The sequence below is a fragment of the Quercus lobata genome, chromosome 4 (assembly GCF_001633185.2).
Source record: "Quercus lobata isolate SW786 chromosome 4, ValleyOak3.0 Primary Assembly, whole genome shotgun sequence".
NCBI lineage: Eukaryota > Viridiplantae > Streptophyta > Magnoliopsida > Fagales > Fagaceae > Quercus > Quercus lobata.
This window is the reverse complement of record NC_044907.1, coordinates 28,807,194-28,879,282: the sequence shown is the minus strand read 5'-3', so window position 1 is coordinate 28,879,282 and position 72,089 is coordinate 28,807,194. Positions and strand designations below refer to the sequence as shown.

The window sequence follows — 72,089 nt, the reverse complement described above, 5'->3', positions numbered from 1 at the left end:
TGCTCAAACTGTGGTTTTTTTATCTCTTTCCAAGGGTTTTCCATATACATCTTGTATCCACTTTACATTCTTACAATCACTTTCTTCTTCTCTAGATATTATGATGTCAAAGCTTGCATTTTTGTCACTTATAAGCTTTCTCGTCGAGATGTACTATTAGATAACTTATTTACTTTCTCATCTAAGTTCAAATCTAACTTACACGTACATTATGTTAGAAATACTGAATGAATGTATTGTATTTCTCAGTAATAAAATATACACAAGTGTGTTTATATAAGAGGTAACATTTGTAATATAAATATGTGTGCTATACAAGTAAATAAGATGGATTTAAGGCTCACAACTTATTACACGTTAACATTATACACTCTTCTAAAAAAAAAAAAAAAAAATCATTTTTTTATTCTACTTAAATATTAATTTTTCTACCTCAATCCCACAGCAAAACAGCTACATCAAATCATACACTTTATAATAATAATTAAAAAAAATAAAAATAAAAAACTACACCATATCTGGCAATCCTCCACATCAAATAAAATGGTGACACCTAACCCTTATCTAGTTATCTTTTTTTTTTTTTTTTTTTTTTTTTTTTTTTTTTTTTTGCTTGGTAATTGTTTATGCGGGTGCGAGGGCTCGAACCCCCGAGCTAACGGTTTCAAGGTAAACCGGGTACCACTTGGGCTACAAGGCTCGGTTTCAAGGTAAACCCTTATCTAGTTATCTTATCATTATTATTACACCTAACTCCTGCATTTTCCCTTTCATGAGTCTTCATCAGGTTCCACTTTCTTAAGTTTTGTCCTTTCTCTTTTCTTTTTCATCCTAACTTTCTTCTACGTCTAATCTCTTCCTTTTCAATTATTTACCATTCTATAGTGAAATTCTTTAAAAAAAACATATATATGTGGTTTTTAAAATAACTCTAATGTTGAAACTTGGAATACTATCAAACAAAGTTACCATTATTTTGATGTAATTTTTTTTTTCTATTCTCTTTTATTATTTCAAGCATTATTATATATAACGTTTGCACAATATTCATTTTTGTTTATGGCAAATCAGACAACTTTTTTATACAATTTAGTGTTTAGGACAATGATAAATTCTCTTATGTTGTACATACATACATACACACACACATATATTATATATATATATATATATTTATGACTTTCATATTAGAAAATTAAGATTTTTTTTCCTATACACACTCATATATACTTATATATGTCTGTATATTTATTTAAATATATGTGTTGAGTTTATCTTAAATCTCTTGATTAATATATATATCAATATCAAAACCGGATTCTCCAAGCAAACATTCTTGGTTTCCACTGCTCGATCTTGAGTTATAATAAAAACCCAAGAACACTAACAAATATTAAATGTCAAGAAATTTTTTTTTCAGTAGAAAAAGGAAGAATAAATCTAACATATGTAGTGAGGATATTAAGGGCCTATTGGGTTTGATTTTTTTCAAGTGGTTTAAATCATAAAAAAAATTATTAAACTTGATTTATATCTTTCTTGGTTAAGCCAAAAAAAAAAAAAAAGGATAAGAACATTTTTAACTTAAAAAGTCCATAAGATTTACAACTAAAGATACATAGTACCTGTTTGGTTTCAACGTCTGTGTGTCTGCGTTTTCATTTTCGGCGTTTTCCTCTTTGTTTTTTTTTTTTTTAGCCCGCATTTGTTGACTTTTCTACGGTGAATAGTACACTCGTATACTGTTCATGGACCCACAAATTCCACTTTTCAACAACTTTTTCATTAAAAATGGGTCTCACAGCACTATTCATACATTTAAAAATTATTTTGCTACAGTATTTTCAGTTTTCAGTTTTCAGTTTTCAGTTTTCAATTTTAGCAAAATAAGCTGTATCCAAACGGACTCATAGAAGGGAAAAAAACACTCCAAAAAGGCTAAATAAAACAGACCCGTGCAAGTTTGTACATAAAAAAGCTATACCAGTACAACAATTTTATGGCATAATAATACAGAATTGGAACATGAATGCTAGACATCTTCTGAAGCTTCATTTTTTTTTTGTATCGAATGGATAGAAATTCAACCTTCGACATCTTTTGAAATTTTGGAAATCTCACTTCCACATTTTGTGCACAAATTATCTTCAGAAATCTCCCTTCTACAATTGCTACACAGATTCTCCTGTTTAATTTCTTCCTCATCCACACAATCATAGCTGTTAGAAATACTTGAAGAGTGTATTGTATTTCATAAATTAAAGAATATACATCACTGCCTTTATATAGGAGGCATATGTGTGCAGTACAAGTAGAGTGTAGTACAAGTACCAGTGTGCTATACAAGTAACCTAATTGGGCCTAAAGCCCATAACATAATATACATTAACAGCCCCCCTCAAACTCAAGGTGGATGTGAGACCAACTTGAGGTTGTCAACCAAATCACGAGTGCGTCCCTTAGGAAGTGACTTGGTGAAGATATCTGCAAGTTGATCTTTGGAGGAGACGGAGAAAAGCTTAAGAGCACCATGGACAAGATGATAACGGATAAAATGACAATCAATCTCGATGTGTTTAGTCCGTTCATGAAAGACATCATTATGAGCAATATGAATGGCACTCTGGTTGTCACAATAAAGGGGAGTAGCAGAGGAGGTGGACACACCCAAATCCTTAAGGAGCCATCGTAGCCAAAGGAGCTCAGATGTGGTATCAGCAAGAGCACGATATTCTGCTTCAGTACTGGAGCGGGCCACAAAAGTTTGTTTCTTGCTTCGCCAAGAAATCAAAGAAGAACCAAGGAGAAAACAGTAACCTGTAGTAGACCTGCGATCAGTAGGATCTCCTGCCCAATCAGCATCAGAGAATGCACGGAGTACAAGAGGAGACTGAGCTGAGTAGAAAAGGCCATGAAAGAGGGTGCCCTTCAAGTATCGAAGAATGCGCAGAACAGCAGCATAGTTAGTTGATCGTGGAGCAGACAAATACTGGCTCACCTGATGAACAGCATAAGAGATGTCTGGACGAGTAACTGTGAGATAAACTAGGCTGCCAACCAATCGTCTGTAAAGAGAGGGATTAGACAATGGTTTCCCCCCTGAGGGAGTCAGATGCGCATTAAGCTCAACTGGAGTGTCAACAGTCTTGCTATCAGTGAGTCCAGCTCGAGACAAGAGTTCAGAAGCATACTTAGCTTGAGTAAGATAAAGTCCATCAGTAGAATGAGTGATTTCAAGACCCAAGAAGTAGCTGAGATGTCCAAGATCTTTCATCTCAAATTGCTGACTGAGAAAATCCTTGAGTTCTTGAATGCCACTGAGGTCATCACCAGTTATGATCATATCATCCACATACAGGAGAAGTAAAATAGTGCCTTTATCAGTGCGACGAAGAAATAAGGCAGAATCATAATGACTGGCCATGTAACCCAAATGAGAGATGGTAGAGCTGAATTTGGCAAACCAAGCTCGTGGAGCTTGTTTAAGGCCATAAAGTGCACGTCGAAGGTAACAAACCTTGTTTGAGTCAACAGAGAGACCAGGAGGAGGTTGCATATAAACTTCTTCATGTAAATCCCCATTAAGGAATGCATTTTTGACATCCATCTGAAAAAGATCCCATTTACGGGCAGCAGCAACAGCTAAGAGGGCACGAACAGATGAGATACGAGCAACCGGAGCAAAGGTCTCTTCATAATCAATCCCATACTCCTGTGTAAAACCTTTTGCAACAAGACGAGCTTTGTAGCGCTCAATGGACCCATCAGAGCGAGTCTTAATCTTGTAGATCCACTTACAACCAACCACAGATTTCCCGGGAGGGAGTGTCACCAAATCCCAAGTATGGTTTTTAGATAATGCATCAAGTTCCTCTTTCATTGCAATCTGCCATAAAGGGTCAGTGGAAGCCTCACGATAGGTGTGAGGCTCATGTAATGTAGCAAGAGCAGTGTAACAATGATAGTCAAGTAAATGTGTAGGAATAGATCTTACTCGAGTTGATTGACGAGGTGGAATGTCTTGCGCAAGATCCTCAGGCGGAGCAGGAGCAGGGGACCCAAGCTCAGGGTTGGGGTTGGGTAGCTCGTCTTCAACCTGTTCATCTTCCACCTGTTCATTAAAGGGTGAACTAGGAAATGGATCAGTGATATCTGGTGGTTGGACAGAGAAGTCTACAAGAGAATCAGGAGCAACTACAGGAGGATCAGGAACAGCTACAGAAGGAATATGTGCCTCATCTGGAAAAAGATCTAAAACAGAGGAGGAAGATAGGGAGGCACGAAAGTGAGAGAGCTCAACAAAGAGGCGATGTTCCCAAAAGATAACATTGCGGGAAACACGAAGACGATGAGAGACAGGGTCATAACACCGATACCCCTTTTGAGTTTCGCCATAGCCAAGAAAACAACAAAGCCTTGACCGAGGCTCAAGTTTGTTATGCTCATGTGGCTGAAGAAGAACGAAACAAGCAGAACCAAAGGAGCGAAGGTGGTGATAGTCTGGAGATGACCCAAAAAGGCGCTCATATGGAGTTTGATTTTGGATAACCGGACTCGGAATGCGATTAATAGTATGAACAACATGAAGAGCAGCTTCGCCCCAAAAAGGAGCAGGAACTTTGGCAGAGAGAAGAAGAGCACGAACAGTGTCAAGAATATGACGAAGTTTCCGTTCGGCTCTACCATTTTGCTGAGAGGTACCTGGACAAGTTAGTTGATGAACAGTGCCATAGGAATGTAAAACAGCTTGGAAAGCATATTGAGTATATTCGAGAGCATTATCAGATCGAAAAATTTTGATGCGTTTGGAAAACTGAGTTTCAACCATTTTTGCAAAATTAGAATATACTTGCAATAATTCAGAACGATGTTTCATATTAAAAATCCAGCTATAGCGAGAGTAATCATCAACAAAGACAACAAAATATCGAGACCCACCAATACTAGAGACAGAAGAAGGGCCCCAAACATCAGAATGAATAAGGTCAAAGATATCAGTGGATATTGATTCACTAGTATTGAAAGGCAAAGCTGGTTGTTTTCCTAATTGGCACGAAACACAATCAAAATTTTTTGTAGACACTGAACCTAACAAACCTCTAGAAGCTAATTGTTGTACCCGAGAGGAAGATGCATGACCAAGTCGAGCATGCCAAAGTGCAAGGGAAGGAAGTGAAGAAGCTGTAGCAGCTGCAACAACAGAAACAGGAGCAACAAGTGGAAGACGAAGGTTGTCCACGGGAAACATACGCCCAACTCTAGGACCGGTCCCAAGCTCCTGTCCCGTCCTTGGATCCTGCACAATACACCCAGAATAATCAAAGATAATGCGATAACCTAACTCAGCTAATTGGCCCACAGAAAATAAATTGTAAGAAAGGTCAGGAACATTAAAGACACTAGGAACCGAGAGATTGGCGGTTGAAACAGAACCTATATTATGACCAGACATAGTGGAACCATTTGCTGTGTGAATATTAAGAGGGTGTGGTGCAGGTTTAAGTTCAGAAAATAAGGACGAGTGAGGAGTCATGTGATTGCAACAAGCAGAATCCATAAGCCAAGAGGAAGGATACATACCAGATAAAGCTGAGAGAGAAGAGGAATAAGATGCATTACCAACCATACGAATGACATTGGCGATGATGTTTTTAAGGTCATCTGTGGACATGGTGAAAGTGCGTCCTGAAGACTTAGACTGTGCAGAGATGGGAGCCATTGGTTGGACACTCTCAGTGTTAGCAACAGTAGCAGCGGATACAGACACAACTGATTTGTTGCGACGATAGCAAGTCTCAATATTGTGGCCAAAACGTTTGCAAAAACTGCAAAGACGTTTGCTGGATTGTTGGCGACGATTATTGCAAGAAGAAGACCTGTCCTTATTTCTCATTTAGAAGCAAAATATGCAAAAATGGAGCGCAAAAATGAAATCTACGCGAAAAACTGGGTAAGGAGGACCCGGACTGCAAAAAGTCAACTCTGGTCAAAAGTCAACGGTCAAAGGTCAGCCTGGTCAAAGTCAACGGATGACGTCAGCAGATGATGTGGCGCTGACGTATGCAGATGACGTCAGTTAGGGCTGACGTAAGCAAACAGATGATGACGTCAGCGAAAAGTCTGGCGCGTGTAGGCGCGTGGAGGTGCGTGACTGACATAGGAGGCGCGTGGCGGCGCGTGACAATTTTTGGCGGCGCGTGGCGGCGCGTGCAGATGATGCCGAGATTTCTGGTGGCGCGTGGAGGCGCGTGGAAGGTCCGATGAAGACGAAATTTTACAGAACGGCAGATCGGAGAGAGTACTTTCCAATGATGCTATCTGTGGTCTGATCGGAGATGCGGAAGCGGTGGTGGCGGCAAGGCAGTGGTCTTTGATGTACTGGAGTCGCGGTGAAGGCAGCGGTGCTGCTCACAAAAACGGCTGCAGAGGACACCCAAGAAGACAAGACTGCTTAAGAGCGGCACACCAAAGGATTAGAGCAGTGGCTCTGATACCATGTTAGAAATACTTGAAGAGTGTATTGTATTTCATAAATTAAAGAATATACATCACTGCCTTTATATAGGAGGCATATGTGTGCAGTACAAGTAGGGTGTAGTACAAGTACCAGTGTGCTATACAAGTAACCTAATTGGGCCTAAAGCCCATAACATAATATACATTAACAATAGCAAAGCTCGACTAAATAAATCAAGCCTCGTACCACAAAAGGCAAAGCAGCCCCTATCAGGATGTACCGAAATTTAAAAGAATTACCAGGAGTGACTGCAAATATGGCGGATCCATAAGTTACAAGCATTGAAGCTGTGGCAACCAATATTTCTATATAGAAAGGGAAGGCATAAGTAAGACACATTATAACAAGAACCGAGGAGGAGAGTGCCAGAGTGTTAAAGAACAAGAAAACATAGTAGTCTTCTTTTCGAGACGCGTAAATGGCCCTCCCTGGTTCATGTCCAAAATCATCATCTTGCCAAACTCCGCCGGGAGGGTTAACCCCAGATTGAAAAGTGACTGCAGCAATTAGAGTGGCAACTATCAAGAGAATGTTTCGAACATCGCCTGCCTTGTCCCTCTTTGGGTTATATTGGAAGTGTTTGAACCAGCTCTTGCTCCTCTTAGGTTGCTTAGGTTGAAAGCAGCTAGCCATTAATTTTTCTCGAGCAATAACAATGTATCAGTGCTTCATGCTTTTGAAGCTAGGTCTTATCTACATATATAGAATGAAAGTTATATGCTTGTCTCTCTCACTCTCTGATAGTCCATATGCACCGTAACTTTTCTTGCTAATTGGGCCCAAATTTTTGTCCATTACCAACAGGGATTTGTCCATTTATATTCCAATGTTTGAGTAATTATAGACAAATTTGAAAATTTTCCCTTTATTTTACAAGCAAACCTGCAATACATCATTGATATATTTATCAACTGCCTAGTAAGAACTTTGAAAAAGTGGGTGTTAAGTTTATTGATCAGGGCAAGATTTTTTTTTTAAATATAATTTTCTTATAAGATTTAAATAAATTATTTCTCAAGAAATTAAAAATATATAACTTTAAGGAAAAAAAAATTAAAAAACATGTCAAACTAAAAAAATATAATTTATACTTTCACCTAAATAATATTTAGCACTTAAAATACTAGCAAATTTGTGCAAAAACAATTATTTGACGGACCCACAAATAACAAAGCAATATATTCATGAAGAATCATTTGAAGAAACTATCATTTCAATCAATCTTTTAAGAAACTCCGATTTTCTTTTCAATTGAGATCTCATGTGACTTTGCACATTGTCCCAAAGATCAACAAAATACTAGAAATAAAGAAGAATAACTAACAATAAACTGAACAAAAAAATTACTCAAGAAAATGATAAAAACTAAGCATATTCACTATTGAGCATATAGCTAGTTTGAAAAGTGTTGCACTTTATAGTTTATACTTTTTGTTTTAGATCATGTAATGGTCCGCCAGGCCAGCTATAATTTAATAGCCCACTTGCTTGTTCTAACTTCTAACGCTTAAGATTCTCAAGGAAAAAAAAAAAAAAAAAAAAAAAATCTAACGCTTAAGATTTGAATACGAAACCGAGATAGTGATATTTCAGAAAACAATAAATAATAGTGAAAAGACTTCAGCTGGTATATATGTTATTATGAAGGTGGGAGAGAAGATAAGGCTAAAACAGATTCAATTATTAATCAAAATTAAAGTTTGAAACTTTTCTAATTAACCTCTTTTGGTTAATTAATTGGTCCCATGCACAAGTTACTTTGTTTTACCATGCAAGGTTGTAAACTGTGGACGAAGAATTTCTGCTCCAAGCCTCGTTTAGCGCAACACGTTTCTCAAATATCCACTTCATACAAACGTTTCAAAATGTTTAAGAGATTAATATTTTTACTAAAGCCAAAATTATCTCACAAACATGTCAATGAAGTTAAGAATATATTACGAATACTATGTGAATTCTCAATTTAAATTCAATTCTTCATATAAAATTTAAAGATCTTTCAACTACGATCAATAATATATGATTTATTTACTTTTATAAGAAAAATAGTATATAAACAAAACGTATGATGTTAGAAAATCATTATAAAAAAATTAAACTAAAAATTTCTCAATAATTTTTGGTTTTGTTACCTCTCAACCCTTAGCAATAACAAGAGACCCTTTAAAGGATTTTCCTTTTCTTTTTCTATATAATTTAGGACAAGGGGCTTTGTCTTACATTACTAAGGAGAGGATTGGATATTAGTTTTATTAATGCCTAATCTATCTTGAAAGTCATAGTAATTTTTTTGAAGTGGAATTGGAGTTTATACCTATCCTACCCTCAAATGTGACAAAATATGTGTAATCAACTAAAACAGCAAGTGCTTAATAAAGTAACGTCATAAAGGAGTGATCTTATTTTTGCCACTTGAGAAAGTACTTCCGCTATTTTGGACTCTGAAATTTTCCACAACATTCACATTCAATATGTCCAATTCGCATTCTCCCGAAAATTAAAGACGAACAAATTAAACAGGAGGAACTGACAGCATTTGATGTGCCATGCATATTGGCTACAATGAAGCTGTCTAGCTCCAATAATTCGGCCCACAACAACAATAATTCAGAATAAGATTTGATATAGACTTCAAAATCACGTAGCACCTTTTTTTATAAAATAAAATAAAAATTAAATGAAGGATAAATAGCAACATCCATCTAGTAGAACAAGTTTAGCCTATAGCTGTATAGCACAAATAATTCAAAATAAAACCTGTTTAACCATATCAAATTGAACCTATGAAAAATAAAAGGAAATAATGACACTTCAAATAGCAATGAATCAACATATGATATAAACCATATTCCACAAATTTTTAATTATAAAGCTAAATCTCTTGCGTGTTTAGGCTCCACAAATGTTGAAAATTGAGATGCAGTATTGTCAGTTTTCATATTTTGAGCTAAATATTCTTTCACACTTGTTTATATCTACTATTTCATATATATATATATATATATATATATATATATATATCCACAATGGATACATGAATGTTTACATTCTAACATATAAAACTAAATGTGAAAAAAAAAATAGTGAAATAGAAAATATGGAAAGAATCAAAACCCTTTTTTTTTTGGTCACATGTGAGTTGATGGACAGCTGGTGATCTCATGATCCTGCTAAATCAATTTGTTTTGGGAGTTAAATCCGAAACTCCGGGTCGACTTAAAAGAGACTATTAGCTATCAATGCACCTATTCAACATACAAGATAAGGCAAACACAAAATTTGAGATGGGAGACACATGTTGTTGATATGACCTTATTTAATCTGTGTCCAATGGCAGGACATAAAACAGAGCAATATGTGTATTCATCTAGTGAGAGAAGAACAAGATAGTGAACATACAACGACAGGGAAAACAAAACGTTAAACTTCTAACAATTTTTTTTTTAAAGTAACAGAATAGTTCAATTTTCAACAACAAAACATCAGTAAGTAGTATAAACTCATGTGTCAAATACAATAAAGAATAATTATTGGTTTATATTGTGCCTAAGATTTACATAGTAAACTAAACAAATGTGTACAACATTGTACACTTATACGCAATTTATATAAAATACATAAAACTATAGACTAAAGAGAAGACTCTAAATTTCATTAGATACCAGGTTTTTAATTTTATCAATCAAAGTCTTTGTACATTTGAGGCCTTTGTACATATCTATTATTCATTTTTATTATTTTGGGATGTAACATAGAAGAGAAAAAGGAGAAACCAATAATAAAACTTTGCATTCCATATAACTAACAAGTTTTGATTATCTGATTGTCACTTTCTCACTCTAAGTAAAGATTTCTAGCTTTAAATAAAGCTTTTTTTCTTTACCTTCTTTCTTCATTGGCTGTGAAAGTGATTAATGCTATTTTTGGAAGTTTGGAGAGAGAGGAGAGTAGAGGGGATTAGAGGGGTGAGAGTAGTGGAGAGTAGAGGGGGATGGTTATTTTCTACCTTATTTGGATATTTGTAAAATTAAGTAAGAGGGAGGGAAATAATTAGCATTTTAATAGTTTGTAATTTTGTTAATATGGTAATGGTAAATTTGGTAATTTATTTTATCAAGCATTTCTATACTTTACTTTCCCTCCAAATCTCTCTAATTTGGGAGAATTCAAAATGAGGGGTTAGAAGTAGTTAGGACCCCTCCAAACCTTTCTAAATCTCTCTCTCTCATCCCTTAAAAAACATCTAAACAAAGTAATTTAACTTGCTCTCCATTTACTCTACTCCACTCCATCTAAACAAGCTATAAAGAATTAGCCCCAGGTGAATGCAGTTTAATAAAAGGTTTTCCACTTTTTTTTTCCCACTCTATTACTATTCAAAATAATACAAATGAATAATGGACATGGACTTCAAACTATAAATAAGTTCATAAATTTGGGACTTTAATTTGATAATATTAAAAAGTTTGACCTTATATGAAACAAGGTTTAAGTTTCGAGCTTTTTAAAGTAATTTCACCTACATTAAATAAGTCATTTCATAATGTCTTCAAATTTAAGGAATAAACTTGGAGTGTGGTGAGCAGGAAAGGGTGTGTCCAACTATCGCAGTAGGGAGGACAAAATTTCATGGTTGGAATGGTTTATGGTATTTGGGGTAAGGCTATTCAAGGTATTTTGGCTCCTTTAAATAATAATTTAGCATATTAAGTTTAAAAATAAAGCAATCAAATAAATAAATAAAAATGGAGAATTGGAAAAGAAATGGAAGATGCAATGTGTATAAGTATCTTTCCTATATTTGGCTAATGAGTTTGGGCAGTATACTTGGTCTTTGCATAATAATAATAAAAAATAAAAAATAAAAAAGTAAGAAAAGAGGGTTTAAGCCATTCGGTGTTCTTTCCTAAAGGATGCTCATCTATGCTGACTAGGGTTTGTGTAGTCTCTTATTTTAAGGCATTTAATCGGAAATATTGGCTAGGGAAATATTAAGTGATCATTTCTAAGGGTGTTCATCAAACCATACAAACTGCAAAAGTTGTACAAAAACTGCTCACAAAATGGTATAACCACATCATGCCGCATGGTGCACCACATCACACCCTTTCTACATATTAATATATTTATTTATTTTTAATATTAAATATATTATTAATAGTTTAATAATCCTAGTTTTCGAAAAACAAAAAAAAAAAATAGTTTGATAATCCTAACAAGTGTTGACTAAGAAAGCTAACTCAAAATAAAGAAAAATTAGCTTAATAGTTTAAAATTTGGTTCAAAACAAAGGGAAAAATTAGTTTCAGCTAGGTAGAAAAATCCAAAATTTGAAAAATATACCAACTTCAAACCGTATCTTATACACCGCACTGTACATGTAACAGTAAAAATAAGGTACGGTGCGGTTATGATTTTGGCTATACTCTAAACCGCACCACACCACACATGTGACCACAAAAATAAGGTACAGTACAGTTATGGTTTTAACTAAACCGTACCGCAAAGTGCAGTACTAAAAATTATCTAAAACCACATCGCACCACACTATGAACACCGTTAATCATTTAAGTATGCCAAGCTTTAAGTGCATAGGCAGTTTGATTGTTTGTTTAATTATTAAAACACACCATTGGACCCTTCATACCAAAATACCGAAGCTTTCCTTATGAAAACCCAATTAACCAAACTGAGTTTGACTTTATTGCTGAGTTTAGTAATTAGCAAAGGAACAGGGGCATGGCCCTAATTGTAAGAGGAAAGATTCCTTTAATCCAAAAATTTGAACATGGTCGTGACTAACCCATCATCATTCTAAATGGTTAAAAAATAATAAATAAGTTTTTCACAGACCAAGAGTTTAAGGACTTATCTGAAAGCAGATAAAGTGCTGCTATAGATACACGCAAATAAGAAAACCACACCTTCACCTACTCTCTTTTTTTATAATAAATAAATAAATAAATGAATAAATAAAAAGGAGTTGTACTAGTAACTAGTATTTTTATTCTTTTAATACACCCTTTTTTCTTGTCCCTCTCACTCACAGATAGTACGTTCGTACGTGCTCCTGCCAATTGGGACCAAATGCTTGTCCATTACCAAAAGGCTGATAGTCTGATGCTATATATATGGTGTACGTGTATGGTTCACGTGGGTTGTCGTTATATCTATTCCACGTTTACGTGTGTAAAGAGGTAGTGTTAAAGTTAAACTTGCTGTGTACATTAAATTATTTTACACACTCAACAATAATTGAAATTGCCTGTTGAAGTGACGATTTTCAAATTAAAAATTAATCGTATTTCAATTATTTTTAGAAAATGTGTAAAACAGTTTGAATATAATAAACATTACTTAAAAGTTTATTAAACAATTTTATTAAAACATCGTTAATACCTGGTTTGATGTATGCAATTTCTTTATAGAAACTAAATAAGGTTAAAAAAGAGTAAAGAAAAGACTAAGTTCTTTCTTTTTTTTTTTTTTTACCCTGTTGTTTTATTATATATAGAATATAGATTTATAAGTTGTGGCTTACTTTAATATTAGAAAATTAAGAATTTTTTCCATAAAAATTGTATATAGTTACATATGTCTATATATTTATTTATATATGGCTTCCACTGCTCTTAATTTATTTAAAAAAAAAAAAAAAAAAAAAAAAAAAACTCAAGAACCGTAGCGAATATCAAATGTCAAGAAATTTTTTTTTTTAATTAGAAAAAAGAAGAACAAATCTAACATATGTAGTGAAGATGTAAAGGGCCTAATGGGTTTGAATTTTTCAAGTGTTTTAAATCATTAAAGTTTATTAAACCTGATTTTTATCTTTCCTGGTTAAACACCCCCCCCCCCCCCCCAAAAAAAAAAAGAGAAAAAAAAAAAAGGATAAGATAATTTGTAACGTGGAAAGTCCATAAAATTTACAGCTAAAGATACATAGAGGGGAAAAAAAGCACTGCAAAGAAGCTAAATCAAACAGACCCATGGATGGAAAGTTGTACATAGAGTAGCTGTACCACAACAGTTTTATGGCCTAATAATACAGAATCGGAACATGCTAGACGTCTTCTGAACTTTATTTTTGATAGAACTGATGGAAATTCAAACTTTGACATCTTCTGCAATTTTGGAAATCTCACTTCCACATCTTCTGCATGAGTTATCATCAGAATTCTCCCTTCTACATTTGCAACACAGATTCTCCTGCTCTTCCTTTGCTTTGGACTTGACCATATAAATCAAAACTCGTAGCACAAAAGGCAAAGCAGCTGCTATGAGGATGAACCGAAATCTATAAGAATAATCAGCTGGCGTGACAGCAAATATGGCCGATGCGTAAGTTGCAAGCATTGCAGCTGTGGCAATCAATACTTCTAAATGGAAAGGGAAGTTATATGTGAGAGACATAATGACAAGAACCGAAGTGGAAAGTGCCACAGTGTTACAGATCAAGAAAACATAGAAGTCGGCTTCTCGAGACGCATAAATGGCCGTCCCTGCAACATGTCCTTTAAGTCGTCCTTTCGTTTCAATAGTATCTTGCCAAACTCCGCCGGGAGGGTTAACCCCAGATTGAAAAGTCACTGCTGCAATTAGAGTTGCAACTATCAAGAGAATGTTTCGGACATCGCCTGCCTGGTCCTTCTTTGGGTTATATGCGAAGTCTATAAACCAGCTCTTGCTTCTCTTAAATTTACCAAGTTGAACGCAGCTAGCCATTAATTTTTCTCAAGCAATAACAATGTATCAATGCTTCATGCTTGTGTCCCTAGACTTATCCATATATAATAGAATCAAAGTTATATGCTTGTCTTTACTCAAAAAAAAAAAAAAAAAAAGTTATATGCTTATCTCTCTCCCTCACTCTCTGATTGTCCTCTTTATCTTTTCCTGCTAATTGGACCCAAATGTTTGTCCTTTTTAAAAAAAAGGACATATATGGTGCATGTGCTTCACGTGGGTTATCCATATCTATTCCATGGTTTTGAGACTTCTGAATAATTCTAGAGACAGCCAATTTATATCCAATTTTACATGTTTAAAGACATATTACCCTATTCTTAAAATAAAAATAAATAAATAAATAAAAAGACAAATTAATTACCCTACTACTCAAAAGAAAGGTGATTGAATAATGTTCTTAGCTGTATAGTAACATCTGAAATTTTAAGTAAATAAAAAAATGAAAAATATTTTTCCACACTAATTTACGTCCACTATTTCACACATATTTATCATTGATGTGAGAATATCTATGCGTCAACACATAAAAGTGGATGTAAAATAATGAAATATATGAAAATCATAACCTAATAATAAATAAATAAAGATGTTAATACCATAGAAAATAAAGAATGGTTAAATGGAGAATCACAATGTACTTTCTACTTTCTACTTTCTAAGGAATTTTTATTTATTTTTTTTTAGGTTATATAGAGAATGTAGAGGGAAATTTATGAATTATTTTCTTCACTCTCTCTTTTCTTTTCTTTTTCCCATCTCATTAAGTTGAAATTTTTCTCTAATTTTTTTTTTTTTTTCAAAAGCAAACCCGCAATACATCATTGTTATATTTATCATCTGCCTAGTATGACCTTAGAACTAGAGGATGATAATTAAAATCGATCGGGACAGGATTTTTTATTCTTAATTTTTAAATATAATTTTCTTATAACATTTAAATAAGTTATTAATTAAAAAAAAAAATCCACTTCATGAAAGTGGATAGAATGATTGAATTCATATAAAATGAAAGTTGAAGGATGAAATTGAAATTGAAATTGAAAAAAAAAAAATTAGGGTACAAAAAAATGTGTCGAACTAAAAAGCATAATTTATACTTAATTTAACTTAAAATCAATTAGACATATGGTGATCAATTTTTATTACAACTTCACCTTTGTCTATCAAGTAAAGGCCCCATATTTTGTATGGGGCAATTAATAACCAAAAAGTGGTTAATTAGATAAGTTTAAAATTTTAATTTTAATTAATAATTGAATAAGTTTTAGTTTTATCTTTTCCCTCACCTTCGTAAGAATAGAACATATATAGGCCTTTTATTTATTATTATTGGAGTTTCTGAAAGGTCACTATCTCTAACATAGGCCTCTTTTCATTATTATTAGAGTTTCTGAAATGTCATTACCTCTTTGTTTCATATATAAATTTTAAGAAATGTTATATCCACAACATTTTTACAACAAATCATAGGTGGCAAATTGTTATTCGTTTTAATTTGAATCCATTATTAAAATTACTTTTTGTCCACCTATAACAACTAGTAACAATCTATCACTTAAAATTTATTGTGAACATATTGTGGATATAACATTTTTCATAAATTTATATAGATATAGAGTCTTTGCTGAAAAAAAAAAAAAAATAGAAAGAAAGCACTTGCTACATTTGACTCTTTAATAGTTAAATAAACAAGCAAGTGGGCTACAAAATTATAGCCGGTGGACCATTACATGATCTAAAACCAAGAAAACAATAGGTATAAAGTGTTAAAAAAGGAATCTAGTGCTTCCAAATTATGCATGCACACTTACTTAGGGATGGAGCCAGAACTTGGAATTGGGAGGGCGGCTTTGCTGTTGACTACATGCAGTAACTTTGGCCTTCGGCTCTGCTATTTAGCTGCTTCAAATTTATTTATTTAGTATCTTTGATGTATACTGTTAGGGCAAGGACAAAATTATTTTGTTTAAATTTTTTTAAAAGGCCGGGTTGTTTTTTTTGGATAAAATTAGTTGATTGGATTTAATTTTTTTAATATATTTTTGTTATTGGTAATTTTTGTTTATGGGAAAATTTTTATGGCCTTGTATATTTTGTTTTAAATTTTCGATCTATAAATTTTTTACAGCCTTTAAAAGGAGGAAAATGCTAGAATTACAAACATTTTTATAAATTGCCGATATGGTTAGTGGTTATTGTTATGTAAAAAAGTTATGTAAAAGGTAGGCCCAAATGCAAACCAATAAGAATCTCAACCTCAACAATTTGTAAAAACATTTTGTCGTGTAACATTACTCACATAAAAAATTAAAGATATTGTTAACGGGGGCAAAATGTAATTTTATAGAACAAATTGCTAAAATTAATATACACACACTAATAATTTTTTTAAAAACAATTTTTTTGGGGGGGGGGGGGGGGGGGGGGGGCATTGACTCTCATTGTCCAAGGGTGGCTCCGTCCCTGCACTTACTAGTCTGAAGTCTAAACAATGCTCAATAGTGTATAGAATCGTATATGCAATGAGTAATTTTTAAGTATTCTCGTAGCATGAAGAATAGTACTCTTTTCTCTTACATTCAAGGTGGGGTCCACTATGAATGTAAAAGGAGGGAACATCATTTCTCCGTGCTTCGGGAATACCAAAGAATTTTCTATATGCAATGCAAGAAAATTTTATTTTTATGCTCAATATATAGTGTTAATTGTGTACGGAAAAAGTCATTTACAAACACAATCAAAATTTGGGATTATGTTTCTGGAAAATTATATAATTGTTTTAGGATTATGAGCTAATCAAGTTTATTTTGCTAATCTGTGCAATTCTCATCATATTGAGGCTAAGGGCCCCCTGCTAAAAAATAGATTAATTATTAATAATATATATGTTATTTATAATTTATTAAAAAATTTAATAGTATTAATTCCCTTTCAGAGAGAGAGAGAGAGAGAGAGAGAGAGAGAGAGAGAGAGAGAGAGAGAGAGAGAGAGAGAGAGAGAGAGAGAGGAGGAGGAGGAGTCTTTAAAGAACTCTAAGTAATCGGTACTATCTCTTGAAAAAAATATTAAGATCACAAATAAATTATACACATTTTATAAAAGTTCTACTTAATTTATTATTTTCGTGAAGATAATATGTGACAATTCTTTAGTGGTTCTTATAATACCATTATATGTAATAATTCAATAATGCATGTGGCTAAAGAAAATTTATTTTCAAATTAAAATTAAAATACCTATTTGGTATGAGTAGTAAAATTAATGTTGTCTTCAGGAGTTTAGGTTTTGTCCAATTTTAGGGATAATTACACATAACCCACTTGTGGTTTGGGCGAAAATCACCTTGCCTACCCATGGTTTGAAAAGTGTCACTTAACCTACTTGAGGTATGTTCCGTTTGTTTTCCGTAACCCACCTCTGTTAAAATCAAGGGTAAATAGATCTTTTTGCCCAAAGTTTATGTCTCTCTCCTCCCAAAACAAAAAAAAGACACGGAAACAAGAAAAAATAAGATCAAAAGGGAGGGTTTTGTGAAAATTTATCTCACTCTTTCTTTCCTCTTCTCAATCAAACTCCCTCTCAATTCTCGAAACTCTTCACCAGAATGGGTCTACCGGCGTGGGACGTGGGTGTTTGGCAAATCGTGGTGTTGAGATCGGCGTGCGTGGGATGGTGGAGATGTGGCAGATCGGTGTCTCGTGGTGGCGTTGGTTGCTGGGTTTGGTACAGTGGTGGGTTGTGGTTTGGGTATGCGATCTGTGTCGTGGTGGTGGATCTACCGGCGTGGGACGTGGGCATTTGGCAGATCATGGTGTTGAGCATGCGTGGGGTGGTGGAGATGTGGCAGATCGTGTCTCGTGGTGGCGTTGGTTGCTGGGTTTGGTACAGTGGTGGGTTGTGGTTTGGGTATGCGATCTGTGTCGTGGTGGTGGGTCTACCGGCGTGGGATGTGGGCATTTGGCAGATCATGGTGTTGAGCGTGCGTGGGGTGGTGGAGATGTGGCAGATCGTGTCTCGTGGTGGCGTTGGTTGCTGGGTTTGGTACAGTGGTGGGTTGTGGTTTGGGTATGCGATCTGTGTCGTGGTGGTGGGTCTACCGGCGTGGGACGTGGGCATTTGGCAGATCATGGTGTTGAGCGTGCGAGGGGTGGTGGAGATGTGGCAAATCGTGTCTCGTGGTGGCGTTGGTTGCTGGGTTTGGTACAGTGGTGGGTTGTCGTGGTGGTTGCTAGGCTTGGTTCATGTGTTTGCTTTAAATTTCGATGATTGTTGAGATTTTTTTTCCGGAATTTTGTTCGAGTTTTGGTTGCTGGGATTGTTCTTGCTGGAGAAAGAATTTGAATAAAAATAAAAATAAGAAAGAAATGGAAGTGAAAAAGAAAAGTTGAAAAGCTAAAGTTGAAAAGAAATGGTGTTGGATTGTTCTTCCGGAATTCTACATAAGATCTAACCCATCTGCAGTAAAGTTGAAAAGAAAATGAAAAGCTAAAAGAAAGAAATGGAAGTGAAAAAGAAGAAGAAAACATAACTCAAAACCCAAATGCAACCCAACATCATGCTCCTTCTCAAAACCCAGACCCAATCTAACACCATGCTCCTCCTCAAAACCCATACCTAACCAACACAGCCAACTCGTGCTCCACCACAGTCATCATCCAAGCCACCACGACCCAAAGCTGCCGTCAATCTGCACTGGAGTGTGAGAGATGAGAGAGACATGGACAAAACAGAGAGAGAGAGAGCGGGGCAGAAAGAGCGTGAGGAGCACGAGTGTGTTACAAAAATATAGTTTGTGATTTATTGGAGTTCTTGAGACAAGTTTCTAAATTCTTACTAATAGCATCTTTTGATCTTATTTTTTCTTGTTTCAGTGTCTTTTTTTTGTTTTGGGAGGAGAGAGACATAAACTTTGGGCAAAAATATCTATTTACCCCTGATTTTAACAGAGGTGGGTTACGGAAAACAAACGGAACATACCTCAGGTAGGTTAAGTGACACTTTTCAAACCACGGATAGGCAAGGTGATTTTCGCCCAAACCACAGGTGGGTTATGTGTAATTATCCCCCAATTTTAACTATGCACCTTTCAGACTATACGTTCAATATGCTTAGTTTTTATAATTCACAAGCATGCTCTCATATTTTATATATAATATGCGTGTGTGCGATTTGAGTTTCATACCATTTCATTTTGGTTCTAAAGATTAATTGCACCCAAAAAAAAAAAAAAATCTGATATCTTGAATAAAAGAGCAAATTTATTACTTGATTTCACAATACAAAAGCAAGCCATCAGCAGGTGATGTCACCAAGTGACATGGCCCCATACTAGAGTCAGAGGTGTAAAGCCCTAAAGGAGTGATCGTATTATTGCCACTTGGAGAAACTACTTCCTCAATTTTGGAACGTAAAATTTGGTCTATTTGGATATTATTTTTCATTTAAGTTTAACTAAACTTTCTGTAAAGTTAAAGAAAATTATAAGAAATTAGAATCGTACAATCTTACCAATCTTGAACGATCGCAAAGATCATTGAAAGATCTGGATCGTTTTGGACAAGTAAGATTGTAAAATTGTAGGATCCAATTAGGATTTTCACGACCATATTTATTAGTGTCTAATATATCTTAAAAGTCAAGGTACTTTTTTAAAGTGAACATGGAACTTATAATTATACCTATCCGACGCTCAAATATGACAAATATGTGTAATCAACTATATAAAGTAATGACATAAAGGAGTGATCGAACCATGTTTATTAGTGTCTAATATATCTTAAAAGTCATAGTACTTTTTTAAAGTGGACATAGAACTTATAATTATATCTATCCGATGCTCAAATGTGACAAATATGTGTAATCAACTATATAAAGTGACGACATAAAGGAGTGATCGAACCATGTTTATTAGTGTCTAATATGTCTTAAAAGTCATAGTACTTTTAAAGTAGACATGGAACTTATAATTATACCTATCTGACGCTCAAATGTGACAAATATGTGTAATCAACTATATAAAGTGATGACATAAATGAGTGATCGAATTTTTGCCACTTGGAGAAAGTGCTTCCTCTATTTTGGACAGTGAAATTTTCTACAACATTCCTATTCAATTTGTCCAATTCACATCCTCCCCCAACACACCCACCACCACCCCCCACCCCCCCCCCCAAAAAAAAAAAAAAAAAGATGAGCAAATTAAAATTAACAGGAGGAACTGACAGCACGTGATGTGAAGCTGTCTAGCTCCAATAATTCAAAATATGATCTGATATAGACTTCAAAAATCACATGGCACCTTTTTATACATTTTTAAAAAATGAAGGATAAATAGCAATATCCAGTAGAACAAGTTTAGCCTATAGCTGTGTAGCACCAATAATTCAAAATAAAACTTGTTTAAAAATAAAAGGAAACAATCACACTTCAAATAGCAATGAATCAACATATGATACAGATTACAGACCCGTATTCCACAACTTTTTAATTATAAAGCTAAACCTCTTGCGTGTTCAGGCTCCACAAATGTTAAAAATGAAGTGCAGTATTGTCAGGTTCTTATTCTTTTTTGGCTAATTTTTTCACACTCATTTACATTTATTATTTCACACCACATTTTAACACATAAATTTATATGTAAAAATGTTTTTTTTGGTAAAATGGTTAAATCCGGAACTCAACGTAGGCCCAAGATAAGCCAAACACAAAATTTGAGAAGTGAGACAAGTGTTGATTGGCTTTTAAATTTGTGTACAATGTCATGACATAAAACAGAGCAATATGTGTATACATCCAACAATGAGAGAGGTGAACAAGGCAGTGAACATCCAAAGATAGGGAAAACAAAATGTTAAAAACTTCTAACAAAAAAAATAAATTCAGTAGTAGTAAAAGCATAAACTAAAGAAAAGATTCCATATTTCAAATTAGATCGAAATTTTTTAATTTTTCACTTAAATTCCTAAATTTAGGAAACGTTTGAAGTCCTTGTATGTCTCTGTTATTTCATTTTTCGTTATTCTGGGAAGTAACAGTGCAGAGGTAAAAGGAAACCATTAATAAAACTCAGTATTCTATATAGCAAACTAGTTTTAATTCTCTGGCAATCACTTTCTCACTCTAAAAAAAAAAAAATCATTTTAAATAAAGTTCTTTTCTCTTTACCTTCTTTATCTATTGGCTGTGAGATTGATTTATGAATTAGCCCTAGATGAATGTAGTTTAATAAAAAGTTTTCCTTTTCTCTGCTTTATTGCTGTTCAAAATAATATAAATAAATAATGGACATGGACATGGGCTTCAAATATGAAACTGAACATTCATAATATAAAAAAAATTTTAAAAATTAAAAATTAAAAAAAGAAAAGAAAAAACCTTTGACCTTATTTTATGAAACATGGTATGAACGGATCAGATTGTATGGATGGCCTGTTAAGCAAATGAGCCAGTAATAGACGGATCCTACATGGACAGACAAAACGGGTGGACGAACCAAAAGGCCACGTGGCACTTAGTTGTTCATTATGTGGGCTCCAAGAAATTCTAAATAAAAACGACTTGCATCCTACGGTTAACCCTAGTCCATAAAATCCCAATACGAATAGAATTCTAATACAAAGAAGATTTTGGAAGATACGCTCATTAGTGAGGATCTTCCCTATATGGAAAAGACTTGCTACACAAGTATAATAGTTCAATTCTAAACCACTATAAAAGCCCAAAGACCTCAGAAAACAGGTATGCATAATTCACCCTAGTTCTGGCACTCTAGAGTTGTGAGAAATTCTAACTTGATATTCGGAGGATATTTGGCCGGCACCACACCGGTGCTCTCTGTTAGGCCTTCTCTTTTTAGTGCACAGGTCTTGCTTTGAATGTGTGAGGACTGTGTGGCTCACTAATGATTTTTCGGAATCATTAGTTGGCGCCGTCTGTGGGAAACGACAGTGACTTGTAAGCCAACGCTTCCCGGACAAAGAGTTGCATGGTACTTACTCGCTCGATGGTAAGCACCAACAACGTTCAGGGAGATGAGCCGCAACCCACTGCCCTGGAGAGACAGGTCCAAACCCTCACAGCAGCGATGGAACGCCTTTCCAAACAAAACGAAGTCCCAAAGGAGCAGCTACAGCAGAAGAACGCAGTCATGGTATCCAAGAGGAGGATCAAGAAGGTACCAGTGCTAAACGAAGAAACCAAGAGGGGCCGGAAGGAAGTAATGCCCCAAGCAGACCAGAAAGATAGGACATGAGTTGTCCATCAACCGTTGATATGGCTCCACCCCTCATTGTCGCAGAGATGCAAATGATGAGAGAACGGATGGACTTTATGATGAACGCGCTCAAGGGGAAAGTGTCTAGCGATCTCGACAATCTGGTCCACCGAACCGATTCACCATTCACCATGTCCGTCAACTCTTTCCCCTTTCCACCAAAGTTTCGTATGCCGTAGGTGGAAAACTATGACGGAAACAAAGACCTACTGGATCACTTGGAGTCCTTCAAGACCCTCATGCACCTTCAGGGGATACCAAACGAGATCATGTGCAGGGCCTTCCCCACCACATTGAAGGGCCCCGCAAGGGTCTGGTTCAGCAGGCTAATGCCCAACTCCATTAGTTCCTTCAAGGTTAAGCACCCAATTCGCATCACACTTCATCGGGGAACACAAGTATAAAAAGTCTACTGTATGCCTAATGAACATAAAGTAGTGGGAGGATAAGATGCTGAGGTCATACATAACTCGTTTTAACAAGGAGGCCCTCTCAATTGATGAAGCGGATGACAAAATACTCGTAGCATTAATGGCCTACAAAAAGGAAAATTCTTATTTTATCTATATAAGAACGATCCAAAAACCATGTCGGATGTGCTCTACAGGGCTACCAAATATATGAATGTGGAGGATGCGTTATTGGCCCGAAAAGAGAAGCCTAGAAAGAGGGAAAGACAGGAGGACGCTCGGAAAGATAGGGGGCGAAAGATGGCTAGGACTAGAGAACGGCGGGAAGACTGACGCTCCAGACGCCCCACTGGGAAATTCGCAAGTTTCACACCACTGATGGCCCAGATAAACCAAGCCTTGATACAGATAAAAGACGAAGGAGCTCTGACATTTCCCGGCAAGCTAAAGGGAGATCCCAATAAGAGGTCAAGGGATAAATATTGTCAGTTCCACCGTGATCACGACCACGACACAGCTGACTGCTACGATTTGAAGCAGCAAATAGAAGCTCTTATAAGACAAGGGAAACTATAGAGGTTCGTTCATAAGGAAAGAATGGATCCACCATAGGACCAAGCCCTACAACGAGAGAATGAACATCCTAGACCGCCCATCGGAGATATAAGAATGATCGTAAGGGGCACAACGACCACTGGGTTGTCCAAAAAGGCCTGCAAGACCTACCTCAGGATGGTCCAGAATGTCCAACTTACAGGGTCCATACCTAAGATGGCACGAATAGACAACCCCATCATTGGATTCTCCAAAGAATATGCTCGAAGACTTCACCATCCACATGACGATGCCTACAAGTAAGGGATTACAACATGAACCGGGTTCTAGTCAACAATGGTAGCTCGACAGACATTCTATATTACCCAGCATTCCAATAGATGAGGGTTGACAGAGATCTGGTCCCGACAAAGCTCCCCTCGTAGGTTTTGGAAGGACAAGGGTGTTCTCCCTAGGCGCCGTCACATTGTCAGTAATAGTAGGCGATTACCCCTAACAGATCACTAAGGATGTGACATTCCTCGTGGTCGACTGCTCGTCTACCTACAATGCCATTCTCGGACGACCAACTCTCAATTCATTGAAGGCTGTGACTTCAACCTACCACTTGATGATCAAATTCCCTACGTAGTATAGAGTAGGAGAGATGCAAGGGAATCAAGTGGCTACACGCAAATGCTACATAGTCATGCTAGACATGGATGATTACCAGCAAACAATGTGCATAGAGGAACAATGGGCAATAGCAGAGCCAGTCAAAGAACTAGAAGAAGTGACCCTCGATTAGTCAAGGCCCGAATGAATAACTAGAATGGGAACGTCGTCTAGTCAGACGGTACGACAAGCGCTTAGGATGTTTCTAAAAGAAAACCAAGATGCGTTTGCCTAGAGTCACGAGGACATGCCAGGGATTGACCCTTCAATCATAGTCCACAGGTTGAATGTATCACCCTCATCACCTCCCATCTGACAAAAAAAGCGTGTGTTTGCTTAGGAAAGAGACAGAGCTATAGCTGAAGAAGTTCAAAAGTTGATGGACGCAGATTTCATTCGGGGGGTGTACTACCCCGACTGGTTGGCAAATGTGGTTATGGTCAAAAAGGCCAATAGAAAGTGGATGATGTGCGTTGATTTCACGGATCTCAATAGAGCCTGCCCCAAGGACAGTTATCCACTCCCACGGATAGATACCTTAGTAGACTCGACCGCGAGGCACCAACTTCTAAGCTTTATGGACGCTTTTTCGAGCTACAACCAGATCAAAATGGAGAAAGCTGATCAAGAAAAAACTTCCTTTGTCACCAGTCAGGGACTCTTCTGCTACAAAGTAATGACATTCGAACTCAAAAACGCAGGGGCAATGTACAGAGACTGATGAACAAGATGTTTGCACACCAGATTGAAAGAAATGTGCAAGTCTATGTAGACGACATGTTGGTGAAAAGCGTACGAGAAGATGATCACTTAAGTGATCTTCGAGAGACTTTCGACACCCTTCGAACGTACAACATGAGGTTGAATCCGAGTAAGTGTGCATTCGGGGATATTGTGGGAAAATTCTTGGGATTCATGGTGTTCCAAAGAGGTATAGAGGTCAATTTGGAGAAAGTACGGGCTATAATGGAGCTTACCCCACCAAAGACAGTCAAGGAGGTGCAAAACTTGAACGGCAAGATAGCAGCGCTAAATAGGTTCGTCTCAAGGGCAACAGATAAGTGCCTTCCCTTCTTCCGCATATTGAAGAAGTCGTTTGAGTGGACGGATGAATGCCAGCAGGCGTTTGAAAACCTAAAAGTGTATCTTTCGTCTCCCCCATTGCTCAACCCATCAACGCTAGGTGAAGAACTCTACCTATATTTAGCTGTCTCGCAAGCTGCTATCAGCGCAGCTCTGGTGAGAGATGAAGATGGATCACAGAGACCTATTTACTTTACAAGCCGAGCGTTCCGAGGAGCAAAAGAAAGGTACCCCTAAATAGAGAAACTAGCATTTGCACTGGTAGCCGCGGCACGAAAACTCAAGCCGTACTTCCAAGCACATACCATCGTTGTCTTGATGGATAAGCCCTTGAGAAGAGCCATGAGCATCCCCGAGGCTGCAGGGCGGATGGCTTTATGGGCAGTGGAGTTAAGTGAATTTGACATACAATACTGACCGTGAACAGCTATAAAGGGATAAGTCGTGGCTGACTTTATCGCCGAATTCACTCAAATGGATGGCCAAGGGGCAAAAGAAATTCCACACTGGAACATTTACATGGATGGATCTTCCAATAAGTAGGTAGGAGGAGTCAGTGTAGTACTCATCTCTCCAGAGGAAGATAGGATCAAGTGCATGATCTGACTCGAATTTTCAACGACCAACAATGAAGCGCGAAACTTTAATAGCAGGATTGGACCTCGCAAGAGCAGCAGGGGCTGAGAACATGACCAGTCATTGCGACTCCCAAGTCAATGGCAGCTACGAATACAAGAATGAAAGGATGAAAAAATATCTTGATAAGGTGAAGGGCCAAATTGCTGGTCTTCAAATCAAGTTCATCCAAATCCCAAAGGAGTAGTACAAATGCGCTAATCAACTTGCTAAGGTTGCCTCAACAGAATGCATGATTGCCCCAAATCAGGTATTATCCTTCGTCCAAACCTCGTTGCTCATAGACGATAGTACGAATGTGCAGGAGATAGGTTCTTAAAGCAACTGAACCACGCCATTGATTTCCTACCTGAAGAGTGGTATGTTGCCGGATGCGAAGGGCGAAGCAAGGAAGCTGAAGGTTCAAGCCTCGCGATTTGTTCTCATGAAGGATGTTTTGTACAAAAGAGGTTTCTCCCGCTCTTACCTAAGATGCTTAGTCCCCGAGGAGGTAGAGTACGTCATAAGAGAAGTTCACGAGGGGATCTGCAGAACCCACTCGAAGGCACGATCGTTAGTACATAAGCTAATCAGAGCGGGATATTATTGGCCCACCATGCAGAAAGACACACAAGCTTATGTCAAAACATGCGACAAGAGTCAAAAGTTCAGCAATGCCATCAGACAACCCTCAAAGGAACTCACCCCTATGACGACCCCATGGTCGTTCGCCCAATGGGGATTAGATATCATAGGCCCTTTCCTAATAGTAGTGAAGCAGCTGAAATTCCTTGTGGTTGGAATTGACTATTTCATGAAGTGTGTAGAAGCAGAAGCCCTAGCCACTATCACGGAAAAGAATATTTAGAGCTTTGTTTGGAAGAACATTATTTGTAGGTATGGAATATCAAAGGTACTTGTCTTTGACAATGGAAAGCAGTTCGACAACAACACATCCAGGGATTTCTGTTCGTAGCTAGGGATCAAGAACCACTACTCATCACCCGCCCAACTACAGGCCAATGGACAGGTTGAGGTTACGAACCAATTCTTACTCAAGATCATCAAGACTCGGCTTGAGGGGATAAAGGGCATCTGACCAAAGGAACTTCCGAGCATTTTATAGGCATACCGGACAACAGCAAGAACACCCACTGAGGAAACACCTTTTCGACTAGCGTACAGTAATGAAGCAGTCATCTTAGCCGAAGTCGGACTCACAAGCTACAGGGTGGACCACCATGACGAACGGAAGAATGACGAGGCTATGCGCCCGGAGTTGGACGTACTAGACGAGGTCAGAATAATAGCTGAACAGATACTGGTGCGTTACTAGGATCTCATGGCCAAGCACTACAATTCCAAAGTCAAACACAGAGACTTCCAGGTCGGAGATCTTGTCCTGAGGAAGGTAATGGGTGCCACCAGAGATCCTACCTAAGGAAAGCTCGGCCCCAACTAGAAAAGACCTTATAGAATTACATCATAGCAGAGGAAAGGCACCTATCACCTCGAGACACTAGACGGGTAGAAACTGCGCCATTCATGGAATACCGAACACCTAAGAAAGTACTACCAGTAGAAAGCAACATTCAACAGACTTCCAGTTTATTCAAATTTTTCTAGTTTAATTATTGCAACATTCTTCGGTTTTCTAGTTTACTATCTAGACGGTTTATTTTTTCCACAATACTTTAAGTATTCTTTTTAAAACTTCTTTTTCTTTCAGAAAAACTTTTGGTTTAATAATAAGAGGAATTTTCATATAGGACTGATATATTTTTCTACACAATTCTACTTAGTCCATGAAGTGGACGGTTCATCCAGGAGGATGAAAATTTTACTAAGTCTATAAAGTCGACAGTTCATCCCAGGAGGATGAAATATTTGACTTAGTCCATAAAGTGGACGATTCATCCCAAGAGGGTGGAAATTTAATTTAGTCCATGAAGTGGACAGTTCATCTAGGAGGATGAAAGTTTTACAGTCTATAAAGTGGACGGCTCATCCTAGGAGGATGAAAGATTTTACTTAGTCTATAAAGTGGACGGTTTATCCCATGAGGATGAAAGATTTTAGTCCATAATTCATCCCAAGAGGATGGAAATTTAATCCACAAAATGGACGGTTCATCCTAGGAGGATGAGATGTTCTGAAGTCCATAAAAGTGGATGGACCCATCCGTAAAGGATTGATTAGCTAGTCCACCAAGATGGACAATTCTTCTCGAGGGATAATAAATAAAATACATACAATGGACGGGTCCCTAGAAGGAAGAATATCCCTAAAAGGACGGAGTCTCGTTGACGGTTGGTCGTCAATATAATGGATGGATTCAATTTGAGGCTCGATTAAAAGCTTCCAATCAAAAACTGGATGGACTCGTGTTATCAATCATTGAGTGGATGGGCTCAAAGAAAAATTAAAATTGACACTACACATTCACCAGAGGACAGATCCATCTAAAAAGATGGTTTTTTAATCACCAACTAGATGTTTAAAGTCATAAAATTAGACAGGCAATAAAGAAGTAATGTTTTTACATGCCACAAGTGACGGATAAACAATTAAAAGATTGTTCCCAAAACAATTACAATTCAAAAAACAAAAAAAAAAACAAAAATTCTAGTCTTTACATAAAACAAAAATCTATTTCTGGGCAATCAGGGTATCATCCACGTTTACATCCTTAAGTTGACGGGTACCTTCTTCCACTACTTTCTCCTGGTCTCCAACAGTAGCATCCCTGTCACCCTAAAAGGCGACGGCAACATCGTCTACATCCTCAGCAAAAAGGTCCTCCGTACGCTCTGAAAGGCCGGGCTGAACTGTCGATTGGGCCTGAGTATCAATGGAGACATGGGACATGTCCAGGTCCAGATACGAACTCTTCACCTAACGGAGGGCATCATCAAAGCCTTCGGTGAATGATTCTCCAAGTTCTAAAAGGAGGGCGTCGGAGTCCCGATACTCGCAGACCGCTTCCTCCTTCACTTGATAGAGTTGGTTCTTGGTCTCGGCAATTTCTCTCTCTTTGTCCTCCAGAACCTTCCTTAATATCTCCACCTGCTTTTCAAGCTTCGCTCTGCCTTGCTCTGAGCAAGCAAGTTTCTTCTGCATGCCCGTCCTCCAAGCCTTTAGACCATTCAGCTCGTCCTCCGTCGAAGTGGCTTTTGCCCTGACACGTTCCAAGGTCGTCTCATGGCTCAAGCAACGACCCATCAACCCTTTCATCATCAACATTTCCTGGAAGCAAACCTAAATGAGAAATGGCAATACAAGAAATATAAATAGAAGATGGACAGATGTAATTACCTGAGTAATGCAAAAAAGTCCCGTCTCTCCCATTGCTTCAATAGCATGGTTGCTCAGATCCTCATAATCGTCAATAGAGATTATGGAAGCAAGCTTCTCCAAAGCGTACTTGGAATCCTCACGAAGGAGGACGGGTGGCTTCTCAGGGATGGTATTTGGACCCTTCATTAAGCCCTTCCCCCTTCCTATTCCAATTGGGGTAACCGTTTTCTTTGTTTCGGCTTTCAACCCCATGACAGTCTCAAGAGTAGTCTTGGACTTCTTTTGAGGACGGTCCGTCTTCTCTTGTTGTTTTCTCTTAGTGGACGGATTGGATGAACCTATCCCCTTGGAGGTACCGTCCCCTTGTTTTTTCATCGCTGCTTGCTACTTGATGTAAGCCCTTCTCTTAGCATCTTCCATTTCTGCAAAATAGAGGACGGATGTTGAAAACTGAGCAAGCTTGACAAAAACTCAAAGTGACGGACTTACGTTGACGAACTTGGGCTTCGTATCGAAGGGCAGCTCTGGTCGGCTCTCGTCCGTCACAACACCAATGCAGTGTGTTTAGATTGACCAACTTAGCCCACATCCTTTCTTCAAGCTTGGTTTTGTTGAAAATCTTCTCCAAAAAGCTAAACTGTTCAAGTGTGACTGGAGGACGGTCCTGAGCTGCATAAAAAAATAAAAATAAAAAAACTGACAATTATGCGTTGAAGGATACTTGAAATATAAACAAATATTTGACGGATGCATACCCGACGGTGGCATTATGCCTCATGTTTTGTCAACGGGCATAAATTCGTTGTCACTAGGGTGACATCCATTCATCACCCTCGAAAAAGAAATAATGACTCTTCCAATCCTTGTTGGAGTCAGGATTCTCATAAATGAGCCTTAGCAATAGGCCCATGGGCGTGAAGTTGTATATGCCCTTGGACTGAATAACCTCGGCAGGACGGCAACAGTGGAAAAACTTTTCCACCATCAACCTCCGTGCTCCGTCCGACATAGCGCCATATAGGACCTCCACACTAAGAAAGACCCTCCAAGCATTTGGGGAGATCTGGTTGACGAACAATCCAAGGTATTGGAGGAGACAACGGTGGAGGGTGCTTAACGAAAACCTAAGCCCTGCGTTCAACATTTGCTCATAGATTCCTATGTCTTCAAGACTCTCGTAGTAACACTTCTCTGATTTGTAGGGCAGACGCATGGGTATATTGTCGGGTATTTGATACTTATCCCTAAGTGTTTTGAAGTGTGTTTCTTTGATTTTGGAAATAAAATCATTGACCATCCATAAAGGAAGAAGGATGAACTCCCTAAGCCCATCAGGTCCTCTAACAGATTAGATTGGGGGATCAACATCCATTAGACCGTCACTAGAGTCATCGTTTGATTTCTCCGTCCCTAAATCCTCATCCATTGAAGAGGAAGCTGACGGACTCCTCTCCTCATTGGGATTGTCAGGGTCTTTGTAACCTGATGGATACACTTCACTGTAGCCTGCTCCATCACGGATAAACGACTGGTTACTTGACGCACTAGACATGACCTACACGTGACGGTAAATCCTAAAACTGACAGTACTATAATGGTTGATGGAAGTGTAAGAGTCTAGAAAAGTAAAAATGGATAAAAATTTGAAGAGGAAGTGGATGCTTACCAGGACGGAGTCAAATGATGAAGAGGTAATGGTGACGGGGGCAACAGTTGAACGGTACAGGCGTCTGACAAGGGTGACGGGTGCGCTATGATCATGAATTTCAGTAGAAAGTAAAGTAATGAGTGAAAGAAGTCTCGATTTATATAGGGAAAACGGTACAGAAGACCAAGGGACGCTTTGATCCAAGTGAGCAGCCATTCAGCAAACGCCACGTGTCTATCATTAATGATCCTAGGCCAGCCTATCCAGGCTAGGGGGGCATTCGTCGAAAGTCTAAATTAAACCATCACCTCGCGAGCCTGTCCACTTTGAGAGCATGGACTCACGAGGTAAGGGGGCAACTGAAGAGGAAGAATATTGGAGGTGACTGATCATATTGTATGGATGGCCTGCTAAGCAAATGAGCCAATAATAGACGGATCCTACATGGACGAACAAAAGGGGTGGACGGACCAAAAGGCTACGTGGCACTTAGTTGTTCATTATGTGGGCCCCAAGAAATTCTAAATAAAAATGACTTGCGCCCCACGGTTAACCCTAGTCCATAAAATCCCAATATGAATAGAATTCTAATACAAAGAAGATTCCGGAAGATACGCTCACTAGTGAGGATCTTTCCTATATGAAAAAGACTTGCTACACAAGTATAATAGTTCAATTCTACACCACTATAAAAGCCCAAAGACCCTTAGAAAACAGGTACGCATAATTCACCCCAGCTCTGGCACTTTAGAGTTGTGAGAAATTCTGACTTGATCTTCAGAGGGTATTTGGCCGACACCACACCTATGCTCTCTGTTAGGTCTTCTCTTTTTAATATGCAGGTCTTGCTTTGAGTGTGCGAGGACTGTGTGGCTCACTGGTGATTTTTCGGCATCATCATTAAATAAAGTTCTTTTCTCTTTACCTTCAGTGGCGATGCTACGTTTGGTTCAGGGTGTTCCTGGGAACACCCTGACCTCTGAAGAAAAAAAAATTATATGTAATAATTTAAAATTTTTTATTTATCTACCCTTAAAAAAAATGAGGAACACCCTCAAAAAAATTAGGAACACCCTCAAACTTTTTTTATGCCAAACAAACTTTGAACTAAAATCTAAAAAAGAAAAAATTGTAACAGACAATATGTGAGAAAATGATTATGAAATAAGAAATACCTCTTAATTTAGGCGAGGAGCCGAACTAGGCTTTGGAGGAAACAGAGAAAGAGAGGAAACTGCAGCTCTACCGCTGCTTCTTCTTCAGAGTGAGAGAGAGATTTGAGCCATTTGTTTAGACTTTTTAGATAGGGAGAGGAGAGGACAATCCTTTTAAAAAGTTTGGTATAAATGTGGATGGATATCCTTTGGCCACGTTGATGCTTAGGTGGGGAGGCAGACCACTTTACTCTTTTGTTATTTATTTATTTTTTTATGAGAAATACGTTTGTGATATGGCTTATGTGGGTTTGAGGGGGTCAATCAAAGGCCAAGAATCTGAATTATTTGCACTTCCTACACCGGTAAGGTTATTGCAATATTCAAGACAAACACAATATATTTTTATAATAAATACAATTTTTTTAGAAGAAATATTTAGATGTGAAATTATATTAACATAGATAAATATTTTTAAATTAAATAATGGTTTTGTTAAAAATACTGAAAATTATATACGATTATAAAACTTTAAAACCATAACCTTTTTCTTTTTTGGTAGTTTGTTTAGGTTAACTTCTTTTTCTTCCTCTAAAAAAATGATAATTTATTTTTCTTTTAATTTGAGTTAAATTTAACATGAAAATACTTCTAAAATTTTATATCTTTTTTTAGTAAATATCAGTAGCTATATTCTTATTTATTTAATTTTATTATTTTTTTATAATTATTTTTTTATTAATTTAATTATTTATGATGTCATTGGTTTGACCGCCGGTCGGACTTTGGTCTAACCAGAAAATCGATAACCAGTCCCTTTTCCGGTTCTTTTATCGTACCGGTTTTTAAAACCATGGTGGGGGGTGGATGGGGGCATAGGGCTGGGGTGAGATATTTGAATTGGTGGAAATAAATGCACATGGGTGTATGCTAGTGCAACTAATAAACAATAATTTAATTAACCAATAATTAATTGGGGAAAACAACTAAAAAATAATAATTAATAATTTAATTAACCAATACATTATAAAAGACAAACAAATTAAATTATGTTATGCTAGATAACAATTAATAATTTTATAATTAATAAAATAACAATGTAACAAATTATAGTCTATAAAAGACAAACAAATTAATAAAACAACTAAACAACAATAATTAATAATTTTATTAATATTTCAAATGAACTTATAGTTTATTGTTTATTTTTTTGCTAGAATTATGAACAAATATTTAATAAGAAAACCACGTACCCAAAGAACATCCTGAGAAAAATTCCTGGAGTCGCCACTGTTTACCTTCTTTATTTATTGGCTGTGAGATTGATTTATGAATTATCCCTAGATGAATGTAGTTTAATAAAAAGTTTTCCTTTTCTTTGCTCTATTGCTGTTCAAAATAATATAAATAAATAATGGACATGGACATGGGCTTCAAATATGAACATTCATAATATAAAAAATTTTAAAAATTAAAAATTAAAAAAAGAAAAGAAAAAACCTTTGACCTTATTTTATGAAACATGGTATGGACCTTGAGCTTTTTCATGTGATTCCTCATATTAATTAAGTCCTTCCATGATGCCCCCAAATTTGTGAAACAAACTTGGAGTGTGGTGATCAACTCTGCACAGCCATGATTAGCCAAGTTCTCTTATCACCAGTTTGGGAAAGATAAGGGCTTCTTTTAATAAAGGAGAATTTTTTTAAAAAATAACAATAAATATTAAAAATTTTAGTTAATTGTCATATTTCAAAACAATTTTGAAAAAAAACATCTCGAGTATCTAAAACTCGAGTTCCAGATGGAACTCGAGTTTTTAAGTCTGGATTTGGAGAAAATAAATTGCGCTGAAAATCAAGTTTTAAAGACTCGATTTCCATAAATTGCAAAAAACGCCGCTATATGGCTTTAAAACGTCACTATAAGGATTTAAAACGCCACTATAGGGCACCCTAAACCTGGTACTTACAAAAATTTTTTGCAGGAAAACGCCGCTATAGGGCTTTAAAACGTCACTGTAAGGCTTAAAAACGCCACTATAGGTGAAATTTTTTGCATAAAACTCGAGTCTTAAGGACTCGAGATCTATGTGGAATTTTCCCACTCAGAACGCGAGTCTTTAGCACTCGAGTTCTAATATGGATCTCGAGTTTTAAAAACTCGAGATGCTACTTTTCTAAATTCTTTCAAACCGTTCCTAACTTACTATTTTGAATCACCATCTGAATCTGTTCTGCACAAAACCTCTAATAAAGGACCCCTGTCTGTTTTGAGAAAGGCTCTTATATACTGAAATGATGATTATGTGAGGACAGGGGTGGAGCCAAGGGTGGTCAAGAGGGGGCAATTGCGCCCTGACCCTGCCCAAAATTTCCCTTTTTAAATGTGTGTTGCTGTAAAAGGTGGAGATATAAACTGTGATAAATAGAGCATGAATAATTGAACTGCATTGAAAACTCCTTCAGCTACATGTTTCAAAAAAAATTTGTAAAAGTGGTGGAGCCATAGTAAACAACCACGTACATCCTTTTTTTTTTTTTTTTTTTTTAAAGTGTGTGTATGTATCTCGATATTTTTTTATAAGTCAAACTCAATTGATATATCTTATATCTTCATATCTTTTTTTTACTTTATCAATATTTCTTAAAGTTCAAAATTTATAAAAAGAAAAAAAATGATAATAAAATAAACTAAATTAAAGAAGAAAAAGTCTTAATTGAAGAGAGGAAAATACCACCAAACAAGAGTAATGATAAAGATACAAATTTTTTTACAAAAAATCTTATAAACTGCTAATGTGGTAAATGGTTATTGGTAAATGAAAAATTGATATTAATGGTGGGTTTAGGTGAAAACCAATAAGAAGTTGGCAACATCAACAGTTTGTAAAAATGTTGTAAAATAGTTTGTAGTTGTAGCATTACTCTAAAACAAAAACAAAAACAAAAAAAAAACAAAACAAAACAAAAAAGTTTCCTTTCAAAAGGATTAAGCAATAAATTTAAAAACAATTACATGACAAATTCCATAATTTGATATTATTTTAAAGTTAAACTCAAAAAATGTAGCTGCACAAATAGTCATTATGTGGTTTAAAATTGTTATGATCTAATCATATTATAAGTTTAACAAAATCTGTATTTTAGGTTTATTGATTTATTAAAAATCATTATATGACCCTATAAAAAAAATCATTACATGAGAATTATAAATGAAATTTTAACATAAAAAATTACAATATAATTTAGCTATATATTAAAAAAATAATAATAATAAAATATACACAATATAATGATATGCAATGATTTTAGGGGATCTTTTAATATTGAATGATCACTTACTATTCATATTACATACATTTAATTGTCAAGTTTGGTTAATATTTTGTATATATGATGCATGTATTGTATGACAAATACACAATTTGTATATCTAAGTTTGTTTATGGAAACACATGAATATTAGTTATAAATTTTGTCCCCCTTAAGGTCAAATCCTAACTCTGCTACTATGTGAAGATTTCTGAGGTGTTTATGAGTGTAGATTATGATAGTACAAAGGACTAAATTTCTTTGTTGGAATGGTTTTTCACTTTATTGTATTGGAGTAAGGCTATTCAAGGTTTTACATAGTTGGTTGCCGTAGAATGTATTTGGGCTCCTTAAATAATAATTAGCATATTAAGTTTCAAAACAAAGCAAGCAACAGAAAACAAGGGGAATAGAAAAAGAAAGGGAAAATGCAATGTGTATAAGTATCCTTCCTTTATTTGGTCAGTGAGTTTTGGCAATATACTTGGTCTTTGGATAATATATAAATTTAAATTAAAAATAAAAAAAAAATAAAAAAATAAAAAAGAAGGAAAAAAAAAAAGAGTCAGAAAAGAGGGTTTAAGTCATTTGGTGTTCTCTCCTATGGATGCTCGTCTGTGCTTACTACTAGGGATTTAATTATGTAGTCTCTTATAAGGCAAAATGCCAATTTTTATGATTTATTGGAAAAATATTCGTTAGTGAAAGATCCATTGTGCTTAAGCTTTTCTGAAGCCCAAGTGATCATTTCGGTATGACCACTTTCATGTGCATGGTCAGTTTAATGATCCGTTAAAGCTACTAAAACACACCATTGGACTCTTCAAACCAATATTCCGAAGCTTGTTTCTCAATATATATATATATATATATATTCCGAAGCCTTTCCTTTGAAAACCCATTTAACCAAACTGAGTTTAACTTAATTACTAAGTTTAGTAATTAGCAAAGGAAAAGGAGCATATGGCCCTAATTGTGAGGGAAAAGATTCCCTTAATCCGAAAATTTGAACAAAGTCACAGCAGAATTCAGAACTAATAAGTTGACATCTTTAGAAAGGAGGAGCTTAATTGAGGGTAATAAGTGCTCACGGTTGATAACTCCTATTGACTATAGGCTTGAGGAGAGGTACAAAGGCCAAATCGAACATGCATGTTTTGGCTACCTTGGGCTTGATTTTTGAGGGTGGATTTGTTGGAGGTAAAATGAGGAAAAAAAAAAAAAAAAAAAAGAGGAAAGGAGAGGAAAGAGGATTAGGTATTGTTTGGTAAGGAGAGAAAAGATGGATGATTTTTGGTGGGGTTCAGAAATTTTCTCTCCAGACCCACTAAAAATTGATCTCTTCAAATTGAAGGAAAATAGACGTGAAAACATGTTTGCCAGCATAATACCAAATTGCCCTCAATTGTTTAATGTGTCTCACCTACCCTCTAGCATCCTTCACCACACATATCTCTTGGCTTCTCTTTTGTAGCTTCTATGAACTTTGCACAGTTCTACTATATGTCTCTCTCCCTAAAGATTGGAGCCTACCACACACAATACTTATTTCATTAACACCCTTTTTAGAAAATCAAATCTCATCAAACAAAAAATACATTTGCTCCTCCAATGGAAGAACCACCATTGGAATCAACTTTGCATAGTCGTCGTGGCTTTGACTGTTGGTGAAGGATCCATTCAAAGACCAAAGGTGCATGTGTCCATTAACTGACATAATCAAGAGGTGCAATAGACAACCAATTACTTAGATTTCACTCTCCATTTAACCAAACTAAACATGTGAGTTCTAGACTTTTAGTTAACTCAATTAGTATAGTCTTTTGTCGCCAAATAAGAAATTTGGATTTGAACCTTACCTACACCAAAAATCAATTAATATCTTGACCTAATAATAAAAAGCAATGATTATTATGCAGTACACTATGAATTGAAACTACTTACCTCTTCTAAAAACACCAAACTGATTCTCCATGGACTGAGTTTCAGTAGGTTTGACCCATTAGGCCATCGCGTGCTTGCACCATGAGTTGGGCCACTCTGTTCAAGAATGAAAGAACTTACGCATGCCCGTTTGCAGCAGGGCTTGGATTTTATTCTCTTGCGACATATTTGGAGATCATTGGGTTCACCATAAGTTGCTTCTACAATATGGGCCTTCATTAATCAGTCACAATGGGTCTCTTTTCTTCGCGATGCTGGCAATGGCCCAGTTCTGTCTACATGTTGATTTAGGCATTTCATGACTTGGGTCTTAAAGCTTGAAAAAAAATATATCATGAACAGATATTACAGGCCTATTTGTTTTAATATTTAGTGGTTTAAATCCTAAAAAGGATTAAATTTGATTTTTATTTTGTTGTTTAGCCCAAAAATAAGATAACATTAATTTTTAGGTGAAAACCCATAAAAAATATTCAATTACAGAGACATGAAATGTTAAAAAAAAAAAAAAAATTGCTTTTTCAAATTGATAAGAAACCTTCTATCATTTGCCAATTCTTTATTATTAATATTATGCCATAAACTGTTGTGGTACATCTGCTATATGTACAAATTGGCGGCATCTAATTTGATTAGCATTTCCGATTTTTTTATTTAATTTTCAAGTATATGTAATTCTAGTTTCTTATAGATTCTTCTCTTGTAAAATAAATCTTATCTTTGGATTTACTCCACTTGCAAAAATTAAACCAAGTAGGCCTTTAATATCCTAGTACATATGTTAGATTTATTTTTCTTTTTCTAAGAAAAAAAATATTTTCTTGAAATAATGTGTTAGATTAGTCAGTGTTCTAGAGTATATTCCAATAGTGTGGCATGTAAGTTATTCAGCAAAAAAAAAAAAAGTGTGGCAAGTTGTTCTCAAGAGGCTTGTTGCTTAGAAATTTCTATCAAGGAATGGAATAAAATAATAGAGTTCAATATATAAATGATGCTACAGTAGACCTTTACTTTTAGATGTTAGTCACTGTTGCAAAATGCAAAATTCTCAATAGTGACAGAGCACCAGGTGTTGTATTTTTTTTTAAGCATTAGGAGCTACAATAACATGCAAAATAGACATAAATATAGTAAAATAAAGGAAATATAAAGACAAGAATACGAAATATAAGAATAAGATTATATCTGAATTGTTTCTTTTCTAGTGGTCATCCATCACATCCATATTCTACATATACATATCTCTCTTTGTTATCTAAAGAGATAACAACGAGGTTTCTTTTCTAGTGGTCATCCATCACATCCATATTCTACATATACATATCTCTCTTTGTTATCTAAAGAGATAACAACGAGAGAAAGAGAGATATCTATCTCTCAGTGATTTTACCGTTTCTACACACATTCACCTCTTGCACTATCTATTTATTAAAAAAAAAAAAAAAAAATTCCTGACAAAGCATTAATTAAAGGAGTAAATTTTTACTCCTAAATAGTAGCTTTTGGCTACCCTATAGATTTAGGGTATAAACATGCAGTCCATATGTTTACAAGTTGCTCATGTGTAATATAAAGAGATATTTAACACCCTTGAATGACCACTTACTAAGAATGTACCACTTTAAAACCTTGTCAAGGAAAAACCCAGTGAAAAAAAAACTAGTGGCAAAAGAAATAGAGTGTAGTATTCTAGTAGGCTTTTGAGTGCATTTAAAGTGCATCACATATTCTTTTGGACATTTACTCCCTCTTATGATTACATATATCTTCAAAGATCTTTAAGTCAACTCATGCCAATGTTGTGAAATAATTTATCAAATGCTACATTTGATAATGACTTAGTGAATAGATCTGCCAAATTATCACTTGGTAGTATCTACATGACATCAATTTTCACCGTCCTTCTAGAGATCATGTGTAAAACAATTTTGGTGAAATGTACTTAGTTCGATCACCTTAGATATATTCTCCCCTAATCTGAGCAATACAAGCAGCATTTTTTTCATGTAAGATCATGGGGCTACCTTTAATTGATGATAAGCCACATATTTCTCGAATATGTTGAATTATTGATCTTAGCCAAACACACTCACGACTTGCTTCATGGATTGCAATAAGCTTTAAGTGATTAGAGGAAGTAGCAGATAATGTTTGCTTGATAGATCTCCATGAAATAGCAATGTTGCCACAAGTGAACAAATATTCTATCTGTGATCGGCCTTTATCTAAATCAGAAAGATAACATGCATCTGCATATCCAATCAACTATAGATTTTATCATTTTGGATAAAACAAGCCCAAGTTAGTTGTTCGATGGAGGTAACGTAATACATGCTTAATTCCATTCTAAGGTTTTTGAGTTGGTGCAGAACTATATCTTGCTAGCAAATTTACTGAAAATGCTATGTCAGGCCATGTGCAATTTACAAGATACATTAGAGCACTAATTGCACTAAGATATGGTACTTAGGGACCAAAATTTTCTTCATCATTTTCTTGAGAACGAAAAGGGTCCTTTCTGACATCTAGTGACCTACCCACTATTAAAGTGTTCAAAGGGTGAGCTTTATCAATTAGGAATTGGTTTAAGACCATTTATGTGTATGTTGACTAATGAACTAGAATTCCATTTGGAAGACGTTCAGTATGCAGTCCAAGACAAAATTTTGGCTTACTGAGATCTTTCATCTTAAACTCATTCTTTAATAATTTGCCATTTTTGTGAGCTCTTTTAGAGTCCCTACAAGATTTAAATTATCACTTATACCTCAACAATAGCAAATCTGGATTCTAAATTTTTAATAAAAACGCATGCACAAATTGGATTATTCACAAATCCTTCTTTCAATAAATATTTGTTGAGGCGATTATATCATATGTGTCCAAATTGCTTTAATTCATATAAGAATCTTTGTAGCTTGATAGAATACATGCTTTAAGATGTGGAGTCATATGCTTTAAGCATTTTCATGTATATATCATTATCTAATGACCTACATAGATATTCTCTGACCACATCTATTAAATGCATGTCTAAATTTTCTATTACAACCAAACTAATCGAGAATCTAAATGTAATTGCATCCATTACAGGAGCATTTTTTTGTCATAATCAATGTCAAGTCTTTGTGAGAAACCTTGTGCCACAAGTTGTGATTTATACCTCATAATTTCATTTTTCTCATTACACTTTCGTACAAATACCCATTTATATTTGATAGGCATTACACCTTCAAGTGTTTGGACTACAGGTCCAAATACTTCACGTTTTGCTAATGAATTTAATTATGCCTAAATTGCCACTAACCACATTGGCCAATCATTTATGCATTGACATTCTTCAACATATTGTTGTTCCATTTCATGATCATTATTACTTCTGGTAATGTCAATGGCAACTTTGAATGAAAATGCATTGTCGACAACAATTTTTTTTTTTTATCCCATATATCTCTTGCACTCACATAATGTGTTAGGGTCTTTTTTTTTTTTTTTTTTTTTTTGTAACCGGCTAATCCTTTGACAAAATGCACTTTACTTGTAATTGGGTATATCTAAGATGTGTTTAGTACTCCAAGAAACATGTTGTTCAAGTCAAGTATTAAAAACATAAAAATTGATCCAAGAAAAAAGTGAAGAAAAGCTGCTCATTAATTCTCGACAGATTGCTCAACAGAAAGCTGCTATCTAGAATTAATTCGAAGTTCGATAGATAGCTTGATACTAGCTCGATCTATCTAGAATTACGATTTCAAAATTTCCAAATCTAAAATCTGGCCCAAGCTTATGTGTTTGTTTAGAATTTATTTTCTCATAACCCTAGACATATATGAGGCTTAATTTAAAAGCCGTCAATATACGGATATAGTAATTAAGTGCTTCTTGATCTTCATTGTTGATGAAGTGAAGAACTTTGCAGCAACAACAACCATTCAAGTTATTGGAGTTAGTCATGTACTAGGATCTGTACAAAGGAGTTAGTCACAAATTGAAGGTTTGTATATCAAGGGAATGAAGGCCACTACAAGATCAAATCCAATTAGGTATTGGAGTGAAGGTTCAACTGTAAATTGGTATTTTCGGATAGGTCAGGGTAGTTGGTAAGATTCATTATACTTGTATCTACTTGATTGTTAATTAGTGAATTCTTGAAAGTGGTGACCTTAAAATCACCCGGTAGGGTTTTTGCCTTGCGAGATTTTCCCTATTTGTTAGCAAATCACCGTGTTAAATTTATTTCCCGCTGCATTTAGTATTTTTGGTGATTTTTTGGTGACTCCATGATTTGCATGTGATAACACCTTAAAATGTATACTTGTTATATATTTATATGAGTATTATCTCCTTATTACTATGCTTAATTTGTATTATTAAGCCATGATTTTCATTAGTCCCTATTATTTATCTTTATATAATTTCTTGAATAAGATGCTATTCATTGTGCATAATTTTTTTACTTTCAGGAAATCACGTGAGAAAGATGAGTTTACAGGAATTTGTGAGAGAATGGAGGCCAAACTAAAATTAAAGTGGAGTTAAAGGACCATGCTTAAATGTCTAAGGAGGTGAAGTTGGAGTGCTTGGATCGTCTACCATGATTGGAAGCTTCAAATAAGGAAAGAAATCAAAGAGGCAGAATCTGAAAAGGAAAAATCTGATTTGAGCACTGATCAGTATTTTGGGCATATCTCTCTCCTCAAAAATCCAATTGACACAAGGTCAGATGGGTTGGAACCGTGACTTAAATATCTAAAACTTTCCAGTTTTGAGTTTTTCGAAATTCTTAATTTTTGAAGGCCGAAATTAACTCACAAGTTACCGCTGTAAACTTGGATGGAAATTAAAAATAGTAAATGTTTTATTTTCTTTGGACACTTAGACATTAGGGTTTTGAAGGGAGGCTGTGTAGAACGAATTTTGGAGAGCAAACCTTGTATTTTTCTTTCTCTAATGGTAGCCTAAACTCTTTGCTAGGGCTAGGGGTAATGTTTCTTCTATACGGTATGAATATTCAATGTGATTCTTTTTAGGATTTTATCAATAACATATTTGATTGTTCAATTAGATTTCTTTTGATGTATTAGTTCTTCCATGCTTTCAATAAGTTCAATCATGTTTTTCTTATTGTTTAGAGGAATTTCTAATAGTTTCAAATAGAAATCAGGTTTTAAAATGAATGGGTTTTTTCTGAAAACTTTTCTAACCGCATTATTAATCGAGGTTATCATGTGTTCTTGATGTCTCAGTTCAACCGAATCATAAGTTTTTAATTGTATAAGAACAATCAATTATGAAATAGATATTTTCTTAGATCACAAAGAATTTCATATCGATATAGGGAAACACCCCGATGCCCTAGTATTTACATTATTGATTTAAATAAGTTATCATTGTTATTCTTGTTTACAATTACCAGACAAAAATTATTCTTCATCTTCACCAAAAGGTTTTTTAATTACATTGTCTTTGAATTTACCCCGCTCCTTGTGGTTCGACCTCGGTACTCTGAGAATTATATTGCTACGATCTCCTGCACTTGGGAGTGAGCAAGCAGCATGCAATTGAACCTAATTAATCAACTTGGGTAATTGAATTAATTAACCAAGGTCAAGCTATCTTAACCCAACATAATGTATTGAGATCTCATTATTTTCAGGTACCTGATTCTCTTCGAAGGATAACTCTTTAGGTAACTCCTCTTCAAGATAGTCCTTTTTCAGAGGGTTCATTTTCAGGAGAACTATGAAATTTGGATAGATTAATTATTTCTATTGTATTATTCATGGATATAACTTCTTCAGGAGCTGCAACTTGTTTTTCTTGTATTTTTCTCTTTCTAGAAATTTTATCTTTAGCACCAATAGGTCTTCCATGCTTCAGGTGTGGTTTAAACTCATTTTTTGCTGTGTTGATGGATTGCCCTATAGGGACTTCAATCCTTACTGGGGTATTAGCAGCTAAAATGTGAGATTTTACAATTTTCTTATTATTTGTGAATTCATCTAGTAACTAGTTTGCAATACTTTGCCAATGAATAATCCTCTGAACTTCAAGTTCACATTGACTTGTACGAGGATCAAGATGAGATAAAATCAAAGAATTCCAAGTTATCTCTCGTTGTGCTTCTAGCAACAACTTTTCTCCCCCAATGTCGGGAAAACTATTTCATCAAATGACAATCATCAAAATATACCTTAAAAACATCACCAATTAAAGGTTTAAAATATCTAATAATAGATGGAGAATTAAAACCAAATGTTTTAGTGCGTTATGGAGAGTGCAATGGGAACATATATAGCACAACCAAATGTTTCTCACTTGGTTGTTGACCACAAACAAATTGCATTAGAGAGTGTTTATGGTAAGTAGTTGGCCTAATATGAATTAATGATGTAACATGTAATATAGCATGTCCCTAAAAAAAAAAAAAAAGGTAATTTTGTTTTCATAAGCAAAGGATGAGCAATCAATTGGAGTCTTTTGATCAATGATTCAGCTAAATTATATTTTTAGTGTGTGAATGTGCAACAAGGTGTTCAATATCAATTCCAACTGACATGTAGTAGTCATTATATACTTGAAATATAAATTCACCTACATTATCTAAGCGAATTTTCTTAATTGGAAGACCAGGAAATTATGACTGCAACCTAATGATTTGAGCAAGCATTCTAGCAAATGCAGCATTCCTAGTAGAAAGTATACAAACATGTGACCATCTTATTGATGCATCTATTAACAACATAAAATATCTGAATGGTCCACAAGGTGGATGTATAGGTCCACAAATATCTTCTTGAATTCTTTCGAAGAAATATGGAGATTCAATACCAATTTTTTATGGTGATGGAAATTATGACCGCAACCTAATGATTTGAGCAAGCATTCTAGCAAATGAAGCATTCCTAGTAGAAAGTAGACAAACATGTGACCATCTTGTTGATGCATCTATTAAAACCATAAAATATCTTAATGGTTCACAAGGTGGATGCACGAGTCCACAAATATCTCCTTGAATTCTTTCTAAGAAAGATGGAGATTCAATACTAATTTTTGATGGTGATGGTCTGATAATTAATTTTCCTTAAAAACTGGCACTACATGAATAGTCACTTAGTGAAAGAATCTTCTGATTCATTAAGGTGTGTCCATAGGAGTTTTCAATGATTCGTCGCATCATTGTTAATCCCAGATGTCCAATACGATTATGCCAAAGCATAAAGATCTTTGGATCATAGCACTTCTGATGCACTACAACATTTGCTTCAATTAATCTCAATGTAATTTAATGTAACCCATTAGAGAAAATATGCAGTTTTTCTAATATGAGCTTTTGGCTCGAAACCATTGAAGTAATATAAAGATATTCTTCATTACCTTCATTATTAGTTTCAATATGATAACCATTACTTCGTATATCCTTAAAACTAAGTAAATTTCTTTTAGATTTAGAAGAATACAAAGTATCATCAATACAAATTTTTTTACATTTAGGCAACATGATATGCTCTTCCATAGCCTTCAATTATGTTTGACAAACCAAATTTGGTATTGACCTTAGTTTTGATAAATGTTAAGTTTTAAAAATACCTCTTATCTTTAAGGATTGTGTGCATTGTTGCACTATCTGCTAGACAAAAATCTTCCCCAATCATCTTGGAATTAAATCCATTAGTAAGATTCATGTCTCTCTAAGTGTGCAAAACATATACATTGAATTTTAAAACTTTGAAAGAAAATAAACACATAATGAAGCAAATTTAAATTCATTATTAATTATAATTAGAATACAAAGTAGAATAATGGTATTGCACAACTATTATGTAGAGGTACACAAAGATCATAAAGAGAAGACTAAGAAAAAAAAGGAAAATCATATTGCTAATATATATCTCTATCTTCTCTCTGTTTTATGATGTGTTTTATTATGGATGCATGCATACATATATATATAAAGGGAAGGGGAAAGTGGAAAAGCTTATCACTTGTGGGACAAAATCTGTTAGTATATTGCTTTCAAATTTTTGCCCCCTTAGTGCAAAGGGTGGATGGCTGATAAGCCATCCGCGTGAACAATGAATAGGTTTATGGGTGTGTCAGAATAATTCATGTAATATCCTAAATCATAGGGTCTTTTTAGACTGTTTAATTAGTAAGATCTTATATGTGAAATTTAAATTGAATTTTATTAATTTAAACACATACACAGTTTACATAGCATAATGTAATGATACAATGAGAGGAAATATTTAATATATATGATCTTTTGATCACCAATCAGATTCTCAACCTCTTTATTTATATCCTCAAAGAAGTCAAAAACTTCAAGATGAGTAACATTTACTCCATATGAGGTATTAACGTAATCTTCTGGATCATTGACTTTGGCAAGGTTCACTTCAACTCCTTTTCCTTTTTCTTTCAAGAAGGCTTGGTACAAGTTTGCCAAATGCTTAGGTGAATGACATATACGTGACCAATGCCCTTTTATGCCACACCTATAACATTTGCTTTCATGGCCCTTTTTAGTATACAAATTGAAAAGGTCATCAATTTAATATATATATATATATATATATATGAATTACACATTTCAGAAATTTAATGATTTGAATTAAGATTCAAACTCCATCTAAATAATAATAAATAAATAAAAAGACGAAATTCAAATATCCAATAGATTTAAAATTTATACGAACCAACCTTGGGAAATGTCAAGCTGAAACCTCTTTAACAATTTTCAATCAAGGACCTCTTCTCCTTTCCCTCTTGGATTCTAACTTGAACTTGCTTGGATGTTAATGAATAAGTTCCCAATCATTAATAGTGACAACTTAGCACATTCACCAAGAACTCATCAAAGTTTTAGTTAAATTTTGGTTAGAAAGTCTTTTTTCTATTTTATCTATCTACATCAAGCCGTCCCAATCCCCCACATCCAATAGAATAGTGGCACCTAACCCTTATCCTATTATTAATTTATTATCATACCTAACTCTCGCATTTTCCTTTTCATACCTGTCCATCATCTGGTTCCACTTTCTTAAGCTTTTGTCTTTTTTCTATACTTTTTCATTCTAACTTTCTTCTCCCTCTAATCTCTTCCTTTCTACCTTTCCAAGGCTCTATTTAAAAAATAATAATAATAATAATAATAATGATAGAAGGATAATATAAATCCTAAATATCTCGAAATATGAAAATGTGTCTGATGAATTATAAGATTCCTGACCTTTTTGGGCTCTATTTCGGTAGAAGAGTAACAATTTAGAGAGATGAAAGATAAGATAATTTTAAATTGAAAATTTTATCAAATTTAGGTTCGATTTGGTATCAGTTTATTTTGTTGAAATTGAAAAAAAATTTCTGAAAGTATTGTAAATAAAGATAAAAGTTAGTTGAAATAACACAGTAAGACTTATAAATAGTACCAAAAAGTACAATGAGATCTATAAATAATAAAAAAAAAACTAAATAGTAAAATAAACTGACTTTTTAAACTAGAACTAAATACATACTTACAATAAAAGATACATGAAAAAAAAAAAAAAAAACTACATCAAACTGACCCCAAATTTGTACCTAGAGCAGTTATACCATGACATTTTAATCATAATAATACAGAATTGGCAAATGCTAGAAGTTTTCTGAACATTTGTAAATCTTACTTTTACACATGTCGAACATTCGAATCAAACCTCGTAGCAGAAAAGGCAAAGCAGCTGCAGTCAGGACGTACTTAAATCTATAAGATTCATGAGGAGTGACAGCAAATATGGCAGATCCATAAGTCACAAGCATTGAAGCTGTGGCAATCAATATTTCTAAATGGAAAGGGAACCTATATGTGAGAGACATAATGACCAGAACCGATGTGGAAAGTGCCACAGTGTTAAAAACCAAGAAAACATAGTATGCTTGTTTTCTAGAGGCATAAATGGCACTCCCTGGTCTGTGTCCATGGTCATCATCTTGCCAAACCCCGCCGGGAGGGTTAACCCCAGCTTGAAAGGTCACTGCAGCAATCAATGTAGCAACTATTAAGAGAACGTTTCGAACTTCGGTAGCCGAGTCCTCGCCATCCTTAAATTGGAAGTGTGTAAACCAGCTCTTGCTCCTTGTAGTTGAAGGAGTAGCCATTTTCTTCAAACATTTACAATGCACCAAAGCTTGTGTCAAGGACTAGTTATATATAGAATGAATAGCGTTATTGTAACTAGCGTCTTTTTGGGGGGCAAATTCCTCAAGCTTTCCATTTGATGAATTCACACTCATCCCCAAAAGTTTTAAGAAATAATATTCTCACCCTTTTGTGGTCTTATTAATGGAATATTCTGCTAGGAAAGTGAGGATGTAAGAGATGGACTTACTTGTTGCATTTATTATACTTCAGAAAAAGAGTGTCATTTCAGAGAAACCTCATCTAAAGTTAGTGTATAGTGTTTATACCTAGAGAATTAGAGGAGTGTCATATCGGAGAAACCTCATCGAAAGTTGGTGTTAAGTATTCATCTTAATTTTTTCCATACCTTTTGTCGTGTCTAAGTCTTTTCCTGGTAGTTAGGTTGGGTCCATCCCAAAATGTCTGTCAATTGCCGAGAAGGTAGTACTGTGGTGCATGTGAATTTACGTGATTTGTCCATATATATATATATATATATATAAATCTATCCCTCGCTGTCCATGTTTAAATTTATACTATTACTTTAACTCTCAAAAGTCAAAAGTTCATGGAATGATGATGTTAGACCTGGCTATAATTTATCTTCTTAAAATTTGAGATGATTTTTATTTTATCCTCTGGCGTTTAGAACTTTGGATTTAAATTCCTTACATTATGTAAAGTTAACCTTATGTGCGTCTATGATGCTGATGTGTTTGTTAAACGTCACCTCAACTTGAAATGATGTAATTTTGTAATTAACAACATTTTTTATAAATTATTAAAGGTTTGTGAAGAGTGAATATAGTAGAGTTGGTTGGAAATTAAAATGATTTTACTATAATTACAATTTATTACCTTAAGGCTTGTTTGGATTGAGGGAAAAGAAAGAGTAATAGAGAAGATGAGAGTTTGTCAAAAATGAATGGATGCCTTAAGTATTTGGGTAAGAAAATATTTAAAAAAAAAAATTTATGAGAAAAAAAAAGTTATTAATTTTTTGAATAATTTTTTATATTTTTCATAAAAGTAGTATTGAAACCTTCTTAAAATGATTTATTAACAAATGTCTTACAGATACTATTAAGCTGATTTTTTTTTAACCATTTGTAGTAAGGATGCTAATAATGTCTCAAGATCAAGACAAAGGAAGAAGGAACAACAAACAAGTGCTGGCCAGCTCATCCAAAAAAAAAAAAAAAAAACAAGTGCTGGCTAGACCCGGTCAAGAGCCCCTCATCAGGTCAATCTTGTGCTCATAAATCCAACAAGAAGACTCAAGTCAACCTCCCGTAAACTCACTTTTTTCTTTGGCCTTTGTTGAATGTTGAATGGTAGAGGAAGCCGTAAATGATTCAAAAGAATCATTAGGATTAATTAACTAGATAAGGACTCAGGAAAATAAAATAAAATAAAAATATATATAATTCAATGTGATCAATGGGTCTAAGATCTTGTCAAGTTGCATCAATTTCAAAGTATTAATTATTTATAGATGGTGTACTAATTTTTATATAAAATGAGTTTATGTAACGGATTTTTAAAAATTACATATGAAATAATTAATTTGGAATACTTGTTAAATAAAAAAACAAATAAAAAAATTGATTTGGAAGATGAAATTGTTGTCAAGTGGCGCATTCATTGAAAATAAATCACCAGCCTTTCACCTTATCAAAACTTTTCATTTTTGTTAATGCATTAATTATATATCAAGTGTAAATAAGCTAATTGCATTTATTTTCATGTATTAATTATTTATAAATGATATACTAATTAATATTATATAAATGAATTTATAAGGTCATTTATATAAAGGTTATATAAGAAATAATTTATTTGGAATATTTATTATGAATAAAAAGATTTAAAAAAATTGAGAATGTAAAGATAAAAAAATTTATTTAGATTATGAAATTCTTTCTCATAGATAGTTTCTTTGGAAACAATTAAAACAAAAATATCAATAGACAAGGCAAATTTAATAACACATTCAATAAAAATTGAAAATGTATATGTGTGACCAATACTGTGTATTTTAATTTATTAATTAGTCTTAATAATTTACATTTTCTAACTCCTTTTAATACTCCTTTTAATGACATAATGTATATATGTGCCTGACCAATACTATAATATACTAATTTGTACTATGTAATTAAACAACCTATTAATAGGGTAAATATATTTATTTTTATGTATTAATTATTTGTGTAAAATGAATTTTCATTATTATTTTTCTAATATATATAAAAATTAATTGATTTTAAAAATGACATTCTAGTTCAAATTTACTTACTTTGGAAAAAATTGAAATAAATTACTAAAAAAAATTTATTAAGACACATTCAAGAGTATAAAATGGTTAAATATTTTACGTTTAAATTAATTAAAATAATTAAATATTTTTCAATTCACTCAACTAATAAGTTCATATTACTAATTATATTAATTCTAACAATTTGCATTCCACTTTTTCTAATCACATGACAGATAGTTGAAGTTGATTCCCCCAAATGTTGTAATACATAATAAGTATTTTACATATACTATAAGATAATTTGTTACAAAATGTTTCAAAGTAACAAAAAAAAAAAAAAGACCAAGAACATAACAAAGAGACAACTAAGACTTATACCCTTGTACGGCAACAAAAACTTCTACAGAAAAGCCCAACTAGAAAAAGACCACAAAAACCTCCACAAGAAAAGCCCAACTAGAGCCGAGTCATTCCCATACTGATCCAACTTTCTTGGAAGATGAGCCAGTTTATGTTCATTTCCACTAACCCACTATAAAACAAACGTGGTTTTTTTTTTTTTTTTTTTTTTTTTTTTTTTTTTTTGGGTAAGGTTACCGTAGGATTTTAGGAAACTAAGAAACATAATTTGTTAAATTAAAAATTCTATTCATTATAGGTTTCAGTTAATGCAATGGGTAAAATATCCGAAAGAGAGCACAATTATAAAAATTTGACGCTCTATAAAAGAATTAAAAATAAAAAAAATCCTCAAGTAGCTAAACTATACTATATATATAGACACTTCACTCTTAATTTTCTTGAACTTCTGAATCAAATACCTCATTACAAAAGGCACAGCCGCAGCCAGAAAAATATAGCGTAAAACGCACTGATTCCTTCGGCCTGACGGCAAATATAGCAGACCCATAAGTTAAAATCATTGAAGCCGTGGCAACAAATATTTCAAATTGATCAAAAAAGAGGGACACGATACTGACATGGACACGGGGATACGGCAACTTTTGAAAAATAAGGACACGACACGGTGAGACACGGCAGTTAAATAATTAATTATATTTTATATTTCGGCATATTATTGTATACTGTTTCAGGCTTACCACTATTTTATATATATATATATATATATTATTGATAAAAAAAAATCCATATAATAAATATTGAAGGTTTTAAAGTTATAAGTATATAATTTTTTTCATCAATCACAATCTATCACATCACAATTGTAACAAAAAATTGTAAAAAATTTTATAATCCTATACTTTTTCTAATTTTAGTGACTATGGAATCAAAAGGTTGAAAGTTTCTTTTTTATTACGAGTCACGTGAGGTTCACAAAAACAAAACAAAGAAAAAAAAATGTTAATTAAATTCAAACGGACAAAACAAAAGAGCCTGGAAGGAATGAGTATCACGTGGGGCTCACAAACACCACAAAACAAAGAAAATATCTAAAGCCTAAAGACTCTAAAGTCTGAACTCTAAACACAAGTGGATGACAGCCAAGACACACAAATAAAGAAGAAGAGGTCGTCAGGTAGACCGAAACCAAAAGAAGAAGAAGAAAAAGATGAGGAAGAAGAAGAGACCGAAATTAAGAAGAAGAAGAGGAGGAAGAAAAGCACGAAACCCAGAAGGAGGTAGGATTTTGATTTTGTTTTGTGTTTTTTTTTTTTTTTTTTTTTTTTTTTTTTTTTTTTCAGTCAAAATCTTGTATCGGACGAAATTTTCATTTCGGCCGAAATAGCCGGAATGACCCGAAATATGCCGAAATTTTCCTTTTTTTCTTCACTGCTGGCATGTCAGACACGTCAGAGCCGCGTCGGCGCCGTGTCGGCGCGTGTCGGAGAAACGAAAAAAAAAAAAAAAGAGGACACTGGCCGGACACTGGAATCCGGCGAGTCGTCCCCGTTCCGGTGTCCGACACCGACACGATGCCAAAAATGGCGTGTCCGTGCAACCTAGGAGCCAAAGTGTTAGGAATCAAGAAAACATAAAAGGCTTATTTTTCAGATGCATAAATGGCTCTCCCTCCTCTATGTCCATGGTCATTACCTTGCCAAACCCCGCTAGGAGGCTTAACCCCAGCAGCTTGAAAGATCACTGCAGCAATCAACGTAGCAACCACTAAGAGAACGTTTCGGACTTCGGTTGGTGGGTCCCAGTCTTCTTCGTATTGGAAGTACTTAAACCAGTTCCTCCAGCTACGAGTATTTTGAGGTGGGTTATCCTTTTTTTTTTTTTCTGTGCAAGCAATCATATAAGTCTCTGCAAAACCATACGGTCTTGCTCTTGCATGACGTTTTTTAATCATTTGTTTGCTATATATAGCATATTTGTTTTTTTTTTTTCTTTAAACCTTATTAGTTGTTGTTTTGGTCAATAAAGATGTGCCTTGTGAGGAAGAGATAAGGAGGTTTCATCCTTATAGAAATTAAAGGAAACTGCAATGCAGTAAAAATATATGTATATACAATTCAGTTCCTTGGAAAAAGGATGAATTTTTTTTTTCCTGGGCATAGAAAGAGATGAAATTTTGTGTCAATATGACAAATAATTGTTTGCAGTGAATCTTTGAGTCGATGACAAACGACCATTTTAGAGTCAATAACAATTTATATGTAATAAAAACAGCCCTAAGTAATAATAGTCCAGTAGCCTTCGATGATGTGTAAGTAAGATGGCCGGTAGCAAGCCAAATAAGCTTCACACATGCCTAACAAAAAGACAATACGCGTATTTTTCAAGATAGCGAAATATAATTAATAATTTACATTAATAATAATAAGATGAAAATTTTAGATTTATGGTACATCTTTTTTGGTAATTCTGTTGTTATATAGAAAGGGGAAGATTTGAATTATCTTTCTCCTAAAAAAGATCAAGTATGTCATTGAAATATAAAATTCTTGGCAATTTACAGCATATCTAGGATGTCCAAGACAATACCAAACATAACATTATACAACACTTCTTTCTATGATGTATTTATTTGAAAAGAAAGTCCCAAAAATAGGTTATATAGCATACTTTGGAAAGTTCTTTTTGTCAGTCATCTCCACTTAATTTGAAGAAAGTGTAATACTACAAGTGAGAGATATGTGAGGAAAATGATTCTCTCCTTTTAAATATAAAAATTTCATAGTTCAGGTTAAATTTTACAAATCTAAAAGTATAGATACTATTAGGTTATTTTAAATAATTTGGTAGCCTATACATTATTAGATCTAAAAAATAATAAAATTTTAATTGTATAATAGATGAAATGGAGAGAACTTTGATGTAATTTTTTTTCTATTCTCTTTTATTTTTTAAAGCATTATTATCTATAACGTTAAATATCCCCCATTAACCAATTCTTTTACACAATATTTGTTTTTGTTTACAACACATCTTACAACTTTTTTATACAATTTAGAGTTTAGGATAATGATAGTTACTCTTAAATTATATATATAAATATATATATATATATATATATGTGTGTGTGTGTGTGAGTTTTGAGTTTATCTTAATTAAGTCTCTTGATTATTGTATCAATACCATAATTGGGTTCATAAACAAAAATTCTTGGCTTTGCCCGAGTTATAACAAAAACTCAAGAACACTAATTAATATATATCAAATGTCAAGAAAAGATATATTTTTTTTATTAGAAAAAAGAAGAATAAATCTAACATATGTAGTGAGAATATTAAGGGCCTATTGGGTTTGAATTTTTCAAGTGGCCGCTTTAAACAAATATATAAAAATAATTAAGCATGAAATTTAACGTGAAAATTCCATAAAATTTTTAACTAAAGATACATAGAGGGAAAAAAAAAACATCAAAAAGCAAAATCAAACAGACCCATGCAAATTTGTACATGGATATAGCAACTGTCCCACGACAGTTTTATGGCCTAATAATACAGAATCGGAACATGCTAGACGTCTTCCGAACTTTATTTTTGATAGAACTGATGGAAATTCAAACTTAGACGCTTCCTGACTTGGGAATCTCACTTCCACATCTTCTGCATAAATTATCTTCAGAATTCCCCCTTCTACATTTGTCACACAGATCCTCTCGTTCTTGATATGCTTTGAACATGACCATATAAATCAAAGCTCGTAGCACAAAAGGAAAAGCAGCTGCTAAGAGGACGTAACGAAATCTAAAAGAATTACCAGGCGTGACGGCAAATATGGCCGACGCGTAAGTTGCAAGCATTGAAGATGTGGCAATCAATACTTCTAAATGGAAAGGGAACTTACATGTGAGAAACACAATGACAAGAACCGAAGTGGAAAGTGCCAGAGTGTTAGAGACCAAGAAAACATAGAATTCGGTTTTTCGAGACGCATAAATGGCCGTCCCTGCACGATGTGAATTATAACATGAAGGGTCTGGCCAAATCCCTTGAGCATGTTTTTCTGCACATAAAGTGCGATTCCTTATCGAATAATCTTGCCAAACACCACCAGGAGGGTTAACCCCAGCTTGAAAAGTCACTGCTGCAATTAGAGTTGCAACTATTAAGAGAATGTTTCGGACATCGCCTGCCTGGTCCTTCCTTGGGTTATATTTGAAGTCTGTAAACCAGCTCTTGCTTTTCTTACCATCACATTGATAGCAGCTAGCCATTAATTTTTCTCAAGCAATAACAATGTATCAATGATTGTGTTGTGTCCTAGACTTATCTATATATAATAGAATGAAAGTTATATGTTTGTCTCTTCTTTTTTTTGTTTTGCTAGGTAATTACGGGGGCTAGAACCCCCGAGCTCACGGTATCCTACAGATCCGGGTGCCACTGGGCCAGATATAATAGAATGAAAGTTATATGTTTGTCTCTTTTTTTTTTTTTTTCTTTTTTTTGTTTTGCTAGGTAATTACGGGGGCTAGAACCCGAGCTCACGGTATCCTACAGATCCGGGTGCCACTGGGCCTGGCCCAGTGGCCGTCTCTCTTACTATCTAATGGTTCACGAGCAATGATAGGAATAAGACGACAAGTTTTATCATAATCAATTTTTCCCCCAATTCTACCCTTCACAACTTGACACATAAATAAATTGTCAAAATATATTGTGTTGGCATTTTCTGGTAGTGCACTTTTCTTTTTCATGAGCCCAAATGTTTGGTACATTGGGTCTATTTGGATAGAATTTATTTTGTTGAAATTGAAAACTGAAAATACTGTAACAAAATAATTTTTAAATGTGTAAATAATATTGTGTGACCCATTTTTAATGAAAAAGTAATTAAAAAATAGAATTTGTAGATCCGTGAACCGTACATTTATGCGTTGTTTACGGTTGACTTGATCAAATAATATGGCTGAAGAAAAAAAAAAAAAAAAAAAAAAAGAGTCAGGAAAGGCAAACGCAGCCCCTATAATTCGAATTGTCAAAAGGCGCACACCGTATACTGGTATACGTGTTTCACGTGGGCTGCATGTTCAAGTGATTAAAAAAATATTACCCTACCACTCAAAAGTTTATTGCATAATGTTATAAACTGTACGGTAACATTAGAAATCTATAAAAATAATAAAATAATTAAAAAAGTTGATTTACTTTCCATGATAGAAAATAAAAAAGAGAAAGAAAGACTTGTTTACAAGCAAATTAACCTGCAATACATCATTTTTTTACCTCTGTTGTTTCGTTATATTGAGAATGTAGAGGGTTTTTTTTTTTTTTTGTTTTTCACTCCTTTTATTTTCTTTTTCGTATCTCATTAAGTTGAAAATTTTCTCCTTATTTAACAAGCAAGCCTGCAATACATCATTGTTACATTTATCAGCTGCCAAAAATAAGTGGAGTTACATCCTTGTTTGGTAAAAATTAGTTTACATAATTCGTAGGGACCACTAAATTTGACTAACAAAGCGTAAAGACAAACACGTGGGCTATTTTTTTTTTTTTTTTTTTTTTTTTTTTTTTTTTTTTTTTTGAGAAATTTTAGTTAGATTAGAAGTTAGCACACAGGGGAGGGGGAAAAACTTGACATTAAGAGTGCGTTTGGGAAGCGCAAAAGCGCTTCCCAAACGCGTTTGCGTTTCAGGAATTTTTTTTTTTTTTTTTCAGCTAATGAACAGTAAAAATACTGTTCATATACTGTTCAGGAGACAAATTTTACTGTTTATATACTGTTTATGTACTGTTCATGGGACCCACAATCACTTTATTCAGGAAAAAAATATTAAAAATGGGTCCCACGGTACTATTTACACATTTAAAAACTATTTTGCTACAGTGTTTTTCAGTTTTCATTTCAGTTTTCAGTTTTCAGCTGTATCCAAACGGACCCTAACAATGTCGAATTTTACGCGTATTTTACAACTTAAATTTTTTACAAAATTTGTACAAAATTTGATAGTAAACAATGTTAAGTTCTACTTAAAAGTATACATATGCTGAGTTCTAAAAAATGGACATTTTGCTATAATAATTTGAAAAAAAGTTGTTTGACTACATAGTTTTAAAATTAAGGCTATTTAGTCATTTTTCCCATCTAAAGATTGAAAGTCTTGGACACGATTTTTGTCAGTACCATAATATATGTGATTATAAGTAATAAAAAAAAAAAAGTAATGAGTTTATGTGTATGTGATAATTCATCAATCACAATTACATATATCATCAAATTGTGGCAAAAATTGTGACAAATGATACGGTACTCATAAAACTTGTATAAAAAATGCTCATTAGTGCACACTATTGTGAATGTGATGCATGAAAATTATATTTTTGTGCTCACTAGTGCTAATTAATCACGTACAGAAAGAGTCATTAACAAACACAATCAAAACAAATTTGAGATTATGTTGCACGGAAATTAGATAATCATTTTGGGATCTAATCTTTCTAATCAGTGAAATTCTCATCATATTTAGGGATCTTTACTAATAAGTGGAGATTATTATATGCAAATATCGGTAGATACTCGATTGATTTTTTATTTTTTATTTTTTATTTTTTGCTTCCAAACTGACACTCAAGAATTGAGGACCATCTGTTGGAGAAATTGATCTTCTCCCTTAGATCATTAGGGATCTGATTAGTAAGGGAATCTGGTAAAACATACACGCCACTTTTAGAGCATCAGCATTGGTGGTGCCAAAAATTTTAACTTTTGGTACCACAGAAAGCTATTTTATCTATTTTTATCACCTCACTTTACAAAACACTCATCATTTGATTCAGTATTATACTTCAAACGTGCCTTATAAAATTGACATTTAACTGGTGAGGTTAATGTCACAGAGTTTTTGGAAAACTTTATCTTGTGGAAAAGTTGTCACCTATGGAATGCAATTGTTGACTTGAAGATGGCATCTAGTTTGTAATGTCCCTAAGAGTGTAGACTCAACATGCATAATTATGCTTATTGGAAAGTAAGGATGAAAGAATTCCTGAAATATATTGATGAGAGAGTGTGGAACTCCGTTGAATACGGATGGGAGAAGCCCACTACTCCTATTAGTGAGTGGGAAACTTCTCAAAAAGAAGCAGCTGCGTTTAATAGCAAGACTATGAATGCTATCTTTAACGCTGTTTCTATGGAGAAATTTAAGAGAATCTCTAATATTGAGGTTGCTCATACTGCTTGGAATATCCTCCAAACTATGCATGAAGGCACAAAGGCTATCAAAATCAATAAATTACAACAATTGACTTCTAAATTTGAAAGTATTAGGATGTCTGATGATGAATCTTTTGATGAATTCTATGCTAAATTGAATGATATTGTTAATTCTGCTTTTAACTTAGGTGAAATCTATGATCAACCTAAAATTGTTAGGAAGATACTTAGATCTTTAACTGAAAACTTTAGACCCAAGGTGACTGCCATTACTGAAAGCAAGGATGTGGACTCCATCCCTGTTGATGAATTTGTAGGATCTCTTCAATCTTATGAGTTGGATCTACCCAAAACTACCAATCCAAATCAATGGCTCTTAAGTCAGTTGATGATATTGAAGGTGATGGATTTGATGATGAGCTCTCTGCTACAGAGATTGCTTACCTTGCCAAGAATTTTAGAAACTTTCTTAGGAATAGTAACAGAAAGGTAAGAGGCACGAACACTGCTGAACCTAAAAACTTTAGGAAGCATGATCCCACTAAAGTTAGCAATAATGATAAACCTAGAGAAAAAGTAAGTCAATCTTCTAATAATTCTTTGGGTTCTCAGTGTTTTGGATGTCAAGGGTATGGTCACATGAAATATGAATGTCCTACCTATTTGAAATCTAAGGGTAAGGCTATGGCTATAACCCTTAGTGATAATGATATTTCAGATAATGAGTCTGATTGTGATGAGGATGGAAACTTCATTACTTTTACTGTTACTGCTGTAGTTAATGAGAGCATATCTATTGAAGAGAACCCTTCTGATGGGAAACTCTTTGAGGATGCAGATCTTCAAGAAACCTATAATAAACTTTGCAAAGTTGTTGCAAAGAATGCTATGAATGTTACACTTGGCCTGAAGAAAATTGAATCTCTTAAACTTGATAAGAAGAATTTGCTTGTAAAACTGTTTGATGCCACTGAACTTTTGAACAATGTGAAAACTGAGAACATGCTTTTGCTTGATAAAGTTAAATCTTTGGAACTTGATTTATCGGTTGCTAGATTTGCTAGTTCTAAACTTGATCAAATGTTGAGTGTTCAAAAGTCTCCTTCTGACAAATCCTCTTTAGGTTATGTTGAAAGCATCTCTGTGTCTGCTCTCCATTCCACAAACTTTGTCCCTCCATCTTCTTCTGAACCTTCTGTGAGTGAGATAGTGAGTGAAACTGTCAAACTCCCTGTGAGTGAGGTTGTCAAACCCATAGAAGTTTCATCATCTAGGAAGATTAAAGTTAATCTGAAAGAGTCTAAATCTAAGAAGCTTACCCTATCTAAGGACAAGACACATGATAAGCCTGCATGGGTTTGTCACTTTTGTGGAAAATCTGGACACATATGTCCTAACTGTTACAAGCTGCAAGCTGCAAAGAGAGCAAACAAACCAAAAGTACCTATGCCTTAAGCACAAGATCCTATGGTACTTATTGGTGAATTGGTAAAGGTTTTAAACCTTTATTCCAATCCTGAAGTTGGTAATCATTCCCATGTGAATAAGAACTCCAATACTCATGGTACATCTAAAAGGTTTTGGATGCAAAAGACTCGAACTAACTGAGTCTTTCTGACATGGTTCTTGTGCTTCATTGTTATACCCTTTGTGACCTCTGTTCTTTGGTTTTGTTTTTTGTTTTCTAGGATTTGCATTGCATAACATTCATGCATTTCACTCTAGGTGTTTTTTTTTTTTTTTAATAATAATAATAAGAAAATAAAAAAAAAGGGAAGAAAAAGGAAGCAAATTGTGTTTTGTACTATTCTTCTTGGTTTTTAAAAAACAAGGTTGGTCAATTTATTTTCTCATAACATGTCGTTTGTACCTTGTTTAACTTTGATGAGCTTACTTATTGCTCTTTACTAGTTGAAACTTTGTAGTGCATGTTGTGTGGGAAAGATATTTATAGTTTTTGATTACTCTGTCTTAATCTTGAAGTAACATGTTTTTGACTGTCGAACTTGAACTTTTAGAGAAAGGCATAAATAATCATCTCACTACTGTTCACTAGCCAATGATGAACACCGTAGTACATATCATAAGATTTTGTGCTCGAGAAAGTGTAACACATGCACGAAAAGAACATAAAGTGAAGCCTCGGTTTAAATTGCTTAATACTTAAAATTGGTGTGTACTATTAGGCTTGATGCCAAAATCACATGACTTAAAATCGGTGTGTATATTATGAGGCATAAATTCAAGAAACTTACATGATTGCAAGCTTATGATCTAGGAGATGTGGGAGTTATATGATGTAATTCTTTAGGTGATAGTCTCTTTTAAATTCTTTGTGATGAATTTTGTAGACTTTGTGATTGATTGCTATTCACATATCACCTCACATGTGTCTCAAGTTTTTGCTAGTTGCACACACTATATGAGTTACTATTTGCTAAACTTTGTACATGTTATTGTGTGTGTTTATGGTCTAACCAACCAAATTTTGCAAATACTTTGAATTATTGTACAATATTAATTTGTTGCTTAAAAATTTATGGAGAATGCAAGAAATTTTATTTTTGGGAAATTTGGGCTAAAATTCTTGTTTTTGAAAATCACATCATCATATACTCATGTAGTTTGTTCTTAAATTTCAATGCTTTGAGTTGATTCTAAATTTTTTTTTTAAAATGTGTTTCTCCTCAAATTTAGTAAGCCTCTGTCCATTTCGATTGATCCATTCTATTTTTCGATCAATTGAAATTGTTTAAATATGTTTGAGAGAGCCTCTGACTGTTTCGATCGATCGAAACTGATTTTCGATCGATCGAAACTGATTTAAAATTGTTTTGTTAAAGTCTATGTCTGTTTTGATCGATCGAGGCTGTTTTTCGATCGATCAAAACTCGTGAATCAAGTTTTTTTAAAAGTCAGATTGGACTGTTTCAAACTCACTTTTTCAAACTTTTTCAAACTTTCCTCTTTCTCTCCGACTTGGCTAGGCTCCACTAAGGATTTTTTGTCGTTTTCCTCCGAAATTTTTGCAAGGTTTTTGTCTCCCAAGGCCGGTAAGACCCTTATACCTTTCCTTTTGCATTTATTTTCTTGTTTTCATGCATAAACTCATGCATTTTAAGGGAATTTTCGGAACTATTCATTTTTGGGATTTTTGTTGAATCAATCCTCTTTTTCTAAAATTGATCATTGGGTTTTGCTTCTATATTGTTATATTCATGATATATGTTGGTTAATTTGATCAATTTGGGGATTTGTGAAAATTTGAAAATTCTAGGGTTTGTAATTGATCCGAATTGGGGATTTTGTTCAAATTGGGTTAAATTAATGAAATTGGCTTGTTCAATTGATGTAATTGGTCATTATTTTCTGAAATCTATCTTGTAAGATGATCAATTAGTCAATATCTTTCAAATTGATCAAGTGGTTTTCCAAATTTTGGGGTTTTTGTGTTAATACCTCTATGTTCAAGCCAATTTTGTGAATTTGAACTTATTTGGACTTAATTGCACTGCATTAGGACATGCATCATGCCATTTAAATTGTTCATGCATCATATAGATTTTGTTCTATATTTTTTTTTTTATGTGCTAACTTGCAGTCTGCCCAAACTTTCTTACTACTGGGCCCAAATGTTCTTTTATTTCTTCCTTTTTTATCCTGAAATGCTGTTGTAAAGATAGTGTAGACTATGTTCCAATGATTCTAAACTTGTGTAAATTTGACCAAAATATATATCCAGTCTTTAAAGATTTTGCGATATCTTGCTCATCTTACATTTGATCGTGGCCCGTGAGTAGGCATTGGAAAGGTAATCTTAACCTCATCTCAAAGGTAGTCAGTTTAATCCAATTAGATGCTAGGATGTTTGATTAGCTTAGAGCCAGTCCCAATTAATTAGTGTTTAACTCAATCAAAATAGGTCCAAGTTGGGATTAGAGTGTCATATCGGAGAAACCTCATCGAAAGTTGGTGTAAATTATTCATTTTTTCTTTACCTTTGTCATGTCTCAATCTTTTCCTGGTAATTAGTTGGGTCCATCCCAAAATGTTTGTCAATTGCCAAGAAGGTAGTACTGTGGTGCATGTGATTTTAATTTATAGTATTACTTTACCTCTCAAAAGTCAAAATTTCATGGAATGATGTTAGACTAGGCTATAATTTATCTTCTTCAAATTTGAGATAATTTTTATTTTATCCTCTAACGATTTTTTTTTTTTTTGGGTAATTGTTTATTCGGGGGATCGAACCCCCAAGCTAGCAGTCACTTGGGGAACCGAGTACCATTTGGGCAACAAGGCCCAGTGGTTTTTATCCTCTAATGTTTAGAACTTTGGATTTAAATCCCTTACATTATGTAAAGTTAACCTTATGTTGGTCTATGATGCTGATGTGTTTGTTAAACATCCCCTCAACTTGAAATGATGTAATTTTGCAATCAGCAACATTTTTTATAAATTACTAAAGGCTTGTGGAGAGTGAATATGGTAGAGTTGGCCGAAAATTAAAGTGATATTACTATAATTACAATTTATTATTTTAAGGCTTGTTTGGATTGAGGGGAAGTAAGGAGTAATAGAGAAGAGTAGAGTAGAGTTTGCCAAAAATGAATGGATGCCCTAAATATTTGGGTAAGAAAATATTTTTAAAAAATTTTATGAGAAAAAAAAAAGTAATTGATTTTTTGAACAACTTTTTATATTTTCCATAAAAGTAGTACTGAAAACTTCTTAAAATAATTTATTAACAAATATCTCAAGATCAAGACAAAGGATGCTAATAATGTCTCAAGATCAAGACAAAGGAAGAAGGAACAACGAACAAGTGCTAGCCAGACTGGGTCAAGAGCCTCTCATCAGATCAACCTTGTGCTCATAAATCCGACAAGAAGACTCAAGTCAACCACTCGTAAGCTCTCTTTTTCTTTGGCCTTTGTTGAATGTTGAATGGTAGAGGAAGCCGTAAATGATTCAAAAGAATCATTAGGATTAATTAACTAGATAAGGACTCAGGAAAATAAAATAAAAAAATAAAAAATATATATAATTCAATGAGATCAATGGGTCTAAGATCAAAGTTGCATCAATTTCAAAGTATTAATTATTTATAGATGGTGTGCTTACATTTATATAAAATGAATTTATGTGACAGATTTTTAAAAATTAGGCAAAACTATATTATTGATCCCTAAAGTTTACCCTGTGAGTGCAATTAGTCCTTCAAGTTTCAAGCGAACGCTATTGGCCCCTAAAGTTTAAAAAATGAGTAATACTAGTCCTTCGGCTAACTTCTGTTAAAAATATTGCTTATGTAGTTAATAGAATACTGAGTTGTCATTTTTTTTTAATGATGTGGCATTTTTAATAAAAAATTACAAAATTATTTACAATTGGTACATCTTTTATAGTTTATTACAAGTGCTTTTACAAACTGATGAATGGCATATGAGTCATTATCTTTTTTTATTTTGCTAAAAAAATCTTAGACTCTCCAATATCTTCCTGTGACCCAAACACTTCATCTTCCTTTCTTGCCATTCTCCCAACCATTGTGGCTGCAACTGCCGCTCTTCCTCTGCCGTAGCAACTCCTCCAAATGGCCTTCGTTGCCACCGCAGCAGCCAACACAAGGTGTGTCCATCGCCATTCTCCATGAATGTCCATCAACTGCTTATCTCCTAAAGATCTTTATGTTTCTTTTTTTATATTTGTTTCCAAAGGATTCATAAATAGCATGAAAAAATGTTTAAATTTGTTTCATTATAAATCTTCAAATGTTTGAAGTATTATATTCAAGTTTTATTTTCCTCAAAAAAAAAAAAAAAAAATGGTCCTTTTTCTTTCTCTGCCATGAACCAATGGTAGTCACTGTGGGAATCTTTGTTGCCGATCACTTTTGTTGTTTTCAAAATATTTGTTGGTTTCTTGCTCCTGACACTAGACTACTCTTGTCAACAAGAGAGGATTTGTGGCCAATCAATTTAGATTAGAAAGAGAGTTACGTAAAAGACTTTGTATCCTCAAAGGCGGTTCTCTTCAACTCATATCTGGATTTTTGTTAAGGGAGTTTCCAGTAAATTACTGTTGGCTTTGAGGTAGTCCGGCCACTTGATTAGAAAACTAGAAAACGGTGAAGCAAAGAGAGAGAAAATTGGGGAGGAGAGAGTGAGGGGCTGAAGCCAAGCCTATCTTTTTTTCTTTTTCTTTTTTTGGCAAAAGAATAAATAAAATCCAATTAAAGATTACATGGCAACTTTATAATTAAATAGCTGATATGGTATAGGACACTTAAGTTGCCACATCAGTTTATTAGTGTCTGTAGTAAAATTATAAGTGCCATGTCACTTTTCCGTTAGCCACATAAGCAATATTTTTAATAGAAGTTAGCCGAAGGACTAGTATTACTCATTTTTTAAACTTTAGGGACCAATAGTGCTCACTTGAAATTTGAGGGACCAAATGTGCTCACAGGATAAACTCCAAGGACCAATAGTGTAGTTTTGCCTAAAAATTACATATGAAATAATTAATTTGGAATACTTATAATATTTAAAAATAATAATAATAATAATAAAATAAAAAAAACAAACAAACAAACAAACTAAAATTTAAGATGAAATTCTTGCCATGTGGTGCAATCATTGAAATAAATCATCCCTCAACTTGAAATGATGTAATTTTGCAATCAACAACATTTTTTATAAATTACTAAAGGCTTGTGGAGAGTGAATATGGTAGAGTTGGCCGGAAATTAAAGTGATATTACTATAATTACAATTTATTATTTTAAGGTTTGTTTGGATTGAGGGGAAGTAAGGAGTAATAGAGAAGAGTAGAGTAGAGTTTACCAAAAATGAATGGATGACCTAAATATTTGGGTAAGAAAATATTTTAAAAAAATTTTATGAGAAAAAAAAAAAGTAATTGATTTTTTTAACAACTTTTTTTTATATTCCATAAAAGTAGTATTGAAAATTTCTTAAAATAATTTATTAACAAATATCTCAAGATCAAGACAAAGGATGCTAATAATGTCTCAAGATCAAGACAAAGGAAGAAGGAACAAGGAACAAGTGCTGGCCAGACCGGGTCAAGAGCCTCTCATCAGATCAACCTTCTGCTCATAAATCCGACAAGAAGACTCAAGTCAACCACTCGTAAGCTCTCTTTTTCTTTGGCCTTTGTTGAATGTTGAATGGTAGAGGAAGCCGTAAATGATTCAAAAGAATCATTAGGATTAATTAACTAGATAAGGAATCAGGAAAATAAAATAAAATAAAATAAATAAAAAATATATATAATTCAATGAGATCAATGGGTCTAAAAGTGGTGGAGCCATAGTAAGCAACCAAGTACATCAAAAAAAAAAAAAAAAAAAAATTTGGGTGCGTATATATCTCAATATCTGTTTTATAAGCCAAACTCAATTGATATATTTTATATCTTCATATTTTTTTTACTTTATCAATATTTTTTAAAGTTCAAATTTTATAAAAAGAAAAAAATGATAATAAAATAAACTAAATTAAAGAAGAAAATGTCTTAATTGAAGAGGCGAAAATACCACCAAAAAAGGAGTAATGCTGGAGATACAATTTTTTTTACAAACTACTGATATGGTGAGTGGTTATTGGTAAATGAAAAATTGATGTTAATGCTGAGTTTAGGTGAAAACCAATAAGAAATTGATAATATCAACAGCTTGTAAAAATGTTGTAAAATAGTTTGTCATTATAGCATTACTCCAAAATAAAAACGAAAAAAGTTTCCTTTCAAAAGTATTAAGCAATAAAATTTGGAAACAATTCCATTACAAATTCCATAATTTGATATTATTTTATAAGTTAAACTCTAAAAATGTAGTTGCACAAATAGTCATTATGTGGTTTAAAATTGTTATAATCTAATTGTAAGGACACGATTCGTAACGAACCGTAACAGTATTGGGTTCGCACGTAAAATGACCCAAACAATATCATTTGTAGAGCGTGGGTTTGAAAGGCTAGGCCTTGGTCACCAGGCGGTGGGTTTTTCGTGGTAGTCATACATGATTGAATTGTCTTCACCCCTGGAGTCTTTCTCCTGGAGGTGGGTTGGGAGGCTCTGGTTTTTGGCCATTTTTCCCAGCCCCTTCTCTAGATTACTTACTTTTCCTTTTATACTAGCCTGCGTTCATTGTCCTTCGTCCACGTGTTGGGTCAACCTTTCCAAGACTGATACTTGTCCCATCAGCCCATACCCAAAGTCGTTGGGGGTGGTTGTAAAAGCCGAAGAATACAGCTCTGTCAGGTGCAGAGTATTGAATGGTAGTAAGAGCAGCTTTCCCTGGATATTTTAGATTTTCTTTCAAGTTTAGTCTTATACCGTTTTTGCCCCTCTTTCCGGTGGGACTTTGGGTCTGCCGAGGACTGAACTGTCCTCGGTTGTATCCCAAGGTTATCTTGTACTTTATATTATTGAGCTTGGGCCATAGCCCTCCTCGGCTTGGGCCTTTGGACTCCCCACGAGTAAATGGGCCTGGCCTATAAATTATTGGGCCCCACAATAGCCCCTCAAAACCCTGCTGTTCGACCTCTTGGTTGGAAAGGGGGGTTTTGGTAATACCGAGCCTTTATTATGGCTCATTTAATTCAGCCTTTCATTGATGTTGGCGGTTCTCCACCTGCCCAGAAAATGTACCGGTCTACGAGATGTTCCTCTTAACTTATTCACGACGCGCTCATGCCGTTTGGCTATCCAAAGCGTGTCTTCAATAGTTTCCCTTTACGAGACCTTTCAGATTTAATGGTTATTGATGGTGTGGGGAAGCGGAATAGGCACATTCTTGTTTGCAGATTTCCTTCGAGATCTGAACATATTAAGTACCTTCCGCTTTGCCCCTCATATAAAAAGAAAAGGCGAGAGTTGTTTATCCCATACATGAACCCCTTTAACCCCCCCCAAATCTGAAACCCTTAGACTCCTCCCAGAGTTTACTTTTACCCTCTGGTTATACCTTAAGTTGTGATACGTTTACCACAGTAATAAGCAATGAAGGAACCATACCGCTCCCAAAAACACCATGTTCTAATAAAGCTCGAAATTGCTCGATCAGGACAAGGATGGCGGAGACTCAAAATTCGTCTCACTTTCCTTTCAGCCAAAATCTAAAGTAGGGACTCGTCACGTCAAACTTTCGGCGTGACTGAGCCGAGGACACCCATTATCAGTACCAACCGCTCTCTCATGAGCATATCTAACATGGCACCAGTGTGTTAGGAGTCAGGACTGAGGCAGAGACTAAGTGCCCCTGCTTCTTCCTCTCTTCGTTCACTGGTGCCTCCTTTTGCCTCTCTTTCTTCTTCTTTCCACCACCAGATCCATCCTGGTGCTTTTCCTTCTCCCTCTTTTGCTCCTTTTTCTTTCTTTTCATCTCTTCCCTCTTCTTCTCCTCCTTCTTTTCATTAATCTCCTCCATCTTCTTCATTCATCTCCTCCATCTTCTTCTGAAGAAGGTCCTTCTCTCAATATGGGCGCTACTGAGGCAGAGCTTGGAAGGATTTCGGAGACGAGTTTAAGAAGATATCTGACTGTTTATTTATCTGTATTGCTGTTTTTTTTTTTTTTTTTTTTTTTTTATTGTTTTGGCAATCCACCTTTTGTATAGGATTGTTTAAGCCCCTCTTTATACGTTGTAATACATCTTTATATTAATAAAAATTGTTATCACTTTACATCACATGTTCTATCTCTATATTTCCGAAATGATAACGCAATGAATAGACATACAATCTTGTGAATTCCTTTTATTTTTAAACCGTGACCGACATCTAGGACCAAAGTCCCAGTTAATAAAAAGATCTTGCTCTGTATTTATAAAAACAGTCCGGCTTAATAATACTGAATCGAACAAGTGATACTTAGGGCTGAAACTCCCATTAGGTAGGAAAAGAAAGGACATTATGATGAGCTTATTAAGTCGGCCTGAAACAATACCGCCGACCTTAGAGTACAATACTTAGGGTCATAATCCCTTATCAAAGAGAAAGGCACTATTATGAATTTGCAAGTGTTGTTTGGCACAATAATATAGCATTTGAATCAATGACACCTAGGGCCAAAGTACTTGCTAAGAAAAAGATATCACCATAACTTTAATAGAGTTGTTTGGCACAACAATGCCGACCTGTAAAAACGATACTTACCCCAAAACTAGCCGAGATGATAACTGAATGCTCGATGCGATGTAGGAAGTCACCATCCGAAGACATATCACCCGCAAAATGAACAGTCCCGCTAGGCTACTGAATAGTGGGGTGTTTCACCATCTTCTTAACACTCTTATTGGCATTAACCTTTTACAGTATTTGAGCCGAGGATTGAGTAACTTAGAATTTTCATTAAGTAGCCAACCTTACGAAACTCAACCTTTTTCTCATCCAAGTAGTTGGTTTCCCCATAGGTTTGAGTCCGAGGACCATACAATACCTTGGTTCTGTCCAAAACTCAGTTTTTTCATCTAAGTAGTTGGTTTTCCCATAGATTTGAGTCCGAGGACCATACAATACCTTGGTTCTGTCCAAAATTCAGTTTTCTCATCCAAGTAGTTGGTTTCCCCATAAGTTTGAGTCCGAGGACCATGCAATACCTTGGTTCTGTCCAAAACTCAGTTTTTTCATCTAAGTAGTTGGTTTCCCCATAGGTTTGAGTCTGAGGACCATGCAATACCTTGGTTCTGTCCAAAACTCAGTTTTCTCATCTAAGTAGTTGGTTTCCCCATAGGTTTGAGTCCGAGGACCATGCAATACCTTGGTTCTGTCCAAAACTCAGTTTTTTCATCTAAGTAGTTGGTTTCCCCATAGGTTTGAGTCCGAGGACCATACAATACCTTGGTTCTGTCCAAAACTCAGTTTTCTCATCCAAGTAGTTGGATTCCCCATAGATTTGAGTCCGAGGACCATACAATACCTTAGTTCTGTCCAAAACTCAGTTTTCTCATCCAAGTAGTTGGATTCCCCATAGATTTGAGTCCGAGGACCATGCAATACCTTGGTTCTGTCCAAAACTCAGTTTTCTCATCCAAGTAGTTGGTTTCCCCATAGGTTTGAGTCCGAGGACCATGCAATACCTTGGTTCCCCATAGATTTGAGTCCGAGGACCATGCAATACCTTGGTTCTGTCCAAAACTCAGTTTTCTCATCCAAGTAGTTGGTTTCCCATAGGTTTGAGTCCGAGGACCATGCAATACCTTGATTCTGTCCAAACTCAGTTTTCTCATCCAAGTAGTTAGTTTCCCATAGGTGAGTCCGAGGACCATGCAATACTTGGTCTGTCCAAAACTCATTTTTTCATCCAAGTAGTTGGTTTCCCCATAGGTTTGAGTCCAAGGACCATACAATACCTTGGTTCTGTCCAAAACTCAGTTTTTCTCATCCAAGTAGTTGGTTTCCCCATAGGTTTGAGTCCGAGGACCATGCAATACCTTGGTTCTGTCCAAAACTCAGTTTTCTCATCCAAGTAGTTGGTTTCCCCATAGGTTTGAGTCCGAGGACCATGCAATACCTTGGTTCTGTCCAAAACTCAGTTTTCTTTTTGCGTGGGACCTTGGCTTTAGGGGAGTTAGCTCCTCGGCCAAGCCCCTAGAATTATCCATGCGATTAACGCTACCAAGCGTAGCCCCTAGTCAAGAAGCGTAGCCCCTAGCGGAACTTTACACTAGAACTCTATAACCAGTTGTTAGAAATGACAAAGAAACTCTCACGACCTACCGCCTATGCCAACACACAAGCCTTCCCAACAGACGGCGCCAATTGTAAGGACACGATTCGTAACGAACCGTAACAGTGTTGGGTTCGCACGTAAAATGGCCCAAACAATATCATTTGTAGAGCGTGGGTTTGAAAGGCTAGGCCTTGGTCACCAGGCGATGGGCTTTTCGTGGTATTCATACATGGTTGAGTTGTCTTCACCCCTAGAGGTGGGCTGGGAGGCTCTGGTTTTTGGCCATTTTTCCCAGCCCCTTCTCTAGATTACTTACTTTTCCTTTTATACTAGCCTGCGTTCATTGTCCTTCGTCCACGTGTTGGGTCAACCTTTCCAAGACTGATACTTGTCCCATCAGCCCATACCCAAAGTCGTTGGGGGTGGTTGTAAAAGCCGAAGAATACGGCTCTATCAGGTGCAGAGTATTGAATGGTAGTAAGAGCAGCTTTCCCTGGATATTTTAGATTTTCTTTCAAGCTTAGTCTTATACCGTTTTTGCCCCTCTTTCCGGTGGGACTTTGAGTCTGCCGAGGACTGAACTGTCCTCGGCTGTATCCCAAGGTTATCTTGTGCTTTATATTATTGAGCTTGGGCCATAGCCCTCCTCGGCTTAGGCCTTTGGACTCCCTACGGGTAAATGGGCCTGACCCATAAATTATTGGGCCCCACACTAATCATATTATAAGTTTAACAAAAACTGTTTTTTAAGTTTATTGATTTATTAAAAATCATTATATGATCCTATAAAAAAAAATCATTACATGAAAATTATAAATGAAATTTTAACATAAATAATTACAATATAATTTAACTATATATTTTAAAAAAACTAATAAAATATACACAATCTAATGATATGCAATGATTTTAGGGGATCTTTTAATATTGAACGATCACTTACTATTCATATTACTGGCATTTAATTGTCAAGTTTGGTTAATATTTTGTATATATGATGCATGTGTCGTATGCTGCATACACAATATGTATATCTAAGTTTGTTTGTGAAACCACATGTATATTTGGTATAAATTTTGCCCTCCTTAGGGTCAAATCTTGCCTTCGCCATTGTGTGAGGATTTTTGAGGTGTTTATGAGTGTAGGTTATGATAGTAGAAAGGACTAAATTTCTTTGTTGGAATGGTTTATCACTTTATTGTACTGGAGTAAGTAGGGGTGTTGGCAGTGCGGTGCGATTTGGGGCCATTTTTCACAGTTTAACTAAAACTAGAACTACACCGCATCGTATTTTTGTGGTCGCATGTGTGATGCGGTGCGTTTTAGAGTTTAGCCAAAACTATAACCACATCGCACCTCATTTTTGTTGTCACATGTGTGGTTCTATGTATAAGATGTGATTTGAATGGTTTGAAGTCGGTATATTTTCAAATTTTGGGTTTTTCCTACCCAGCCTGAAACTAATCTTTCCCTTTGTTTTGGGTTAAGTTTTAAACTATTGTAGTTTTTCTTCATTTTGGGCTAGCTTTCCTAGTCAACACTTCCCAGAGTTAACAAACTTTTTTTTTTTTAATTGGGATTATTAAATTATTAATAATATTAAATATATTAATATATTTAATATTAAAAATAAATAAATATATTAATATATAGAAATGATGAGGTGCAGTGCGGTTTGTATGATTTTCTTATTATAAAATTGTAAATTACATTGTACCATGCGGTGCAGCCAAGGACGGACCCAGGTGGGGCCTAAGGGCCCGGACCCTCGTGCCCAAAAAACAAATTTTAGTAGGTAAAATTTTCCCATAAAAAAAAAAAAAAAAAAAAAAAAAAAAAAAAAACCAGCAGTCCAAAATGGCAAAAGCAAACGGAACAAGCGAAAAAGTGAAAAACGAAGGAAAAAAATAATAATAAAAAAGAGAGAGGCGAGACAGAGAGTGAGAGGCGAGACTTAGAGAGATTCACGTTGCTGCTCACGCCACCACCATCTGGCCCAATAATCAGCCCACGTTCCTCCAAAACCCCTCATTCACCTTTTATAAATTCCAAATTTGCAACATATATAAACTAAAAAAAAAAAAAAAAAAAAAGGGTTACTGTGTATTGTCCCAATTGCGCTGCTTGCCATGGCCAGTTAACCACATCGCCAATGTTCTTGCTAGGAGTTTGTAAGGCCACTCCTCGGCGGCAACACTGGTATACCTCTTTCTCTCTTGCCGCTCTGTCGTTTGTTTGCTCAACACTGCTGTGAAGAAGTTCACTTTGACCGACTAGCAAGCTTCTAGACTGAATAATGAAGTGTTGTACAGCTGTACAGCATTTCACATATAATACTTTTATCTTTCTTTATTTTTTTTATTATAATAAGATATATTAGTTTTGTTTCGGTGATTTAATGTTCTTTCACAGTACACTACAATTAATAATAATAATAATAATATAATATATAATAATGTGGTTTATATTAGAATATTAGATTATCTATTTATATCTGATAATAGTAGGAGGACAAATAATTGTTTAATTGTTTGATTTGATCTAACTGCACTTAAATAGTAATTTGCACTTCATTGTTCACACTTTTTTTTAACAAAAATTATTGTATAAATCTTCAAAATTTCGTACCTATTAATCAATTTTTTATCATAAATGCTGAAACATTAGATGTAACTCCTTAGAAAAGCTCTAAAATGTAAAAAGGTAAGTTCAAACCTAAGTACAAATAATTTAATACGGTGGAAAAAAATGTTGGCACAAGTTTACTTAAAGTTAGTTTATGAAATAAAGCAATTTATTTTTGGCCACAATTTGGGCCAAATTAACTTGAGTTTTTTGCATTTTGAGCCATTGTAGGTTGAACTAACGTAGGCTTAACTCATTAACACAATGTAGGCATAACTAACTTGCCCTCCCCAAGAAAATTTCGTGGCTCCGCCACTGACTATATGGATGTGTATTTGATTTTTTTATTTTATATATATATATATATATTTTTTTTTTTTATCTCTAGCCCTCCCAGCTGGAAATCTTGGGTCCATCCCTGGGTGTGGCACACTATTATTTGCAGTGCGGTTATACTATTTTGCAATTTGTGCGGTTTGGTGAACCCTCCTAAGAGTAAGACTATACAAGGTTTTTACATAGTTTGTTGCCGTTAATGTATTTGGGCTCCTTTAAATA

The 72,089-nt window shown here is 34.7% G+C and overlaps 3 protein-coding genes and 1 long non-coding RNA gene across 8 annotated transcripts; 1 reads left to right on the top strand and 3 right to left on the bottom strand.

Annotated features, from left to right (window-relative positions):
* Positions 1-27,637: 27,637 nt before the first annotated feature.
* Positions 27,638-32,190, bottom strand: LOC115983174. Of its 5 annotated transcripts, none has more exons than XM_031105810.1 (5): positions 31,976-32,190; positions 29,908-31,779; positions 29,642-29,821; positions 29,171-29,574; positions 27,638-29,101 (listed from the first exon to the last, which is right to left on the bottom strand). In XM_031105810.1, exons 4-5 carry the CDS (start codon positions 29,525-29,527, stop codon positions 28,751-28,753), a joined length of 708 nt encoding a protein of 235 aa, XP_030961670.1. In that variant the 5' UTR covers positions 29,528-29,574; positions 29,642-29,821; positions 29,908-31,779; positions 31,976-32,190; the 3' UTR covers positions 27,638-28,750. The 5 variants fall into 5 exon arrangements, with proteins under 5 accessions (XP_030961670.1, XP_030961672.1, XP_030961671.1 ...); XM_031105812.1 differs by having other exon boundaries at positions 30,819-31,779; XM_031105811.1 differs by having other exon boundaries at positions 29,171-29,821.
* A 14,555-nt stretch (positions 32,191-46,745) lies between these two features.
* On the bottom strand, positions 46,746-47,505 carry LOC115987945. Its single transcript, XM_031111554.1, has one exon. The coding sequence runs from the start codon at positions 47,350-47,352 to the stop codon at positions 46,849-46,851; it is 504 nt and encodes a 167-aa protein (XP_030967414.1). The 5' UTR covers positions 47,353-47,505; the 3' UTR covers positions 46,746-46,848.
* Positions 47,506-50,999: 3,494 nt separating this feature from the next.
* LOC115987633 lies at positions 51,000-52,147 on the top strand. The gene is made up of 2 exons (XR_004091162.1): positions 51,000-51,274; positions 51,648-52,147. It is a non-coding gene; the product is annotated as an uncharacterized LOC115987633 (long non-coding RNA).
* A 1,241-nt stretch (positions 52,148-53,388) lies between these two features.
* Positions 53,389-54,332, bottom strand: LOC115987280. The gene has a single exon (XM_031110794.1). It carries the CDS (start codon positions 54,259-54,261, stop codon positions 53,611-53,613), a length of 651 nt encoding a protein of 216 aa, XP_030966654.1. The 5' UTR covers positions 54,262-54,332; the 3' UTR covers positions 53,389-53,610.
* Positions 54,333-72,089: the final 17,757 nt, after the last annotated feature.

Coding starts and splice junctions, on each gene's coding strand:
- LOC115987280 (XM_031110794.1), bottom strand. CDS start 54,261: ATGGCTAGCTGCTATCAATGTGATGGTAAGAAAAGCAAGAGCTGGTTT.
- LOC115987945 (XM_031111554.1), bottom strand. CDS start 47,352: ATGGCTACTCCTTCAACTACAAGGAGCAAGAGCTGGTTTACACACTTC.
- LOC115983174 (XM_031105811.1), bottom strand. CDS start 29,527: ATGAAAAAACAAGGGGACGGTACCTCCAAGGGGATAGGTTCATCCAAT. Junction 29,102..29,170: donor GACTTTTTTGCATTACTCAG/GTAATTACATCT, acceptor GTTTGCTTCCAG/GAAATGTTGATGATGAAAGG.